At 46.6% G+C, this 72,089-nt stretch overlaps 1 protein-coding gene across 1 annotated transcript; it reads left to right on the top strand.

Annotated features, from left to right (window-relative positions):
* The first annotated feature begins 19,322 nt into the window (after positions 1-19,322).
* Positions 19,323-71,373, top strand: Ctxnd1 (cortexin domain containing 1). Its single transcript, XM_048435249.3, has 3 exons — positions 19,323-19,529; positions 64,767-64,899; positions 65,919-71,373. The coding sequence occupies exon 3, from the start codon at positions 65,978-65,980 to the stop codon at positions 66,155-66,157; it is 180 nt and encodes a 59-aa protein (XP_048291206.1). The 5' UTR covers positions 19,323-19,529; positions 64,767-64,899; positions 65,919-65,977; the 3' UTR covers positions 66,158-71,373.
* Positions 71,374-72,089: the final 716 nt, after the last annotated feature.

Below are 72,089 nucleotides of genomic sequence, written 5' to 3'. Positions count from 1 at the left end.
CTCCATCCCACGAAACCGAAACGTCATTGGGATCCTTCCTACGGGAGAGTAGCTGTGACTTGGGCCACTGCCCAGATGGTCTTGCTGGATGACAGAAGGAGCTAGGGAGGGGACCCCATTTCCCAGTCACCGGAAGCAGTTTCAGCTTAGCATGTGGCAGAGGCAGTGGAGGCCAAATCATGGAGTGGCATCGGAGCCACTCAGGTGACTGCAGGCAGATGCATTTCAAGACAAGATGATCCTCAGCTTCCCTATTAAATTCCCCCATGCCTCCCACAACTACCCCCTACCAAGGCACAACTCTGTTGTGGCCACTGTCACACACAGCAGCCCCAGGGTTTTTCCCACGGATCCCCCTCTGTGACTTGCCTGCAGCCTCACTGTCCTACCCATTGTTCCCTGCTGTGCCTAGTAGCTTTATGAAGCCACATACTGTGACATTTACCCTTGCGCTGGCCCAGCTCAGTGGTCTGCAGGAGGCTCGCAGCTGTGCAAACATCACTACCAGTTGATTCCAGTGCATTTTCATTACCCGGAAAAGACCATACTCATTAACAGTCAACCTCTATTTACCCAGTGCATAGACACAAACCGCCCTAAATAAGCCTTCATAGACGGGCCTATTCCATAGGCATACACATGTGATCTCTGTACCTCTGTAGTCAGTTCTCTTACTGTGGCATAGTGTCATGATTTCTCTACATGAATAACTTGATCTGTGTGGTTAACTAGCGTTCTCCTACGTGGTTGTACCAAACTTGGTCTGTGGATTTTGACTTCTCTATTGACAAATAATGTTAAGCTTATTTTTATGTTTGTTATTCTCTCTCTCTCTCTCTCTCTCTCCCCCTCCCTCCCTCCCTCCCTCCCTCCCTCCCTCCCTCCCTCCCTCCCTCCGTGTGTGTGTGTGTGTGTGTGTGTGTGTGTGTGTGTGTGTAGAAGTATCTATTAAAATCTGCTGTCTCTTTGTTAATTGGATTTCTGGTTTGTTAACTGTGGAATGGTAAGAGTTTTTCAAACGGTGTTGACAGGAAAAGAAAGAATAGAGGGAAATCACCTGCTGACTTGAGGGCCTTTGGGGCCACTGATAGCCAGGTTGGGATAAAACCGAACACAGCAGCGCAATAGGACTTGGGAAGTCCTGTGAGCTCCACGGGGAGTAGAGATGCAGATAGCGCACTCAAGAAAAGGGATGGATAATTTTTGAAAAAGAGAAAGAAGGTAAAGTTGGGTGGGTAGGAGGTGGGGGGGATCTGGGAGGAGTTGAGGGAGGGGAATGGGATCAAAATATATTGTATGAAAACAATTTCAATTAAAAACACATTATTTTTATAAAAAAAGAAGAAAAAGAAAGGGAGTTTGGAGGGATTTGGAGAGGATACACCAGTCTGGGGGTACACTGACCCATATGCTTTCTTCTTTTCGATCTGAACCAAATGCTTTCTTGATTCGATTTATTTAATTCTCTTTCTGCCTCTCCAGCTAGTCCCTAACACTTTAAAGCCAGGGGTGGTTCTTCTAGCAATGGTCTCGGTGGTACCTAACACATAAGCAATGACCAATAACAGATTTGGAAGTGGGGTGTACCTATCTGAATAACAAGTGTTGTTGGGGTGAGACCATCCTGCGCCATTTCAAGAGTGCATGACTTGTTTAGACAGGGTTCAGGGAAATAGAACTCAGGTCCCCCCACTGATCCCCGATAGCATCTTAAACTGCCATCCATGTAGAACTCATGGCTTTTTCACCATATGCTCTGTGCTGACAACAACCAGGGAGAGAAGATTCCAACTCCCATGAGCCCCGGGATGTGGGATAAGCTCAGTCAGTGATGGCGAGCATGGAGAAGGGCAAGACGCCTAGCATCCTAACTAGTCCAGACCTTAAAGCCTCAGAGCTGCTCAGCCACTGCTGTGGGAGAGCCATTGCTATGCGATGGGTGGCAGATCATTGTCCCTTGGCTCCACTGGCCCAGACACTCAGTAGAAATGGCCTGCAAGTTCTTCTTCCCACGATTACGGATCTTGAAAGTGGCAGAGGCCTCCTTTCATTTCACACTCATTTCTTGGGTGATCTGCTAGGGAAAGGTGGAGAGGAATGCATAGAGGAGTCAGATCCATCTAGACAACTCCAAGCTCCAAGTTCATGTAGCATCTAGGAGGCTCTGAGTGTTTGTGTCTCTCCAAAATTAGCTTCTATTGTGCTGGGTTTAAGTGGAGGGGCCATTGAGAGGTAATGGGGATTCCATATTCTTATTGGGATGAAAAGTCTTCTGTCCTTTTTGCCTCACGGGGACACAGGAGGTACTGTCCGAGAGAAACAAACCCTTAGCACACACAGCACCCATTGAGGCTTTCATATTTGACCTCCTGGATGCTTGTACTGTAACCCATAAGTCTATACTATTGGTAAACTATCCAATATTAAGCTACTATAATGCAGCAGCTCAAATTAAGATAAAAAACCCTAACCTAATCTCCTAAAGAATGGTTCTCATTGCTTATTTGGGGCACATGGAAAAATATGCAGGCCTTTGGTATGCTTATATTACCGTACTTTTTTCCCAGGTTCCATTATAGCCGAGTTGTATTAGAGGCCCGGATACAGCCCTCCGCGAAATGTGTCTAAACAGCCACAAGCTGTCACCGTATTTAAATCTTGTACAGTATGACAATCGCACTAAAACAGGAATCAAACGCAAAACTAATACGCTGTGCACACAAAGATTCTAATATGCTCTCTGCATTTTTCTGGTTAAAAAGAAAAATAAGGTCAGTAATGCAAATCTGGAGAGATGTCACTGTTCACTGAATCCGAGGGACAGGTGTGTGCTTATCTACAGCAAACAGACTTGTATCCCGAAGTGGCAGAGAGGGAAGCAAGTGCCTGCAGTGAGATGGGTGGAAGGAGGGGACGGTTGGCGGGTGGGCGCCACATACATCTTCCCGTGGAGAAGTGAGCAAACATCTTTCAGACCCAGACAGAGCACTGAGCAAAGAAAGCGAGGCAAACCGATGAGTTTATTGGGGTCACTTGTGGGAGCATGGGCGCAGGAGCACGGGCGCGGGAGCACGGGTGCGGGAGCACGGGTGCGGGAGCATGGGTGGCGCAGGAAGCTGCATCACCAAAAATCATGGGTTGCAATTTGTCGTCAGAGAGGCTTCACCTCGCAGCTGATGAAAACAGATGCAGATCCACAGCCAAACGTTAGGCAGTTTGGGGAATCCTGCAGAAGATGGGGAGAAAGGATTGTAGGAGCCTGAGGGGTCAAATACATCCCAAGAAAATCCACAAAATCAACTAACCTGGGCTCACAGGGGCTCACAGAGACTGAACAGGTAACCAGAGAACGTGCATAGGGCTGACCTAGGCCCTCTGCATATCTATTATAGCTGTATAGCTCGGTCTTCTTGTGGGACTCCTAAGAGTGGGAGTGGGGGCTGTCTCTGACTCTGTTACCTGTTTGGGGGTCCCTTTCCTCCTGCTGGGTTGCCTCACCAAGCCTTAATAGCAGAGGAGGTGCCTAGTTTCACTGCAACTCAAAATGCCGTGGCTGCCTGATAAATGCATGGGAGGCCTGCACTTTTCTGAAGAGAAAGGAGAAGGAGTGGATGGGGATGGGAAAGGAGGTTGGGGGAAGGAATTGGGAGGAGAAGCAGGAGGGAGGGAAAACTGTGATAGGGCCAGGGAAAGTTAATTAATAATTAATTACATTTAAAAACCATGGTTAACAATACAAAGGCAGCATCCCAACTTGCAGACAGTTCCACTGAAGAGTATCCTTCCCCAATCAATGATGTGCTGCTTAGAGCGCCTTAGGGAGGGGCCTCATGAGTCTTGTAAATTTGTATTTTTTTTCAATCTTGCAGGTTTCTGAGCTTCTTGAGTCTTATTAGTTCCCTCTTCTCTCCAGGAAAGACTGTTTCCAATCCGGAGAAAAGAACTACATAATGGTGTGGAAATTCCTAAATCATGCCCAAACAGCCTGAGTGCAGCAAGGTCAGGGAGTTTTGGGGCTGAGCTGGCTTTTAAAAACTGGGCTTGGTGAAGAGCTACAAGGCAATTGCTGACTGCTGAGAGAAGGGGAATCAGCATTCCCCAGGGATGAGCCCATAACTGGTCATCCGATACCAAGAAGTCAGTTCTAAAGGCACATGTATGCAAGCGACACTAAGGAGACTCAGTAGGTATCTCTCCTTCCCGTCCTTCATCACGATCTCTCTAGTCTCATCCCCAGCCCTGTCCCAGATTGCCTACTTGCTAGCGCCTCTCCTCCCACCCTACCTCCGTTCCCTGGGAACTCCACAAAACATTGCTGCGGACCCTTTCAGTGACCGCCCCCCATTCTAGCCCATTCCCACTCCTTTGTGTTACCTCCTGGTACCTAGAAACACCTTCTGCCTGGGACCCCCAGTAGCCACACCAGACCTGGATTTAGCCTTTTCTCCTGGCTCCTCTCTGCTCCTCTCTGCCACTCACTGCCCTGCAGAAGCACTTCCTACCAGGTGACCTATAGCCACCACACATTCCTAGGATCCAGAGAGGTCAGCAGAAACTGAGGAACGGAACACCCACAAAACAATAACTAGACCAGATGTCAACATCTAGAATCCCCTCAACCATCCTAACCACAGATGACTAGACACCAGTGTAAAACCACAAACATCAACAGACAAGACAGTGAGCCTTCACCAAAACCCAGTAACCCCTCCTGCCTTAGGCCCTGGGGAATGCAATATAGCTAAAACCCAAGACAAGAACTTCAAGATAGGATTCTGAATTTGTTCGAGGAACTTAAAGAGGCTATGAATAAATTCCTTGATTAAGTCTTCCTTAAGTCTATGAAAACATAAACAATGAGTGAAATGAAATAATGAAGACAGTTCAAGACATGAAAGTAGAAATAGAATCACTAAAGAAAACATCTAAACTGAGATAAAATTTGGAATAAAAATTTTTAGGAAGTCAAGCAAAAACCCCAGAGGCAGGCAAGCCTCACCAAAAGAGTACAAGACATGGAAGAGAGAACCTCAGTCAATGAAAACAAGGTAGAAGAAATGAATACCTCAGGGAAAAAAAATGTTAAATCTAAAAATATCCAGGCACAAAACATCCAGTAAGTCTGGGAACCTATTAAAAGACCAAGTCTACAAATAATATGACCCTGTTTTCAAATCCAATAAAAAAGACACGGATTAACACATTGGATTCAAAAACAGGATCCATCTTTCTGCTACATCCGACACACACACCTTAATATCAAGGATGGACATCACCTCAGGGTAAAAGATGAAAAAGATTTTTCAAGCAAATGGAGCCATTTTAATGTCTGAGAAAGTAGACTTCAAAACAAACCTGATCAAAAGAGACAGGGATGCATACTGCATACTCATCAAATGAAACATCCACCAAGAGGAAATTCTAATTCTAAACAGCTATAAACTAGACAGAAGGGCACCCGAGTTCACAAAAGAAACTCTACTACAGCTAAAATATGCAATTGGCCCTCACACAGTGATAGCGGGTGACTTTAATACTTCAGTCTCATCAATAGACAGGTCATCTCGAGGAAAACTAAATGGAGAAATGTTAGCGCTGATGGCATAAACCAGATGAACCTAACAGATACCCACAGAATATTTCACCCAAACATAAAAGAATATACCTCCTTTTCAGCAGTTTATGGAACGTTCTCCAAAACTGACCACATTCTAGGAAACTGAACAGCTCATTACTGAATGAAAATTGATCAAGATGGAAATTAAAAACTTTTTAGAATTGAATGAAAATGAAAACGTAAAATGGCCAAACTTATGGGACACAATGAGGGCAGTTCTAAGCAGCAAGTTCATAGCACTCACCGCTTAGATATTCAAATATTGGTGTGATATCAACTCAGCAACTTAATGGGGACATCTGAAAACTCTAGAACGAAAAGAAGAAATGACGCCCAGAAAGAGTAGACAGGAAGAAATAAACTAGAAATCAATAAACTAGAAACAACAACAAAACAATACAAAGAATCAATGAAATAAAGAAAATCAGTAAGGTTGCCAAACCCTTAGGCAAAATACCTAAAGCACATAAAGACCCAACAAAGAAAATTAAAGACCAATTAAAGAATATATTGTATGAATTTTCAATAAAAAGTCTGTAGGTTGTATTTATATATTCATTATAATATGTACACGTCACAGTAATAATTACAGACAAAGAGGCCATTAATTTGAGATGGGAGGAGGAGAAGAAAGGGAAGGTGTTGGAGGGAAGAAATAGAGGGGGAAATGATGTAATATTTCAATTAAAACTTTTAAAAACAGTAACTCATTCACAGAAAACACTTTTCACAACCTAACCCTCTCCTCCAATCTTTCTCAAGAATTTTCTGACCCTGGAAATAACCTAGATTTCCCTCAACTGAAGAAAGAATAAAGAAAATGTGGTACATTTGCACAACTGAGTATTACTCAGCTGTTAAAATCAATGACATCATGAAATTTGGAGGCAAATGGATGGAACAAGAAAATATCATCCCGAGTGAGGTAACCCAGACCCAGAAAGACAGACATGAAATGTGCTCACATGTAAGTGAATATTAGGTGTAAAGTAAAGGACAACCATGTTAAAATCCAACGCCCCAAAGAAACTAAGTAACAAGGAGGACCCCAAGAAGGAATGCACAGATCTCCTCGGGAAAGAGATCTTGTGGGTGGGCTGGGGGCAGGTGGAAAAGGAATCGTGAAGGGGTTGGGTTGAAGGGCAGGTGGAGGGGGAGAGTATTGAGAGAGACGACAGGAAGAGGGTGGCATTTGGGGGGTTAAGTAGAAACTTGGTGCAAGGGAAACTCCCAGGAATCTACAAGGATGATCCCAGCTAAGACTCCTAGCAAATATGAATGTGTAGCTTGAACTGGCCATCTCCTGTGACCGGGGGACTTCCAGTGGAGGGATTGAGACACAAGCCCAGCCATACAACCTGGGACCTACAGTCTGTACTGCCTTTGGGTAGTGTGAGGGTTGGACGGAGGAGGAGGGGATTGGCGTGGAGAATCAGTGGCCAGCCAATGATTGGTATAACCTGAGACCCATCCTGTGAGAATGAGCACATCTCTGACACCGCCTAGTGTGCCAGGACCCAGAGGCTGGATGGCCCAAAGACCTAGGAAAAAACCAAACAGGACTAGCGAAAAAAATGTCAACATAACGGATGCCTAATGATATTCTGCTATACTCATAGATCAGTAGCTACCCCAATTATGAGCAGAGAGCCTTCATCCAGTAACTGATGGAGACAGATGCAGACCCATAACCAAGCATTGGGCTGAGCTCCAGGAATCCTGATGAAGAGAGGGAGGAAATATTGTAGGAGACAGGGGGTCAAAGACAACACAAGGGAACCCACAGAAACAACTAAGCTGGGCTCATAGGTGCTCACAGAGTCTGGACCAACAGCCAGGGAGCCTCTATGGGACCAACCTAGGCCATCCACATGTGAGTGACAATTGTGCAGCTTGGTCTACTTGTGGGACTCCTAGCAGAGAGTACAGGGACCGTCTCTAACACTTTGACTGGCTCTTGGAAATCTACTCCTCATACTGGGTTGCCTTGCCTAGCCTTAGTACAAGGTGAGGAGCTTAGTCCCATTCGATAAGTCATGCTCTGTTGATACCCATGGGAGACCTGCCTGTTTCTGAACACAAACAGAGAAGGAGTGGACTGGGGGGCTGGAGGAGAGGTGGGGATAGGAAGACAGGAGGAAGGGGGAACTGTGGTCAGGATGTAAGATAAACGAGTACATTTAATTAATAGAAAAAAATTGTGCTTCTTGCTCAAGTCTTGCACAACCAGCAGAGGGCAGCAGGGAGCTCTGTGCCCCGAAGATCCAGGTCTGTGGAGTCTTAGATCCAGGGCCTTCCTTATCACTTGGCAGGGGAAGAAGAAGTCAAGAAGGCTCTGTGCTGGCAATTAAATGCTAGAGAGCCTGGGAGGACCACAATTAGAATCCATTAACCAAAGACATCAGTGCAATCTCCATTTTTGCTCAGGAGAGAAGAACTGACTGTGGCCCAGTACTAAGAAGATCATCACAGGTACCTCAGAGATAGACACTCCCGGAAACTCAAGACTGCCCCATTCTTCCTTTGGACTTACTGCACCAAAATATTCAATCTAGGCTGCATTGGGGTAAAGGCGATTGCCACCAAGCCTGACGACCTGATGCCAATTTTCTGGGACCAGCATGGTCTGCCACAAGTTGTTCTTTGGAGTGACCTCCGCCTCTGCAGTGTAACATGTTCACCCCACTTGCTTCCACATACACACACATGCACAAAGCATGAAATGTAACAAAAATGCAATTTATCTAAGAGACGAGCATGTTCGAGAATCCCCCTGCAATTCCGTCACTCTGAGAAGGGTTTTGGTTTTCAATCATTTTCTTCTCCACTCCATATTTCTGTAGAAATAACTTCACCGAGATCGGTGGATGTGTCTCTTTATGTGTTACACTACATCAAAGGCCAGTCCTTTTTCACACAGCTCCATGGTCTCCATCAGCATCATCCTAACAACTGTCAATCACCTCAGTTCCTCGATTGTCCTGTGTTCACTATGTGAAGGGCATAGTCTCAAGTGCTTAAAATACATCATCTGTTTCTGAGTTAGATGCATGGACCCAGCCCTGACTAAAGAAATTAGGCTGGAAGAGGTCAGTATTGTTAAGTTGGGAGCATAGCCCCCAGCCCCTGGCATCCATCCCATCCCAGGCCTTGGAGTTGCTTTGGTCTGGACTCCAAATCCCAGCATGCCAGGTCCTCTCACAGGGTATTTAAGAGGGCTCCCAGAGGAGAAATACGTGGTTTTTGGATCTGCACGGGCTCCCTGCTTTCCTGTCTCTCCACCACGCTCTCAACTACCTGAGAGCATCTTACTTAATAAAACGATGGGCATTTTGATTTGGTTCGATTTGACCTAATTGGATTTCTTGCGCTGGCAGAGCCGCCTTTTTTTTATTATTATTTTTTTTCTTAACAAGTACTGCTGGACAAAATTTGCTGAATAAAATATAAAATCTTTGTTGTAAATGTTATTGATGTTTTTTTTCCTCTGGGTAATTGAAACTGAAAGGAGTAAGGCACTTAGCTGCTTGATTGACAGCTATCAGCCCCTTGCCTTGTGCTTGGATCCCTTGAGCAAGGAAACTGTCATCCAAACTTTGATGATCGGTCAGACTGTCAACCTGACATGCTGGTCACTCTGAATACTTCTGAATACTTCACGGACACTCCAGGACGACTCTTCTTCGGCTGCAAAGACCACAGGGGCTAGGGCTGCTGTAGAAGCCATGGACTTTGCCCTGGGAGGTCTTTCTCCAGTCACAAGTGCTCCACATCGCTCGCACTGGCTTCTGGAGCCTATACCTTAGCCACAAAAAACCCCGGTGACCTCTAGATAGCCTTGCCTGCAGTAGAATTGGGTGGCCACATACGTTACATAGTTATTCCCACTCAGGCGCTGGGAAGTCCTTCTCCCAGTAACTCAGCAGCAAGCCTGTGGTTGGCAGAGAGGAAGCTGTACACACACGAGATTTGTGGCTGGTAACCAAGAAAGTTGTGCATGGGTTTACCCCATCCTTTTTTTTGGGGGGGGCATATACGCAGTCTACTTCTTGGCCTTTTGGAATCAATTCAATCAGTCCTTCTTGTTGGCCTGCTGTGCAAACTACTATGAAATGGTCTCATATATTCACAGCCGACTTTTTGTCCTTATCGTAGGAAGAACACACTAAGCTGGTTGCACAAAGAACAAGCGACTCCCTGGGGCTTCCAGTTTAGGTGACAGCAATAGATGGTAACGAGAGGGTGATTCCCAGTGTTGTAAGGCCCTGAGGGTGCCTGCAGTTGTGAGCTTTGGCTGCGGAGAGGATGAAGGACGGCGAAGGAGCTGAGCAGGCATCCGTGGGTGGAAAGGTAAGACGGGGAAACACTACAAAGATCCAAGTGGAAGAACTGCAGGCCCCAGCCAGCAGACGGATTCCAGACATCTGCCTCCGGCTAAGAGCCAAGAGCCTCGACCCCAGCAGCTAGGAACTCTTACACTAACTGCTGAGTGCGGGATCATCGGTACTCAAAGCTTAAAGCAATAAGCCTCTGCCTCAAGTACCTCGAGCTAAAATCTCAGGCTTTGAAAGCCTAGAAGCTGAGATCTCAAGGCCTAGCAGTAGAAGCCTGCGGGTTAGAAACCCAGCTCACTATAGGCTGCTTGTTGCTTGCTCATTTTCATCTGAATAGAGTAAAATGAGCTGTTTTCTTGTTGTTGTTGTTGTTGTTGTTTTGTTTTTTTAAACAGTTTAACCCTCACGACACCCCTAAAACAAAGACATCAGTCTATCCTAATTTATAGACGAGAAGCCCAAGACTCTGGGGGAGGAATATAGAGTCCATACTCTCCTTATAGGCAGGGAGCAGAGTCAGATTTAGAATTCATGACAAATACCAGATTTTCACACTCGGCATATTTCATGGCCCCAGGGCTCTGCTCCTGCCCTCTTCCCCTAATGACCTCTACTTCCTCTACCCCCTAATGACCTCTACTTCCTCTTCCCCCTAATGACCTCTACTTGCTAGCAGGTGAGACCCTCCCCAGAGCAGAATCCCGCAAAGTTTTCATAACAAGGTAGAGTATTAGGGAAGATTATCTCTGCAGGGGAGGGGGCATGTTATGACTTGCCCAAAAACTTGTGCATTTCCTAAGAACTTGCTCCCATCACGTTGCATCTTTCTCTCCTCACCTCCTTTGGCCCGAAACTCCACTGTCTCGACTCTCTTCAGAGTTCTCCCTGCTCTACTCCAGTCAGAACTCGGAACCCTTCTGAGCTGAACTCCAAGTCTTCTCCAGCGAGCTTGTTCTCTGTCTCTGTTTCACGTCCTCTTGCTGCTGCTTTCCTCTGACTGCATCTGCGCCTTTTCCCCAGGCAGAATAATTTATCCATCTGTCAATTCTTCAGCTCTCCTATTCCCACACCCTGAGATGGAAGTCCAAGATGTATGGACCGCTAAGAGCCCGTCTTCTTGAGAAGGTAACACTAGTGAACGGGCACTTTCCACACCATGTCCTCTGCCTCACACTCTGTTCCTGTTCCTCGTGGTGCAGCCAGGAGACTAGAAATGGTAGCGGCCACGGCGGCATGGTATGTATGCCCTTTCTGAGTATGAGAGAGAGAGTTCTTAAGCTCATGTTTGCCTCGACGTATCCCCTCCTGGCAGGTCTTTCTCCCTCCTCTGCACTGTTGGCTCTTAGGGACTCAAGGTGGTTACGTTCTTGAGTCTTCTCTTGCTAGCTAAATATTCCACGTCCTCAGCTTGAGAGACCCTTGGGAGGCATTAGCCCAGGGAGTGTGCTACTTAACTACACATTAATAGTCTCTGTTTCCGTGTGTGACAGAGTTCCAGGAGGGTGTGGCAGAAACTGTCAAACAAGAACTCAGAAGTCTAGAACACTAGTTCTGGGACTTGAAACTGAAGTCTTGAGACCTTGGTTAGGCCGCTTAACCGACCTCTGCCTCTGTTTCCTCATCTGAAGACGGGTGCAGGTTGCCACCCACACTTCCCTCTTGTAGGCTGATCTGAAGTGCCCAGAATGGGTGGGAGTGAGCCCTGCACACATGAGACTGGTCCAGCAGGCAGCAGCCATCTTTTTCCCTTGACTGTCTCCTTTTCAGGCTGCATCATCCATCACTTCTCCCAAAGTGCAGAGAGGAGGGATGGGCTGTCAGCAATGCCTGCTTCTCTCTGCTGTCTAGCCTCCTGAGAGTGAGCCCATGAATCAGCCAGGAAACTGTGGCCCTGAAGCCCGCGGAATGAGCAGAAGGAGGAGCTGACCCCACAGCGGCCATGCTGTGTCATCGGCAGAGGCAGGGAGCCCAGAACAGAGGCGGAGACAGCAACTTGAACTAAACAGCAGCCAACAGCTGGGGATTTGCCAAAGCTTCCCTCAAAAGCAGTCTCTTGCCCCTCCACCTCCTCTCTGTCCCCAATCCAGGAATGAAGGGAAGGAAAGTCAGCACTAACAGGAAGCTCAGAACGGCCTGGACCCCAGTACAGTGCAAGCACTGAAACCAAGACAGTAGAAGACTGGACCAAAGCCGTGCGTAGACAGAGGGTTATCCAACGTGTGGTCACAAAGCTTCATGAGCTGGGAAAGAGAGGTCTTTTCTGAGGTGGATGCCTCATCCTGCCTCTATAGGGCCATTGTTGCTGTTCGGGGCTCCAACACGGCCAAATAGGAAAGAAGTCCAAAGCTCAGCTTTCCCTGGTATAGGAGCCTCACCTATCCTTGGGAAACAGCTGTGTTCGGCATCCGGACATTTGTGGTCTCCACTCAGACCCGCTACCAATGATACAGAATCGGACTGGTATCTCTGCCCTTGCAAGCATACCTGCTGACGAGATAGACAGGACCAGAGTGAATCAGCAAACGTACCCCTTGGCACAGGAAGGGCTGTGGAGCAAGGCACCTGAGGTGGATGCAGCAGAAGAGAATGACTGGGTAGAAGAGAACCATCATGGATGTCATGTGACATCTGAAGGAACGGGCTTTGTGGCTCTCTGGAGGAAGAGCAGTCTGGGTAGGAAACCTCAGAGAGTAGAACAAACTGGAGGACAGGGGAATTGCTTACCAGCTGTCAGACAGGCTGGGGAAGCGGGAATGAGGGAGGGGCATCAGACAAGAGGGTGGAGAAGGATCTGGTGACCTTTTAGGATGCTCTGAACCATTCAGAAGGGAATGAAAACCACTGCTGATCTCTGCCAATCAGTAGTGTTCTCTGACTTGGGCACTAAAGGGTTTTGTTTTCTGCGGCTTGGAAGATGAAGCGCCTTCAAAATGTATTGATGGGCAAAGGTAGGAAGGGAGAGAAGACTGGAAAGGACTCCAGGTTGGGAGACAGGAAGGTATTGTCTTCCTGAACTGCATTACATGTGGCAGAAAGGTTTCTCCGAATATGTTCCCCTTGTGGCTACAAGACTGTGGCGGCTCGGAAGTGCAAGCACCCAGCTGTCTTTCTGCAGAGCCAGGAAGTCAGGACACTGTGACCTGGAAGAAGCCTAGAAAACAATAGCCAGACTTATGCCAGAGCTGAAATCCCCTGCACCCTCTTTCCAGCATTGCCTTTGCTTGAGAACATTAACACCTACCCTGGAGTGGCAGTCAAAAGCACTTTGTCTGTAGCCCTGACAGTTCCTATAGGGTAAACACTCCCCCATGAGTAAACTGATCGTTCAGGGAGGGTGAATGCTCGTTTTGAGTTATCAGTTGTTTAAAACAGCTAGTAAGGTTCCTGAGAGACTGGGTATTGGTCCATTGGTAGAGTGCTTGCCTGGCATTCATGAAACCCTGGCAGCACATAAACTGGGCATGGGGGCACATTCCTGTAGATATTTATTTTCCCCAACCAGCTCCTTGTGAAATACAACACAAACAGAAAAAGACCCACTGTCCAGAACAGTAGTCAGGATAAGCTAGGTTATGCTTTGATAACAAGCAAGCCCCTCAGTGGGAGTCAGGAGTCAGGAAGCTAAATGACAATGCCGAGGTTGGGACATGGTCTCTGGACACATGACCCTTGTTGCATTTGACATTTGTAAAGATGTGAGAAGCCCACAGACACAGATTTGGAGCTTTGCCTGTATTTCTAGAGTACAAACCAAAGTGGCGATGAGGTCTGTGCTAGGGTAACATTGATATTTGTGTTCCTTTCGGTCATACCCACAAAGATGGCAGGTTCCCGCAGAAGCTGGCTCCGGTGACTCGCTGTCCACTGAGCCCAAGACTGAGACCCGCGGAAGGTGACATCTGTTCTGAACTCTAAGAATGAGAGGGAATGCTACAGCTGCAGATGGAGGTCTGACAAGTACATGAGATAAAGGACATGCCGCTCAGCCAGATCCAGCCATTCTCTGGACACATATTTCAAAATATGTTGTACACCACGTTTTTGCCGAGCAAAAAATAATTACCTAATTAAAAAGCTCATCTGGAGACTGTACATCTCTTTGCAAGCAATGGCTGCTTATTTGCAGTGAACACAGAGGAAAGATAAACTTCCTTTTGGAAAGATTACAGTGAGGCCGGAGCCTACCCTGCCACACTGCTTACTGCCTTCCGTTTGATGCCAAATTTGATCTCTCCAGCAATCCTAAAGGAATCATTTTTGCTTCATGACTGAAAATATGGCAACTGGTTATCTACCCAGGGCTGTCTGACTCCAAGTCCTACATTTCATCCAGAGTCCTGTCTTCATGATCATTGGGATCGAAATTTATACAATTGTCTGCCAAGCGTCCCACTATTATTATTATTATTATTATTTCTCCTCCTCCTCATCCTCTTCTGCCTCCTTTCTCTTTCTTACTCTCACTCGATGTGTGTATGAGCATGTGTGAGCAGGTGCATATATATATATATATATATATATATATATATATATATATATATATCAGAGGTCAAGGTCAGTATCTTCCTTTATTGCTCTTCACCTTATTTTTGAGACAGTTTCAGATGCTGAATCTGAAGCTTGCCGTTTCAGCTAAACTGACTGTTAACCCTCCCATCGCTGCATCCCCAGTGCCAGGGTTACAGGAGCAAACAGCCATGCCCAGCCTTTTCCGTGACTCCTAGGGATCAGAACTCAGGAAGTCATGCTTGCACAGCAAGCAAATTATCAGCCAAGCCATCACCCTGGTCCTCCCCTTCTTTTCAGTGTAGCCACGTCAGAATGTGGGACCACTGTCTGCCCCATCAGTAGTTGTGATGGTCAATGATGTCATTGGCTGTTACCAGCCCAAGCCCTTGGTGTCCTGAGTGTGTGGAGTGTTTCAGCTGTGAAGCTGAAATTCCCTTGCTTGGCCAAGTATATGGCTCTGGTAACACCTTTACGAGTCAGGCCATAGTTGACCACAATCTTTCCTGGTTCTCCCATGAGACCAAAGCACTGAAGATATAAACTGCTTCTCCATCCCGATCTCCCAAGTGATATTACCGATATGAAGCCAATACGCAACCAACCCATCATGGATGTATATATAGCCTGAGTCACGGATGGCTAACTGCTTCCAGATGCTGAGAACTAGGGCCTGTTTGTCATACAGTACATGTTAGAGCCTTGTTGGTGCTCTACCCAGTGGGCATATGCTCCAACTTGGATTTGTAAAGCCAAAATATTTTTGATATAGAAATCTTTAAAGTGGAACCCAACAGAATACATTTCTTAAAGACGATTCTTACACAAAGCGCTGGGGGCTGCCCGTTTTTATAAATTGGAGAGGAATTTAAAAGAGAATCACTGAAAATAGACAGGAGAGACAAGGAGTGGGGAGGGAAGCCTTAGACTTGACGGCCACAGCAATACCTTAAGCTAGCACACTGCTCGACTGTTTTCTGGAAAACGGAGGTGCTAGCAATATAATTCTTTCTACTCGCCGAGGAGTTCTTTATTTTGTTTTGATGAGCAAATTCCCAGGAGGGGCTTAAAATCATCCTGTATGAGTTTAAAGTCTCAACATACACTCTCTTTTAATTTTCTTAACTCATTCTTGTATCTAGACATTCAGATTATGCCCGGTTTTTCACTATCATAAATTATTTTTTTGTAAAATAATGAACATTTGTGATATTTGCTTCATCCTGAGGCCAGTGATTTCTTCTTTTGAAGAAATCATTTATCTTAACTCATTTATATTTTATGCAAATGAGTGTTCTCCTTGCATGTGTACCCTGGACATGAAGGGCTCACAGAGGCCAGAAAGGGGCATCGCATCCCTTGGACCTGGAGCTGTTGACAGTTAGGAGCCACCATGTAGGTGCTGAGAACCATGGTCCTCTACAAGAGTGGCAAATGTTCTTAACTATGTCTCCAGGTCGCTCCAATGATTTCCTTAGAAAAATTCCTGAAAATATATTGCTTGATTTATTATTATGAACAATGAGTACACAACTTGGCATTTGCTCACAAGCAGCTTTCTAGAAGTCCTGCACTAATTTACATTCTCATAAACGTGTGCTCGTTTATTCAAACCCTTTGTCAGCCCTGGATGATGTCGATATTTTCAATTTTTCCAGCTCCACTTAAGAAAAGCTTATTTTTCTATTTATATTTCTTGCATCACCAGAGAGAATGGTGGTTTTGTCTTGTTATTTAAGTTCTTTTGTTGTTAATTGCTTTCTGCTTTCTTCTACCCCTTTTTATGGAGTGCGTATGTGTTGTGGGGGGTTGATTCTCTCTTTGTTTAATGATTGTATGACCTTTGAGAATTACATTAAAATGTTGTCCTATTAGGGCTTTCAGAGAAGATATAGGGCCACCACTTTGACTTTTGAATAACCAGAGAGAAAAATTATTTACACTAAAAAGTAATTCATGGGAGGCAGGCGGTGGTGGCACACACCTTTAATCCCAGCACTCAGGAGGCAGAGGCAGGCGGATCTCTGTGAGTTCGAGGCCAGCCTGGTCTACAAGAGCTAGTTCCAGGACAGGCACCAAAGCTACAGAGAAACCCTGTCTCGAAAAACAAAACAAAACAAACAAACAAACAAAAAATCGTAATCCTAGCAAGCTGAAGGCTGAGACAGGAGGTCATGATTTCATGAAGAGCCTAAGGTAGCCAACAAGTTCCAAGCCAGCCTGGGTCATCCACTAATATCATGGGGCAAACAAATGAAAGCGGGACAGTCGTGAGGCTTGGGCAGTCTATGGGGCCACTGGCAGTGGGACCAGGATTTATCCCTAGTGCTGGAACTGATGTCTTGGAGCACATCCTCTTTGGATGAATACTTTTGCTCAGCCTAGATATGTATGTGGTGGTGGTGGGGGACTTGCTCCTGCCTCAAAGTGAAGTGCCAGACTTTGGTGACTCCCCAACAAAGCCTTACCCTTTCTGAAGAGTGGGTGGAAGTGGAGGAGAAAGATATGACAGGAGTGGGGAGGGAGCGGGAATGGGGATCGTGATGTAGAATGAGAAACGATTGTATTAAAAACATCTTAATCAAAATAGATGAATTGTGGTCTATCTGAACATCAAAATGAACCCACGGTTTGCTTTTAAAATTAAATTTAGCAACCCCCTGCCACATGTGTAGTAAATATTTTTCCAGTTTATTCATTTTTGAATTCTGCTTACTCTGTCTGTTTATATAGAAATTATTTGGACTTTGATGCTCATATCTATCAGCATTTTTCTTAATGGTTTTATGATGCCTTAGAAAGGCTTTTAGAACCTCACATTTATGGTAAGTACCTATATAGTCATCACTTGGCTTCGTGATTTTTCATTCATCATTTTGAGTGATCTGTAACTTACTCTGCTCTAGGAACCACACAGAAAGTCCGTTCTTGCCCCGATTACATCTACCGTCATTCCAATACAAGTTACCTGAAAGCCCATGAGTTCCATGAAACTACCTGAAACCCTGCATTTTCCCTGCATTTCTCCTTGGGGCAGTGGATCTTGCTCCTAGAGTGGTCCTCCCGGGCAGTGCCATGACGTCGCAATCACTGTTGCTCTGTGGTGGTTCCGCAGAACGTGACACAGAGATAGAGATTCCACAGGCGTCGAATCCCTGGCTTCTCTTTTCTACCTGTACGACCTCGGGGACACACGTCCGCTGCTTATCTGAGAGCGGCAGCGGTGCTACTGTCTGCTTCCTAGATGTGTGGTACAGAATAAAGGGCCCTAATGCCTGTAAAGCCCTCCCGAGGAAGTAGCACACATACCACACCTCTGTAACACCCTGCAGGGCTGCGTTCCCATCCTCTTCTGCACCCCCATTGTGTTGATTGCTCCCCTTTCCCAACTGAGCCCTAAAATCACTATGCCAGTTTACAACAGCAAAAAAAAAGTTGTTTGGAATTTGACCATAATTACATTGGAAACGAAAACATGGCAGATCTGACTGGGTGACAGGGTTTCTTTTGTGTGTGTGTGTGTGTGTGTGTGTGTGTGTGTGTGTGTGTGCAAGAATAGGACTTGCATCTTAAGAGAGTCCAATTCCTCTGCTCCTTCGGTCAAAAGTAGAAGGGTTCCCAGTATGAGGTATGTTCCCTGATAATGGTACTGAGGAAAGTTGGGTCCTCTCTCAAGGTTCTTAGTACCATTTAAAAAAAAGAATTTTATGAACGCTTAGAAGAAAGCTTGCGGGACAACTTCATGGAGTTTAAGAGAAAAGCCCCAGCGCAAGTCGGCTATAAATACCGTCAGCTGCCTTAGAGAAGGAAGATGGAGACGAGGAAGAGAGAAAGTCATGTTATTTGTAAGAGGCCAAATGGCAGACAAGCACCCGCATGGTAAGGGGTTGCAGCATGCTCCGGCTTTGTCCAGTACCAAGTAGAAAGAGTTAGAGAGAGGATGTGTTGGAAATCAGGTTTTCTGAGTTCTGACTCAGAAAGGCAGACCTTAGCAGAGCCACAGGGCATAGCTATGACTGTGAGCCCCTCCAGGGGAATGCTCTCTGGGAAGGAAAAGCATACTATTTCCTTAAAGGGATGATTATTCCTCCCATTTCTTTAGCACGCCTTAAGGTGAGTTAGCCTTCCTGAGTGATGGTCTCTCTACCAGGCAACTGACTGGTACCGCCTCTGGATCAACTCTCCTGTTTTGGATAGCTTGGAATGTAAGGTCTCCACCCAAAGCCATAGGCAGAGCCCATCCTTTTACCAGAGGGAAACAGCTTTCACTTAATAGGTCTCCACAGGGCCCTGAGCAAGACTCCTGTAGCAGGGAATTCATATCTTCAGATATTTATTACTCTATTAGTGAAAAGAGGATTTATTATCCCTACTACTGACAATAACACTATGTGTTTATGTCATGACCTGCCTGCTCATTGTTGTCTTTATTTTGAATTTTCCTAAAGCAATCATGTCCCTGCAAACCTCAATTGTTTTTCTCCTGACTCCCAGCTTAAACTCATGGCACCCACCAAGACACTGTAATTTATACTTCATTGCCTTCTTTCGTCTTCTTCTTTCTCGTGCCTAATTGCGTTCAGCAGACTTCCCAAACCGGCCTCCCAATCTCATACCTAACTTTAATGGGCATGTCTGTGTAGGTACTGAGCATAAGACAGAGAGAGAGATCCTCACAGAAAAGCTTCACGGTTTGGAGTTCTGGTTTTTGCTTTTTCTCCTTAGAGAGGAGGGACTTTTGCAAAGCCGGTACGCCCTCCCCGAGTCGGCGGCGCTGCACTGGGGGCCGAAGTTTCTCTCTGCGTTTCCGCTTGAACAGCGTCCAAGCCTCGCCTTTAAAATGCCAGGGCAGCCTCAGCTGGGCTCACAGCCGCTCTCGGCGGCTGCCCGGGGCTCACCGCGCCGCCGCTGGGCGCTGACTCAGCCGCAGTCGGGCAGCTCCGCGGATCAGGACCTGGAGAGCGCGCGCCCCGGAGCCGCCGGGGAAGCACCGCAGCGCTTGAGACTCGGGTTTCCGGAGCTGGGGGGCTGACCCGTTTGGGTCCCCGTGCGCACGGGACTCGCCTGGCCAGGTAGGACTGCGGGAACATCACCCTGAGCATCCTTCCAGCGGGGAGGGCGAATAGCACGGTCCGCCCTGCGGGAGATCAGTCCCGGTCCCCAGGTAGCAGGAACTGGATCTTGCTAATGCAGTGGGGCCTGGCCAAGCACTGGCGACCAAGAGACCTGACAGGACTAGACGACAGGACCCCTTGGCAGTCCAGTGCCTATTACCTTAGCCACCGTCAACCTGGAGAGGGCCAGTTCGGAGCAGCCGATAAGTGCAGAGCTTGGGGTGAAATGGCTCAGGGCTATGCTTAGCAGCAGAAAGCTGCCTTGTGGGGCTCGGGTCTCAACACCCAGGGAGCTGGTAATGCTGGGTTCAGATTCATCTCCTCCCAGCGGGAGGTCCTCTACTCTCGGCCTATAAGAAATCCAAAGAGTGTGTGTTGAAACTGAATCAAAGTTACCAATTCCCTCTGGTCAAGTTCAGCGCCTAAAATTCTGTGTACTTGTGACTACCAGCAGCAGAGAACAGATTCTCATCAGTTGATGAAGGTCATGATTGACGGGACTTCTGGGGAAAGTTCTGTCGGTGACAGTCTTTCTAAGGAAATGTCAAGTCTCAGTAGGATTTTTGCGGTGATCTGTGTGAAAAGCCCAACCCAAGTTTTCAATATTTTCCCCCAAGTCAGTGAAGAATGGTTTATGTAGTTCTGTGAAAAGTCTATTATGGTGCTAAATTTGATAGTAGTGTCTTGATTGCCCGTGGGGAAAGTTCTGGAGTCCAAGGCTATGTGTCTTCTCACTGGATGTACCCTAGGGTCCCGGTGTCATATTGATCTGTCAAGATAGGGCTGTGTACCCAGAAAAGAAGCCTCACGCAGCCTCTCTGCCGCCTTCCTGGGAGAGGCTCCTTGTAATCGTTTCCGCATCAGCTTGGAGGTTCAGTCCCCACATCCTCTGAGATTTCTCTGGTCTCCCAAATCCCAGCCAGGGAATCTCATCTTCTGGTCTGACACTAGAAACACACGCAGTCTTGCTATTTCCCTCAAAGCATGCTGTCTAGTGAATCCTGGCTCCAGCACCACAACCCCTAAGTTTCCCTCGGCCTCAGGAAGCTGCTTTCGGAGCAGGGCTGTAATAATCTGATTCGTTGCAGTTCATGGTCTTCTGCAAAGTGGGTTTAGGTGATCAGAAAGCCAAACACCAAGGCTTTGAGTGTGATCTGTGCATTGGGCTTTGGTTACGGTTATATTTTTGGAGGTAGCTCATGGTATAATATTGCACCAACTTTGAGAACACATGGGGGGGTGTCGTGCAAGCAAACCCCCTCTTTAGGAGTGTACCCTGAAGCAAATGGCCTTACATTTACTCCAACAAGGAGCATAAATAAGCTAGTCATCTAGTCTCTGTACCATTGCATTAAGATACTCTGGTTCCCGAGAGTTAATTCCCTAATCGCTTTTCCAGTTAAGCCTTTTATTATTTCTGAGCAAAGTGTAGATAATGAACGCATGAGCTACAATATGTTGCTGAGACCACCTACATGTGGAAAGTCATAGCAACGTTCAGGCGGTGAAAGGACAAACATAAGTCTGCAATGAACGAGGTTAGGGTGCAAAGGGGCGTTATACACACTAGTGAGAAGCAGCCTTGTATGTGCCTGGGAAAAAAAAAAAGTAACCAGAAATTCGTTGGCTGCTGATAAACTGACTTGGTGAATTGTGTATCTTTCCAGTCTGTTTCCTGGCTGGGTTAATGAAAGATGCAGTCACTCTGAATCTACTGCCTCCCTAGTTAATCTTCTCTTTGACAAATATTTACACGATGCGGGCCCAATATCATAGCACAGCCTCACAATCGGCAGCCCTGTGGCGATCCACGGATGGTATGGCTCCGATTCAACACTATTTCCAAGACTTAAAAGGAAACTGAAGTGACATCAAGGAAAATGTCCTTACATTATCCCGCCTGGCCACAGTGGGAGGGACAGTGTTTATGAAGCTGACAGGGTTCCAAGTCTCCGAGGTTAATGCTTCTAATAAGTTCGGGTGTGAAAGAAAGGTATAATGGCTCTGGATTCAGGCACCGAAGGCTCTGGAACTACTCCATGCCCGGGAGGGTTTTAGGAGACTGGAGTTTGCTTTTGGAAGTGACATTTTTGAGCATTAGCTTTGGAAGGAAATACCTCCAATGTGCCGTACTTGCCTCCTCCCGTCAGAGGGCTGGCAACTGGGAGTCTGGGGCTCCTGCTGACTCAGAGTGGCTATCGTGAACATCAGTCATCCCGAGCCCCTTGGGGAGAAAGCTCATGGGTGTGTATCAGAAAGACTGGCCAGAGTATTGTTTGGGGGTCTCAAACTAATCACATGACCTCAAACAAGTGACCTTTCTGGTTCCCTTGTTTATTAAGCCCTAGGATACTCAATACCAAGTCAGGTGCTCTTACTAAGGACCTGCCGCACACTAAGTATTTTGTCTATATGTTCATGTAACTGTCACGGCCCCATTTTTATGTCTGTGTATGAGTAGCGTAGCATATGTGTGCGTGTGTCCGTGTGTGTACAGGTGTGCCCATACATCGTGGGGGGCATGCAGAGCCCAGAACTCCACGTCAGGTGTCTTCCTCAACCACTCCTCACCTGGCTTACTGGGGCAGGATTTTTCACCGAACTTGGAGTTAATTGATTCTGCAAGACCAGAAGGCCAGTGAGACCCAGAGAATACCGCCTCTGCCTTACACTCTAGGATGACAGGCATGAGCTCTCATATGGGTTCTTTCCCAAATGATCCAACTGCCCGGCCCTTGCCATCAGATTTTTAGCTCCTTTTTCTGATGAGGGTTCCAATCCAGAATTTGATTTTGAAGATGGCATCCTTCCTCCCTGAACTGGACTCATTGCATGACGTTGCTTAAAGGAAAAAATACTCTCTGATAGAGAATCAGCACTCAAAAATTATGGTGCTACCGTTAGTGGGGGTAACCAGTTCCCCTTCCTGAAGACTGAATTGCATGCGTTTTTCAGGTTTGGGTCCTCTGGACGGGCCCCTTTGTTCCTGACTGCGACTTACCCATTGTCTCCTGAAAGCTGTGCTCTGCCCCTAGGGTTCAGTTTCTATGTTTACAGACGAGGGAAATATTGTCGTCCTTACTGGGGAAATGTGGGAACTGGAACTGGTGGTTTATGTGAATAAGTCTAGCACACAGCAGGTGTTTAACACATAGTGCTTGGAACCGGTTCTTCCTGGCTGGTCCCTCCCATAGTCTGCTCCTATCACTGCATAATGGAAACGGTGCTCAGTAGACTTCCGCGGCATGTCCTTCAGCACAGACTTGTATAGCTAGACATTCCCCGGAGGGTCCCTTGATGCGCTCCCTGTTTACAGTGCATCAAGCCTTCACAGGTAAAGTGTCCTTGTCAAATTCATCCCTAGAGTCATGCAGGGAAGTAGTGTCGCTGACTAGAAGGACTAAGGTTGGGATACCTAGTCCCAGAATCCCCCTAGAGCTCCAGGTTTAGAAGAGGTCCCTATAGCTCACAGAGACTACGCAAATAAGCATCCTCCAGAGCTCATGTAACGTTGGACTGCGCCCCCTTTCATGGTACCCCATCTGGCTGCTTGCCTAGGATTGCTTTTGAACCGCACTCCCGAGTGGAGAGCAGAGGAACCCCTGAGTGGGTGTGTGATATTGACATGGGCGGGGCATCAGACCTGTGGGAAAATGTCTAAGCTTCCCAGCCACTGGGATGAGGTTTGTAGAGAAACCGCAAAGTTTTCTTCTGATCCATGTGTGAGTGCAGAAAATGGCCACCATAGCTTCCCCGCCACCACCACACCCCAACTGGATGTTTATAGCCCAAAGAAGGAGACTGCTCCTACCCAAAATAGTTAAACCTGTCTCCTTGGTCCAATTGTATACCATAAGTTCTGCCTCCTTGTTCAGTCCGGATCATAAGGATGCTGCATTTCAGTAGAGCTACAGTGTCTCTAGCAGAGAGCTGAGACCACCTCCCCCACGAAGCCCACTTTCTGTCTCTGTATCTGTTTGTCTGTCCTTTCTTCATTCCCTTGCCAACCCAGTCAGGTCAAATCCTGGAGTAATGCTAACCTAAGTAAGGCACCTCAGGTCTAGATTAAGAATAGAACAAGTGCCTCCCTGACCCTCTCCTCAGGGTCTAACCCCAACCTTGGCACTCAAGACTTTTTTTAGAACTTTTAAAGTTTATTCTTTTGTTTTGCTTTTAAGTGACTCATAATAGCTACACATATTTATAGAGAGACTTTCTAGTGTTTACCATTGACATGGCAAGGACAGGCCCAGGCAGAAGAACGAAAGGAAAGGGCACCTTAACCACTTAGACTCGAACCTCTCAGATGTCTCTGCTGAAACCTACTCGTGACAGGAGACGCGACCCTGGGTAGTCGGAAAATGGCCTCAACAGCATTTTGCTTCCATGTCGAGCCTTTGCTCTGACCTTTGGGAAATTGTGTATTCTGTCTCTAGCAGAGCTGACTCCTAGGGCTTGGCCCCATTAGAATCCCAAGGACTTCATCCCTGCCCTTGGGACAGAATGATGGGAGGTTGAAACAAGTCAGGATTATGCCCCTGCTCCTGCAGTCCCGGCTGGAACAGACAAGGTGAATGAAGTGGGCAGTCCTTCCCATGGGCGTGAATTTCCGTGCTCTGTAGGCATGATGGCGTGTGTTTGTCATCTGGAGATTGACAGCTGACAAGTGACCCCATCCTGCATGTAATCATCAGACTTCTCTCCCTCTGACAATGTGGGTTCTCCTTGGCACAAGTGGAACTTCTTGTGTTTGGAACTTCTTGCGTTCTAGAAGACCGTAAATAAATGACTTGTGTTTGCCATACCTCCATATGCCCAGAGCAAATAACGCTGGTTGATCATAGTACTGAATGACACCTTGGCATCCTCCTTAAGAGTTACCTAGAGTTGACTTTAGAAATGATCCCTGGTGGGGTTCCATGACTGATGGGAAGCTGTGAGGAGTTTGAAGCCACGGGAGCAATATGAAAGTGAAATTTCTGAAATGTTTTGCCCTTCCTGCCTGACATCCTTGCCTCTTCCAAGCCGAACGAGCATCCTACAAAATCTGCCCCTCCACAGTCTACCATGTCCCAAGTGTTCACAAACAGACCTATCTCTGCTAGGTTATTTGATGCTTTTCTGCTTGGCTTGATAGGTGACTGTGTCTGCCATGGGCTGCTTTAAATTACGTGTGACTTATACATCTAAGACATCAGAGAGGATGAGACTTAAGGCTCAGAATGTTTACCCTTGTGAGGAGGCAGACTGTACGCTGGCATAGCAAGGAGGCTTCATGTATGAGAACAGGGACTTCTGGATCTCTGAAAGGCTAGGTGGTCCTGCCAACCAGACCCTCATTAGCAGCATGGCTCTTATCTTCCAAGATGACCCCACTCCTGGTAAACTATGTTGCCCTCTCTTATTAACTGAAGTCTCAGAGGGGCCCTTGTCTTCCCCGGGTCAATTGATTTGACAAATAGATAGTCTGGGCCCAACTCCCAGGAAGGGAGTTCCTTTCCGCTGGCACCAACCCTATAGCAGAGTTGTTCAGTCGCCAGCAAAGCCTATGTCCCCTTCCCTGTGTCCCAGTTACAATATTAACATATTCATTCTCAGCTCTGCGGAAGAATGGAGGGAAGCTGCCACTTTTAGCAAGCAGAGCAGTGAAAGCCGTGCTCTCCCCAGCGGCCACATCTTCAAGTGAACAAGGACATTATGGTTAATCAATACACATGCCCAGTGAATTCCAGCACTCTGAGAATTCATTTTCTTCTTTAGCAGTTCCCCTAATTTCCGAGAGAGACAGAAGATTTTTACGGCATCGTGGAAATGGGGGATGTGAGTACTGCTACTCCCACACCGTCCCCAGGATCCCTGTACTTCACAGGTCAAAGGGTGGCTTCCAACCTGTGATGCCAAGGAGGGGGCTTTTGCCTCCTTGAGAAACCAGCAGTCAAAGCCTTAACCCTAACTTAACCCCTTGTCTCTTCCAAAAGAGATGAGGCATGCCTTCTTAGAGGTCCTTCGTGAGTTCCAGTTGCGAGGGGAGAAGGGAGGGTCTAAGAGAGCTTCCTACATGGGCACTGCTCTAAGATGGAAGGATCTATTGCCAAGACCATCTTGGCATATTGACCAATTTCAGACCCCTGTGAGTAATTACCCTGGAGATGCACGGGAACCTCTGTTGTCAAACTCTCCTGCTATGACTTCAAGTCCTAACTCTACTTTCAAGTGAGTGGCCACACACACATCCCCCTGCTGCTCTGAGTTCCCCTTCCCCCAGGATGAAATGGAGGTAGGAACACGGTCTCCTAAGCTTTAAGAGAAGCTTACAGAGAACAATGCGTGGCTAATCCAGCACCACGCCCAAGGAAATGTGTTTGGCGAACTAGCTTGATCATGAGAGTGCATCCTATCTTGCCTAAGGCAGGAGAGTGGTACCCAAAGAACCACCCAAAAGGCTCATTGTACAATACAGTGAGGAGCCCCATCCCTATTCCCTAGACCAGAACTTCCTGGCGCAGAAGCAGCAATGCACATTTTTAACAAACCGATAGAACTTAAGAGTCAAGTCCGGGAGTCACTGACCCAGCTTGGGCACCTGCATCAGGATATCAGGCTCCCGATGTCTGCAGTTCAACATCTGGGCAGAAAATCGAGTGCCCCGTTTCCCCCTCCTAATGCACGAGTTCCCACAGCGGGCTTCGAAAGGGCGTTTGTGAATTTTCCGCTTTCTTCAGAAGTCATACCACCGTCAGTTGTCAGCTGTGCCGGGACGCAGAGCTTCCCACTCCAGCTGATGCAGCCCCAATCTTCATCGCCCCTGCCTGGGAAAAAAACCACAGGACCAAGACAAGACCTGGATCTGGAGAGAAACCACGGGGCTCTTAGCTTTGATGATATTGTCTCTTTTAACAGTAGCTACTGTGCAGCAAAAGCCCAGGGTTGCTCCAATTTCAATGTCCAAGTATGGAGTCTGTCTTCATTCTAGGACTGGTGTGTGTGTGTGTGTGTGTGTGTGTGTGTGTGTGTGTGTGTGTGTGTGTTTTCATCTTTATATAAAATGAATTTTGGAGTTATAGACAGACAGCATGCTCCTTTGGGAGAACAAGTATTCGAATAGCTGAGTTCTGTAGATTCACATAGGAAGATTTTACCAGTTATATTTTGGGGCAGTCCCGGTTAGGTTATGATGCTGGGGACTGAGCCCAGCGTCTTGTGAGGCTAAATGTGTACTCTATCCCTAAGTACATAACCAGTTCCCCGCTAGAATATTTTCTGGAAAATTTTTTGGGAATATACAAGATGTGCCACGTGGTGCCTTCAAAATATTCTGGAGACTATAAAAAGAGGAAATGACTACCTGTTATCCCAGACCCATGATTAGTATCTCTCATTATTTCCTTTTTGCCTTCTCGCCTTTCTATATCTTTGTGATGTTTTCATATTAAAAAGATCGTATGATTGGGTTATGTGAAAAGGAAACAGAGCAGACTGTGTTCCTAAGTGCTGAGGCCCATGTGTCCTGCAGCAACACGGGGCATGGACAGGCAGGACCCTGGAGAAGGTTCTATGCAGTGGGTAGGATATGGGCCACAGGGCTGGGCACCGTGTTTCAGGTGGAGAGACCAGGGGTGAAAGGGATTAAGCTCAGTGTGGCTTCTTTTCCGTCACTCACCATGAGGTAGAGGAGTCTATCCCCCTGCCCCAGACACTGAGAGGATCACTGAGGCTGCCTCAATGGGCAAACAGAATGAAAAGGATGCTATGTGACTTTCAGGGCTGCGGAGGCAAAGGCCATGCCTCCGCACTGTTTGCTGGTCTCTCTGGGGACATCCACTCTGTAATCTTTGATCTGCTGTATCAGCTTCCCTGAAGCCCCCAGGTGGGACCGCATAGAGAAAGTGATACAGAAGGACCCCAGCTGTGAATGCCCCCAGGCCAGGGACTGGCACTGTGAGTAAAGACCCTAACCTCAACCACCATGCATCAAAACACACAGAACCAACCCCCAGCAGAGTCCAGTCACCTTCCAGATTCATGAGCAAAGTAATGACTGCCACTATTTTTTAAAAAAAAATAAATAACCAGGACGACGTCTTTGGACATTGCTCTTATTTTAGACTTGAGGTAAACGGATTGCCAAGGACAACATGCCTGGCGAGGCTGTCTGGGGACAGAGTAGAGTGACCTTGGTGCTGTAGCATGGCAAGGTGACAGGGGCTCTCCTGCGGAGGTAGGTTGATGACAGCAGGCAGGAATAATCCTCTCTGGTGGGTTCTGTCCACAGTGCCACCATGCCACCCCTGTCATCCTGACTTTCTTTAGGAGGTGGACATCACCACCCACGAGCATCCTGGAGTCTGAAGGCAAACATACACAAGGAGTCACTTAAGTCCTGATGCTCATACATGGTGGGGCCATTTCTTAAAACCCAAGACTCGGCTCTGTCTCCACTGCCCACTTTGATATTTGTTTCATGTTGGGTGGAGGCTTCTGGTACACTGATGGACACCACGTCAGAGTCTCGATAGTATAAGGTTTCTGGATGACTTGGCAGGTGCTGAACTTCTTCTTCCCTTTGGGAAAGATCCAACTGACAGGCTTTGGGACCCATGGCCACAGCATTGCCAGGAAACTGAGTTCTCAGAGAGCAATTTCTAGGCATTTGAATTTCCTTGGCTCCAGCCTCAGAGAGTGGCATCTGGGCTGGACCCATGCCTGCTGCCAGAACTGTCCGAATCCTGCTCCCACACTTTTGATTTGGTCAGAACAGCTGACTCAAAGGAAAAACTACCACCAGCTTGTCAGTAGGGGTGCTTTACCATTCCCGAAACCAAGGCCTCGCCAATGCCTGCACGCAGGTGCAGTCTCTTGGATTGTCTGACCAGTGACTTTCCTGGGAAATAAGTGGTTACTGACCCAGCCTTCTTCGACCAACCTGGATTCAGTGTCTCAAGAATGCCGTAAGGATCACTGCAGCTCCTGTTGATTCTGACACATCTTGCCGCTACACAACCCTCACTGCCTTTGGATGTTACATATGTTCTTGGGCTTCATCTGGCCCTGGGAGGCTCGCTTGCTGGGCTCAGAAGGAAGAAGGCATTGGTAGAGGCTGAGCACAATTACTTTATGTTCATCCACAACTAGGCAGACGTCTCCAAGGACTCCTGGCAGCGGACGGTAAACAAGTAGACGCTAGATTGAGCTCTCCATGTCTCACACCCTCAGTGACTAAGAGGTGGAAACAGAGGTGGATGAAGATCAGATAGCTGGATGCGGACATGGGGGAACCTTGGCAAAGCCACATTCCTTTACCCTCTGGATGGTTCTCGAGTGTTAGGCTCCTCTGCCAACCACTACTCTGCCCCAGACGCTGACAAACAGCTCTTTCCACTAAGACAAGACACACATTGGGCTACCTGCTCCCATCAGGTTGTCAGTGGCAGGGATGGGGGCGTCACAATATTCATGAGAAGGTTTGAGAGGACTCAATGATCAGCGATGGGTGGGCCCAGCCCCCAGCTCAGTACAGGGCAATGTCACAGCGAAAGGGGAGGGGGCTCTGTATCTAAATGTTGCAGAAAAGCCAATAAGGAAGATGAGAATAGCAAAGAACCCCACTGCGTTACCCCATTATTTGCCCTGGAGAGTAACTCTGGCCACGTGTGTAAGGCATGTGTGTGTGCATCCTGGGTGTGCCAGCCTGTGAAAGACACTGCCCGCTACAGGACTCAACCCCATCCCTCACCACTCACCTCAAATGGTCACCCATCTTCGCCTTCAAGAGATCTTCGGCTTATGTCAGAGATCATACTAAGCTGACAGTTGGCAGATGGACCCCAGGTTTCCCTGCACACATTGGAATCGCCACCATTTGATGTGCACCTTGAACCCCAGGCTCAGGGAACATTACTTCAGCTTGCCAACCTGGAGTGGTTGTTAGGACATCCCCCCTTCTGTAGGCCACATAGGAGTTCCTGGGGCTCCCTCCCCACAGCCAGGCCTTGCTGGCAGTACTGACTGGCATCTATTCTGGGTGTCAGGTTAGGGGAGAATGGTAGGCATCCTTGGCATTACCTTCCTGAGTAAAGAGGGCTCTGACAAGTGGCAGGTGGAAGCCACCGCGCCTGTGGCTGTCCAATAAATCTCATATGAATCCAAGGTTCCTGAGCTCTCAGAATAGCAAAGTTTGAAGGCTCTCATTCCAAGGTTGCTCCTTGATGTCCACACATTCCTGAGATGGCAGGATCAGATGCCTGTGGAAGCCAGCCAGGCGCCATGATGACTAAAGCGGATGAGTCTAATGGACAACTTTGGAGAAGTCTGAAGGGTGCTGGTGACTCAGCTTCAGCCTTGTGTTGCTGCTTCAAACTGTAGCCCAAGCATAGCCAGACCATTGTCCAATAACGATGTATCATGTGAAATCTCCCAGGGGTCAGCACCTTCAAATGAAAACATCATCTAACTTTGTTCAAAGCAACATGACGGCCGCCATGTTGTAGCCTTTGGTTTAAGTGCTCTGTGGAAACTGGCTAGTGAGCTGCAGTTGCTGCGGAGTTTTGAGCTTGGGGGTACCCCCGTACAGAGACAATCCAGAACTGTTCTGGTGGGTGAGGACTCAGACCGAGCTTTAGGTTGGCCTCTCACTCTCGCCTCACAGTGTCCAAGTCCTGAGGCCTCTCCATTAGTCTCTGCTCTCAGACGGAGATGGTACATGCCTGTATTCACAACACATCAGAGGTACATGCCTGTATTCACAACACTTCAGAGTAAAGGTGGGAAGAATACGTAGTTAAAGGCCAGCTTGGGATACTTGCCAAGTTCAAAGCCAGTTTAAACTATATAGCAAGACCCAGCCTACCTTCAAAACGGAGGGCTGGGGGATGTAGCTCGGTTGTGATTGTGTAGCATGCACAGGTCTAGGTTCAATTCACTGCGCCATGATGAAGAAAGAAGAGAGAAAGAAAAATCATATTGCCCTGGCGTGCTGAACCCTCTTTCCCATTGTGGACCAGGAGTTGCTGCAGACTTCAGAGATTCGAAATCGCTGCCAAGTCCTGAAAGCTCAATGAAGGACTCCTGGGTTGCAGCAACTCCTTTCAGACAACCCCTCTGAGTTGGCATCATGCAGGTACAGGGGCATCGCCTGTCTCTTTCCATGCCCAAGGTCTTCACAGTCTGCACAGCATAAAACAAAATAGATGCGGTGACCAGCCCGTCTCGTTCCTGCCCTGCACACCTTACCAGGGTGCTACTGAAATGGAAAAGTGGGACATGGACTGTCTTAGCTAAGGTTTCATTGCTGAGATGAAACACCATGACCAAAAAGCAGGTTGTGTAGAAAGAGGTTTATCTGGCTTACACTCCCACATTGCTGTTCATCACTGAAGGAAGTCAGGACAGGAATTGAAACAGAGCAGAATCCTGGAGACAGGAACTAGTGCAGAGACCATGGAGGGGAGCTGCTTACCATGGAGGGGATTTGCTCATGGGTTGCCTAGCCTGTTTTCTTATAGAACCCAAGACCAGTTGCCCAAGGATGACATCATCCACCATGGACTGGGCTCTCCCCCATTGATCTCTAATTGAGAAAATGCCTTATAGCTAGCTCTCATAGAGGCGTTTCCTCAACTGAGGCGCCTTCCTCTCTGATGGCTCTAGTTTGTGTCAAGTTAACACACAAAACCAGCCAGTACATGGACACCATAGTGTTTCCAACAGGGCAGCCTGGCAGGACAGAGGACACGCTATCATTCTGCTCCCTCTATCTTCCTTCCTTGTGGGAAGAGAAGACAGTGACTTTGGCATTTCTGCTCCTCCTTCTCCAATCTGCTGTAGACAGATTTCCTGGAGGAGGCCTGGCCTCCTTGTTCAGAATGCACTGACCATCAGAACGCACAGCCTTGGCTAACAGGGCGTTACCATTGTGGTGTGGTGGGTACAAGGAGGAAGCCAACAAGCTCTCCTTTGAGACATGTACACCCAGGACCAGCACTGCTGGACACCTGTGACTCTATAGCCAGTTTGGCTCTGCCATGGGGGAGGGTGGGAGGCAGAATGGTTACTGTCTTCATCCCGCATAGTGACAAGAGCCCATTAATACCAAAGTGGAGAGGATGAAGTGCAGGGTCCCTACCCTCACAGCTGTCAAAGCCTTTACGTGTTTGATGATGAGTAACCCAAGCGGCCGTCTTCCTTTTTGCCTTCCACTCATCAAGATTTCCTGAGGTCTTTAGGCAGAATGGTGTGTTGAACAAGACATAAAAGTGGGAAACCCCATATTGTAAAAGTTTAGACATTTAGGGGGTTAGAGAATAACACGTGAGAAGAAGAGGTGAGGGAGGGAGGAGAGGGGCAGAGATAAGGCAGATCTCCGCACCTAGAGGCACACTGCTCTTAGGAAATCTCGATATGGAAAATTGGGATGCATCTTCTTCCCCCTCCTCCTTTCCAAACCGCACTCATTCTCACAGAGTGGGGTCACTCTTTCATGGGACACCTCCTCCAGTGATGGCCTTCTGGAGTTCCTCTGTCCCTGACTCTGGGGAGGGGCCAAGGTTATCAGTTACCCAACAGGAACGTTCGGCCCTAGCTCCATCTCCTAATCCTTGGTAGCTAGCATTAGCCGTCTTCCTCTCTCTGCATGAGGACCACACAGCTCTCCTCCTAAGTCTTCTCCAGAAAGACTTGGTGAGAACAGTAATACAGGAGTTGCAGTGAACAGGTCACAGCCAGGTTTAGGGTTTCAGCAGCTTTGGGGTATCTAGTTGTCTCTGTAGGATGTGTGTCCCTAGTGGACTACTTCAGGGCCTGATAGAACAAGATGAGAAGACAAAGGGAGCCAAGCTTGTTCAGGGGAAGCTCTGGACCCCTAGAGACCCAAGAGCCTGGAATGAGAGTCACATTGCTACCCTGTTATCTCCAAGTGACAGCCACTGTTGCGTGTGCTGTTATTAACTGGGCTTATTTTCTTGAAGTGGCATTTGCTTCTGATCTTGGTGTCTTGTACAGAGTGTCTCCAATACGCAGATGCATCCTCAAGGGTGCTTATCAATGAATCAGCGAGATGAATTAGCTTCGAAGATCCTGTTCCCCTTAACAGCATGTCTGGAAAGTTCTCAGGACTTCCAGATGGGAGAGACTCGACTTTACAGGATGAATTGGAATTGATACAGCGACTAAGAGTTGGGGTTTGGGGAGGGGGCGGAGCACCAGCAGTAATGAGACGAAGCTGTAACTGAACAAGTAGAGCATTCTTGCATAGCAGGTGTGAGCCATGTCCCCAAACGGTGCATTGATTAGGACAGGCAAATGAGAGATCAAGAGAGAGGAAGGGGAGAGGGAGAGAGAGAGAGAGAGAGAGAGAGAGAGAGAGAGAGAGAGAGAATCTCTCTCAGACACAAAGAACAGAGGCAGATGCAGGGTTTATGGCTCCTGAAGGTTAAGCAATTTGGGAAGTCCTTTGTAATAACTGAACAACAACAAAAAAGCAAACATTTGGAATAAGAAAAATCACAGGAAATTGAAAATAATAAAATGATTTATTTTTATTCTTTTCTGTAAAAGGAAAAGACTATCTATGAAAATGAATAGTCACAACAGAATCTATGAAAAATGAACACCCTTTTTAATGTCTCATTATTTATGTGTGTGTGTGTGTGTCTGCACGCGCGTGTGCATGCATGCAAGTGGGTGCCCATGGAAGCCAGTAGAGGGTTTCAGATATTCTGGAACTGGAGTTATAGATGGTTGTGAGCTGCCTGACATGGGTTCTGCGAACTGAACTTGGGTGTTTTACAAAATCAGTACACACTCGTAACTACTGAGCCATCACTCCAGCACCTAAGAATCTTTTTTCAACAGTTAGCTGTTGAATCTACTTCTCATGCTCTACATACACTTCACTTCCACGGCCTTTAAAAGCATGTTTTGGCTGATCTTTGTTCTACTATTTATATTTTAATTATTTTATATAATCATTTCTGTAGAAAATATAAATATTGCCAGTCTTCCTAAAGAGTTGATCATACTTTATTGGCTTAGCTCAGAAAAAAAAATAAGTTCATAGCTCACAGTGCCAGAAAGAAACCCCATATCAATGTTCTTTCATGATCAAACTGAGCATTTTAGGCATTTCCAATTTTCTCAGGCACCGGGAATCTTGACGACTCTGTGAATTGATGCGATTCATTAGTCGGTCATCTTCAGTGTCCACGCTAGTGTGAGATTGGGTGAACTGTATCTTGACTTCCTGGGAGTCGGTATTTCATGTCAAATAAACATGAAGTTCATAAAAGTTCACAGATGACTTAGCCACTTCAGCTCAAGGGATGAGAGTGGGGAGAGGTGACATGGCCATGCGGGGCGTCCCAGCAAACATGGGGATGCGGGCGGGGGTGGGCGGGGAATACATGGGAACAGGTGAAGGGTAGGAAACCACATTAGACTCTAGCAAGCCTCTAAACACAAACTAGCCTGCTTTAATTAAGGAACCAGGGCCTGTCGTTTATCGGCTGAGCTTGCAACAGCAGCGAAAATGGTTTCCTAAAACAGTTAGCTAGCAGAAACGCCCGAGCTCAGATCCTCCTTGCCACCAAATACCCTTTGAAACCTTGCTACATACATGTGAGCTCATTATGCAAAAGCCACCTTGAACTAAATATGTGGCTTTCGATCAACGTGAAGGACAGTCTAGACTCAACTTCTCCACACCCGGATCCCTCCAATACTGTAGATTCTCAAGGATCTGCAGATTGGAGCTCAGAGTGCCGGCACGAGGACTAAGCCTCTCATCAGTTGCAGTCACTGTATCTAACTTCAGGAAATTTTGCTAAAACGGGGGATCACGTGAAGGTACTCTTCCGGTGTGCGGCTCCTCAGTCTTTATGAAAGACTCATGCGCGTAGGGAGCCTGGGTTTTAAGCTCCACTACCGCAACAGTAACGTGTGCCTCTGTAGTGGAATCCAGAGAGGAAGGTTCTGGAAGGAAAGAGGAAAGAAAGAGGCACAAGGCCTGGCATGAGGATGGATAAGCCAGGTACAGAGACTGGTAAAAAAAAGAGGGTCCAACATGCTCAGTCGGGCAGGGCAGGGCAGTGACCTGCAATGGGTTTGACACGGACAGAAGTCAGAAGGCTGAATCAGAGAGCCCCGGACCGGGCTCTGCAAAGAAAGCTGCTGGTGATGCTGCCACGTGAGATATTTTGTCTGGTAGTGCACATAGGATAGAGAAGCTGGCAGGCAGAACACAAAGAAGGAAGCCCAGGTACCGAGGACTCTAGGCTCGGGAGAGACGTGGAACACCAAAGCTGACCCAGAAGGCAGAGCACAGGACTTGGAGGCAGAGGTGATGAGGGTAAGTGAGAGATGGAGGAGGAACCTCGGCAGCTTTCTCTGGCATCGCTGTCTGTGCAGGGTGCCGACTTAGGACTTGGAAGACAAGAAAGATGTGCTCACACATTAGGAAATGCTTATTGTAACACGCTATATTGGATCTCTCAGAACCTATCAGAGGAATCAGCATAGTGCGCTATAAAGGACCAGAATGGGAATACCCTAAAACCTACTGCCTCTTTTGCAGCTGCTCAGCAGTTAAAAGAGCATCCCAGATGCGTGTGGGTGTAGATATCTGGCTGTACCCAGCCACCTATGGACATAGAAATGGAATTTTGTAATATTCATACATTTCCTGGCTTTTATTTCCTAATGGTTTCTATTTGTTTTAAAATGCAGAAGCGGTTCCTACCTCCTAGACTGTAAACCAGACTTGGCCATGGGCTGCCAGCAGTTCCCTATGATATTGCCAGGTTTTGGGGATCCCCACTGCAGAGGGCATGATCTAAGTGACTCCTTACTCAGCGAGCAGCCCTCCCAGGGCTCTCCACGCTCCACCATTGAGCATGCGTGCTGTTGTGGGGCATGTATCTAAACTTGTGGAATTCTGGACAGCTCCCAGCTAAAAGTGGGCCGCTGCCCGAGTGTGCAGGGCTGTGATCGCTCTGAGTCAGGTACACAGCTACTGGCCCGAGAAAGCATCAACCCAGCTCGCTCCATCTCATGAGCACATTACTGTGTGTTCCATTTTTCAGAAAAGCAAACTGAGGTTCTGAGGAAATAGGGGATGTGCTCCAGGCTGCCCAGTTGGCAAGGAGCAGAGCCACACGTGAGCCATTTGGAGAGAGGAAATGGGAGAAGGCAAGGGAAGGATCCTTGGCTTGGCTATACAATGAGGAGTTTGTGGAGCCAAGACAATACCAGGAACACCCCACTGAAGACCCGCAGCTGCTGAGCCTCCTCAGGAGAGAGGCCAGGCTGAAAATGGAAACTGGGACTCGATTTCCCCTGAAGCTTTCCACAGTCTGGTTAGGCCACTCCCAGCATGCCTTCTGCCCCAGTCAGTCAAACCCACAACTAGGTTATGCAAATGAGTGTGATGTAGGGTAAGTGTCTGATGTGACGCTGAACCAAGGAGGTCAGCCTCCTGACCAGTAGCTTCACCGAGGACCAGGAGCACTTTAGCCCTCGGCTCGGGGGACACCTCTCCTGGACACTTCCCACAATTTGCTTAAATGGTGCTTTGCCTACTAAGAGAAAGAAATTTGTTACCTAGGCTTGTGGGTCTTGGGAACCTCCCAGGTGCTAGCACCTTATGCGGTGAGGAGATCCACACACCAGCTCTCTATTTAGCCGAACTCAGAGAGGTACCTTGTGCCAACCTGGCCAACCAGTTCAATAGCTTCTTCCTTTTCTCCAGTTGGAATCCAAGAGCAGCGGGGCACAGAAGAGCCCTATCAGAACAGCACAGAGAGATCATGAAATCTATCCAAAGTCACACAGCCACCCAAGGGCAGAGCCATTGCTCACACCCTGAGAACTGGCCCCAGTCTAAGGTTCTCGGCATCTCGCTGTTGTTCCCTTGGTCCACGGCTAAGAAGGAAAGGACCTTAGCAGGTGTGTTCTCAGAAGTGGCCAGGGCAAAGGGGCACTGTGGGGCACCGAGGAGCAGCCCTGGCTTTATGTGATATGGGGACATTTGACATCAGGGATTTTCCAAAGCATCCCAGGGTGGAGTGGTGTTGTTTGCTTTTCAATATTGTGTGTTAAGCCCCTTCTCCCTGTGTCCCTGACTCTGCTTCTGCTCCGAGTCTCTGCACCCTTGACTCAACTGTCTCGCTGACTGAGTGTATTTCTTAGATTAAGACAGAGCATGAGTAATTTGCTCTCAAAGTCTCTTCTTAAATGCTCCCATCTCAGAGGAGCAGCCGCTCAAATGTCAGTTTTCCATAATCCATATATGCGTCCCCAAAGCCTCCCCATATGAGGTGTGCAGGCACACTCTAATGAGGTGACTGTGTTCTTTGTTTCTCGGCTTCTGCCTCACACCCTTCATACAAGGACCCTGACTCCCATTACACCGCAGCTGATACTGGGGAGGATCTGGTCCATGACTCAGGGTCACTCGGCTTGTCCCCAGCAAGACCACCCCTGTTCTGAAGATGCATATTTCCTCTGTTGATGGGGATGGAGGAGGTGGCAAGAAGCTGTGATGGAGACTTGATTCCTGGCCACTTAGAAGCCATGAACTAGCTGCGTGGGTTCTTGGGTAACCAGTGGGGGCTACGGGTGTCCAATGTGTGGGTGGACAAAAAAAAATCTCTACAGATGCAATGAATCCTGCTTTATGGATGCTCACAGCCTCTGTGGCTGCTGCCTTTAAGAGACCATTGATTGCAGGGAGATTAATCACTGCCTGAGACAGCCGAGCTGGTGGCTTGCAGCTCCCTACAGTTACTGTGAGTCATTGTGCAGGGTGTAGATTTGAGACCTTTTGCCCAGAATCTTCACCACCATCGTCTGAGCTGGCACACTCTGGGCCTTTCCACCTCCATGCAGCCCCAGTTCCAAGCTCACTTTGAGCAGTGCGAATGTGTCTTAGAGGAGGACTTGGTCCTTGTGTGATGTTGCCTCGTCAGAGAAGAGCAGCGGCCATGCTGTGAGCAAGCCTCCATAGCTTGGAGGATGGGGGACATCTGGTATACCTGCAACCTGATTGGGTACCTGGACGTCTACAGAAGGAGACAATAAAAGCAAAAACACAAACTGTAGATTTATATTGTCTCCTTCAGACACCACTTCTTCTTCCAGTTTAGTAGCTTGTGTTTATTATGATTTTTCTTGTTGAGCATAGCTGGATTTTTATGGAAGCGCTTTAGAGCTATTTTCTCATCTATTCTTCCCAGAGACCCAGCGATCCAGGGGGATATCACTGGCTCATTGTGAAGGTGAGGAAGCTGAGACTTAGCATTGCACGGCTGATCTAAGGCCATGCAGGCAGGCAGTGCTGAGACTTCATGCTATAGGACATGTGTGAGGGACTGATTTCCAGTTTCCCTTGCCAAGGCCTTTGGGGTTTGAACTGCAGTGCTAAGACGCAACTGCTGAGTGTCTCTGGCTATCTTTGGGGAGAGAGGAACTCACTGCTGCAGCATGGCTGGGATGGGGATGTTACTTCGGAGCTCTGTGCTTGAAGTGTTTGGAAATTTTTCATGAAAGGAAACTTCGGTCAAGAGCTGTTACATCACACTGCCAAGAGGATTCTCACCGCCCATCCATGCCATCCAATTCAGTTTCTTGGTTTGAAAAAAACTTGATTTTTTTTAACATTAAAAAAAAAATTTATCATGGCCAAGTATGGTCACTCACACCTGCCATCCCAGCACTCAGAAGACCGAGACAGGAGGATGGCAAGTTAGAGTCCAGACTGGGCTGCCAAGTGAGACAGTCTTATGAAGAAGAAAAATCAATTGAGAGCTCCTTGCCAGGGTTTAGCAATGCAAATGGTAAATAATCACATCTAAAGGGCAGCAAATTAAATGGCAATCAGATTAGAAATGGAAATCCAATTTCCTCAAGATGCTTTTGGCCACTGGTTTAACATATCTGGAGACTGCCAAGATCATGGGCAATTCCTCGGAGACTCAAAGGGGAGGCAGCTACAGAAGCCAGGACTGTTATTCCTGGGTTCCCATTCCTCTAATACCTCGCCTGGTTCTCAGCCCACTATCTTTCCTGACTGATAGTTTCAGGGCTCTCCACAGCCAGGGTCCGCCCTATTCTGGCAGCCATGTTCCCCCACCTTCATCCATCTTTCTTTTTAGTCACAACTGGAGCCACTGCTGATCCCCATAGCCCATCCTGACCGCAGAAGCTCCATGCCACCCAAGGTGCATGAGCTTTCCACAGGTTTTTTTTTTTTTTAAGTCTCATGGCTGAATAACCACAAGACCTCACTTGCTTGATGACATCATGAATGGAAATCCTCTTCCAATAAATGTCAATTATGGGCAAATAGCAGCAGCCGCTGTTCTCAGTGCACATATAATTTTTCTGCATGCTAAGACAGCATTGCAAAAGCTAATGTGCTCTTTATCAATACACCATGTTAAGTACAGGTCTTGCAGGGAGGTGATGAGAATGTGACGGAGGTATTCAGGGGAAAAAGCCACAGGGATAGTCAGGGACCAACAATCAAAATACCGTGATGCAGCAGAAAAGCCACCCTGGCCGGCAGGCTTTCTCCTGGGGAATCAATCTTCCAAACTCCCGCATTTCCTCCCTGGAACAATATATAGGACGTGGCTCATAAATCTCTCGCATAGTGCTCACCATCTTCACGCTCTTAACGAGATGGCTCGCATTCAGAAAGGGGACACTGAGAGGAAGTGGCACTGAAATGTAGCAGGGCAAAGCAAGATGTGCCGGGGGTGTGGGGTGAGGAGGTCAGAGGTCAGAGGACTGTCTCCCAGTCTTTCCTATTAGTCCGATGTGGCAGGGCGCCATGCAGGGGTGGGGGGATGAGAAGAGAAGTCCTTTGGCCATTGAGACTATTGGAAAGACATCTTGAAAGCCCTCCCATGTAAATGGGGAGCAAGAGGACAGGCAAAATAGAAGCAGGCGGATCGGGGGGAGGTCTGGAGAGATGGCTCAGCGGTTAAGAGCACTGACTCTTCTTCCTGAGGTCCTGAGTTCAATTCCCAGCAACCACATGGTGGCTCACAACCATCTATAATGAGATCTGGTGCCCTCTTCAGGGGTGCAGGTACACATGCAGGCAGAATATTGTATTCAGAATAAATAAATAAATAAATAAATAAATAAATAAATAAATAAATAAATCTTTTAAAAAAGAAAAGTTTTAACTGTTTTGGAATCAAGCAACACCTTTCAGCAACTTACCCATTGAAGAAAATAACTGAGAGCAGAAACCATTTGGAGCTTGTGGGTGACAGCTAAGTCATTGCTTAGAGAAATGTTTACAACTCCAAATGAGGACTTAAAAAAAGAGAGAGAGAGAGAGAGAAAAAGGTCAAAAATCAATAATGTAAGTTCCCAACTCAGCAAGGTAGAAAAAGAAAAGGAAATTAGACTCAAAGAAAATCAAAGGCAGGAGATAAAATAATGAAAAGAGCTAAGCCGATGAAACAGAAAGCAAAAAGCCAGGAGCTCCTGACACAGGGACTGGAAAAGCTATCAACCGATACGAGAGCCAGGAGGAAGAAAGGAGGCATCACTGTAGATGCGACCAACATCTTAAAACAGCAAGAGGGTTTGTGAATAACTCCATAGCACTAAACTTAATGATTTAGAAAAAATGGACATATTTCTTTTAAAACACCAGACATTGAAAGCAATGGTTAGAATGTCTGCAACCCAGGTCTACCTCCTCTAGCTAACACGTAGACCAGAAAAGGGGAGAAAGTCCATTATGGACCTGGGGTCAGCCACTGGGTGTAGAAGAGACAAGGGCTCAGGTTCTACAGCACACAAGAGCTGCTGAGAATCTACTTCAGTCAAGCTGCAGACAACAAGGCCCAAGTTGCTACAGCGGATGGCTAAAGTAATGGAAGCCTACAGGGCAAAATTCAGACAGACCGGAACTGCATCCAGAACCCCCATGGGCACAGGCCACAAGTACCAAAAGGACACCGTCCTCAAGTGTCACAGGACACCACGCTCTGGCTCTCTCTAGTCCTCACCGCCAGACCCCAAGTAGGCAGACCACCTGCAAGGCTTCCCACTTTCCCAGGAGATCATGGAAGTTGCCTTCAGCTCCCAAGCATCATACCATCGTCTGCTAGGAAGAACATGAAACCGGGCTACCCACTTGAAAAGAGTCTACCTCCTTTACTGGCAAAATAAAGCCGTTACGTTGTCTGCGCGCATGATGAAATGAGTCTGTTTTGACACAGTCGTGTTTCCAAGGACACAATAGAAGGATCAAAGCCTAATTTTTGACAACCTTAAATTACAACTCTCACACAAGTGTGGAATGAGCAAGCGACAGTGATTAATTTAGTTCATTAATGAGAGAACGAGCGAGAACGAGCTGGCGCTGTGGGCTGAAGGTGTCCTGTGAAATTTAGAGACAAACAAATAAGCTCCAAAGCAAGAGCATTAAGAACCGCTGCTGGGACTGGGTAGACCGTGAGGTGGAGCTGAGAGAAATGGGATTAGTGCTCTGCTAAAAGACTCCCTCATCACAGCTACTTGGGGTGCTGAGGCAGGAGGATTACAAATTAAAGACCTGCCTGGGATAAAAAAAAAGAACAAGGTCAGTCCAGGCAAGTTAGCAAGACTTTGTTTAAAAATGAGTAAAAACAACAAAAAAAGGTCCGTAGAGATTGCTCAGGGGGTGGAGCCCTGGCTGTTCTTCCAAAGGACCTGAGCACAATCCTATCACCCACAAAAGGTTCAAAACTGCCTGTGGCTTCAGTCCAAGGTGCCCTCTTCTGGCTCCCAAAGGCATTGCATGCATATTATAGACATACAGGCATATAAAACACAATATACACAAATGAAATTAAATTTATTCAATTATTTTTTATTAATTAAATTTATTCATTTATTTTACATCCTGACTGTAGTTTTCCCTTCTTCCTCTCCTCCCATCCCCTCCCTCCACCTCCCCTCTGCCATAACCCCATCCACTCCTCCTCCATTTCCGTTCAGAAAGGGGCAGGCCTCCCATGGATATCAACAAAACATGACATATCAAGTTTCAGTAGGATTAAGCACACACCACACCACCCCCCTTGTATTAAAGTTGGGCAAGGCATCCCAATATGAAGAATAGATTCTCCAAAGCCAGCCAAAGCATTCGGGAGATCCCCTGCTCCCACTGTTGGGAGTCCCACAAGCAGACCAAGCTACACAACTGTCCCACATATGTAGAGGGCCTAAGTCAGTCCCATGCAGGTCCCTTAGTTGTCAGTTCAGACTCTGTGAGCTCTTCGGAGTCCAGGTTAGTTGTTTCTGTGGATTTTTCTTGTGGTTGTCCTTGACCCCTCTGGCTCCTACAATCCTTCCTCTCTCTCTCTTGAGCAGGAGTTCTTGAGCTATGCCCAATGCTTGGCTGTGGATCTCTGCATCTGTTTCAGCTACTAGATGAAGTCTCTCTGACGGCTTTTGGGGTAGGCACCAATCTATGAGTATATCAGAACAACTTTAGGCATTATTACATTGACATTTCCCCCAATCTTGTTTGGTTCTACCCTAGGTCTCCGAGTCATACAGCCTCCGTGTCCTGGTGCTCCAGACAATAAGGGGCGGGCTCACTCTCATGGCATGGATCTCAGGCTAGACCGGTCATCACTCCCACAATCTGCACCACCCTTGCCCAGCACATCCTATAGTTAGGACAGAATGTAGGTTGAAGGTTATGTGGCTGGGTGGGTGCCCCAATCCCTCCCTGCACTGAAAGCCTTTCTTGACCACAGGAGATGGCTAGTTCAGGCTGTTTCCCCTATTGCTAGACTTCTTAGCTGGAGTCATTCTTGTAGATTTCTAGGAGTTTCCCTTGCACAGGATTTCTGCTTAACCCCCAAATGCAACCCCTTTCCAATCATCTCTTTCAGTACTTTCTCCCCCATCTATCCCTCAACCTGGTCCGTCAAGTTCTCATTCCCACCCGCCCCAGTCCACCCATGAGGTCTCTTCTAGTTTTCCCTTCCCATGGAAATCCATGCTTCTCCCCCACCCCCAAGTCCTTATTACCTAGTCTCTCTAGGACTGTGGATTGTAGCATGACTGTCCTTTATCTAAGACCCACTTAGATGGGAGTACCTAGTATATTTGTGTTTCTGGGTCTGGATTACCTCACACAGAATTTTTTTTCTAGTTCCTTCCAATAATGCCTTCAAATTTCATGATGTCATTGTTTTTATCAGCTTAGTCATATTCCATTGCAAAAATGTATCACATTTTCTTTACCTAGTCTTTGGTTGAGGGACATTTAGGTTGTTTCCAGGTTCTAGATATTATGAATAAAGCTGTTATGAGCACACTAAGCAAGTGTCCTTGGGGTATGATTGAACATCTTTTAGGTAGATGCCCAAAAGTGATATAGCTGGGACTTCTTTTTTTGTCCTTTTTCATTATTAATTAAGTTTATTCATTTATTTTACATCCCAACCCCAGTTTTGTCTCCCTCCTCTTCTTCAATTCCCTCCCCTCCTCTCCTCCCTGTCCCCTCATCCACTCCTCCTCTGTTTCTGTTCAGAAACCAGCAGACCTCCCACGAGTGTCAACAAAGCATGGCATATCAAGTTAAGATGGGACTAAGCTACTCCCCTTGTATTAAGGCTGGGAAAGGCAAGTCTGTATGAAGAATAATAGGTTCCTGGAAGCCAGTCATAGCATTAGGAGCAGCCACTGCTCCCTCCACTAGGTGTCCCACAAGAAGACCAAGCTATACAACTGTCACACATAGGTACAGGGCATTGGCCAGCCCCTACCTGTCTGTCCAGAGTCTGAGTTCCTATAAGCACAGGTTGGTTGTTTCTGTGGTTTCCTTTATGATGTCCCTGACACCCCCTTGGCTCCTACAATCCTTCCTCTCTTCGACAGGATTCCCGGAGCTCAACCCAGGGCTTGCCTGTGGATCTCCGCATCTGTCTCCATCAGTCACTGGACAAAGGCTCTCTGATGACAATTAGCGTAGTCACCAATCTGATTACGGGAGATGGCCAGTCCAGGCCACTTATCCACTATTGCTGGGAGTCTTAACTGGAGTCATCCTTGTAAATTAGCCTCTCTGGAGCTGTAGACTGTAACATGGTTACCCTTCACTTTACAGCTAATATTCACTTAGAAGTGAAAACCTACTATGTTTATCTTTCTCCATCTGGGTTACCTAACCCAGGATGATTTTTTTCTAGTTCCACCCACTTGCCTGCAAATTTCATATCATTATTTTTAACAGCTAAGTAATACTCCTTTATGTAAGTGTACCACATTTTCTTTATCCATTCTACAGTTGAGGGGCATCTAGGTTGTTTCCAGGTTCTGTCTGTTATGAATAATGCTGCTAGGAGCATAGACACCATTCTTGGGCATATACCCTAAGGATGCTCAGTCATTTCACAAGGACACTTGCTCAACGATGCTCATAACTGAGTTCCGGGTAGATCAATTCCTAATTTTCTGAGAAACTGCCATATTGATTTTCAAAGTGGTTGAACAATTTGCACTCCCACCAGCAGTGGAGGAGTGTTCCTCTTGCTCCACACCATTTCCAACATAAGCTGCCCTTAGAGGATTTTATCTTAGCCATTCTGACAGGTATACAATGGGATCTCAGAGTCATTTTTATTTGCATTTCCTGATGGCTAAGGATGCTGAACATTGTTTTAAGTGTCTTGGCCCTTTGAGAGTCTTCTGTTAAATTCTGTTACGATCTGTACCCCATTTTTAATTGGATTATTTGTTTTGTTTTGCTTTGGAGTTTTTGATGTCTAGTTTCTTGAGATCCTTATATGTTTTGGAAATCAGTCCTTTGTTGGGTGTGGGGTTGATGAAGATATTTTCCCCTTCTGTAGGCTGCCGCTATATCCTATTGATAGTGTCTTTTGCCTTACAGAAGCTTTTCAATTTCACGAGGTTCCATTTATTAATTGTTGATCTCAGTGTCTGTTCTACTGGTATTCTTGTCAGGAAGTTGTCTTCTGTGCCAATATGTTCAAGGCTGTTCCCCATCTCCTCCTCTGTCAGTTTCAGTGTAACTGGATTTATGTTGCGGTCTTTGATCCACTTGGACTAGAGTTTTGTGCAGGGTGATAGACGTGGGTCTATTTGCATTCTTCTACATGCTGATATCCAGTTAGGCCAGTATCATTTGTTAAAGATGTTTTCTTTTTGCCATTGTATAATTTTGCTTCTTTGTCAACAATCAGGGGTCTGTAGGTGTGTTGATTTATACCTGGGTTTTTTATTCCATCCCATCGGTCTACATGTCTGTTTTTATGCCAGTACCATGTTGTTTTATTACTACAGCTCTGTGGTAGCACTGGAAATTAGGGATGGTGATACCTCCAGAAGTACACCTTTTATTGTAGAGGATTGTTTTACCTATTCTGTGTTTTTGTTTTTTTGCTTGTTTATCCATGTTAAGTTGACTATTGTTCTTTCAAGGTCTGTAAATAATTGTATTGGGACTTTAATGAGGATTGTGTTAAATGTGTAGATAGCTTTTGGTAAGATGGCCATTTTTTTTTGTATCTTAATCCTACTGACCCACATTCTGATACAGTCCAGTGAAGAGCTCTTACCTGTGTTGCATAGGTTCAGTCCCCAGGAAAAAAAAGAAAGAAAGAAAGAAAGAAAGAAAGAAAGAAAGAAAGAAAGAAAGAAAAGAAAGAAAGAAAGAAAGAGAAAAAGAGAGAGAGAAAAGAATCCCAGAAAGCTTTGTTTCTCTTTCCTTTACACAAGGGTCGCAGCAAAAGTTCCTGCCAATGAACAACAGGTCCTCGTCAGACAACAAACCTGTTTTTTTTTTCTGACCTTGGATTTCCTAGCATCCAGAACAGGAAGCTATACATGGTGGTTGCTTACACACCACTCCTTAGTTTTTTGTTCTAGCAACTCAGATTGACCAAGACAGTGGCCAACAAAAGGTGCAGAAAGTGAGTCTGTACAGATGCTGAAAGAAAGGCCAATCAGATCTGTAATTTACACTGAGACTGCATTTCTGCCCTAAGGATAATAATAGCCAGACAAAATTCTTTGGATTGCTCTCAAGTGATAATCACGTGATACCTATCAGCATTCTCCAAGTTACCTCTTCCCCTTGGAGTTATGTAATATTCTAATCAATAATGAATAGCAAGTTAAACAAAGAAACAGGACAGAAAATCAAATGACCTCAAAGCCACCAGTCACAGTAGCACCCAGCTAGACACAGGAAGACCTGTAGGGACCCTCTGGCTCCATTAAAAATTTGGACATTTTTTCTCAGCAGAAGGGTGTGAGCATGTGTTCACGTCTGTGACATTTAAGAGGTTATGAATATTTACGGAATAGGACCTGAAAGTCCTCCTGCTTGCTAATGGAGGCGACACCCACATCAGAGAGGCTTTTAGAGACACTCATCAGGCCCGCCAGCCCAGCAGGATACAATCTGCAATTACTTCCCCGCAGATCTGGAAACAGAATTGATTTTACCTTACGTAATCCTACTGACCCTAGACCTCTAGAAAGCCGTTGTGGAAATGAGTCAACAGATTCGGGGCCTATTCAGGAAACAGCTCCCAAGCCCAAAAGTTCAAGTCCTTAAAATAATTCTAAATATGATCATGCATTTCTAGCGTGCTTTGGCTGGATTGAGAAGGTTGACCTCACAAAAATGCGAAAGATACACGACACAGAGTTTCTAAAAAATATCCACGTCAAATAAAAGTTCTATATCTCTTTCTATGTCAACGGTATTTTCTTACTACATGAAGGGTTGCAGTCAAGAAAAGATATTGCCTTTAAAATCCCAAGTAAGAGGAACCAATGATGCTTTTACATCCATGAGTTGCGGCTGTAACATCTAGAACACAGTTTCTTTGTTCTGTGGAGGAGCAGGTGTCTCCACACTCTCTCCCCACTGTGGCTGCCCTGGCTTGTGGCTCTAGAGTAGGACATCATTCATACTGATATACATCTCAAGTTTGCCAGTGAATGAGTGCTCGTTGTTTGCTCTAATTTCCCACTGGTTAAGGTTTTGTTCATGGCTTATTTGTGTTACCAAGGCTCAACAGGCACTATGTGCAGCCCACACAATACGAATCTATGCCCTGTTCAAAGAGAGAGTGTCCCAGCCATGCAGTTACATGCCACTACAATGGTGGACTGCTTTAAAGCACTCTCCTGTGTTTACCTCAATGTGAGCCTGTCACAAGAGGTCCAGGAAAGATCAGGCAGAACATCTAGAAGCCCTAAAACCCTGTCCACATCAATCTGAGAGTCTTGGAGACAGAAGGAGGAGACAACGTGAGAAGGCATTAGGCAACACAGTCTCCTTTCCCAGTTCCACTCTAGTCCGCACTAAGCACTTTCAAAACACCCAGGCTCATATGTAGAGTTCAAGGGCATAAGACCAGGGCTCATTCACTGAGCATGACCCAGAGGAAGCAGCAGGACTCTGGACATGCCCAAACCATAGTTAGCATGTACGTACGAGAAGAATGGAATCGAGGTAATGAATCAAACACACATGCACTCATGTTCTTAGTCTCATCTGTCTGTTCATAGTAGGCAGGGCACCCTGATATCTCAAACAGTCATCCTCCAACAAGCAATAGCAGGACAGCAAAGCTTCAATGTTAGAACAAAGGGAGAGCATTAGTGAGGGCTTAGCTACAGGGGCAATTGTTCCATTTCTCCCAAAAGGCCAGATGGACCTGGAACATCCAACAGTCACCCTACCAGGGAGCAGAAGCCAGCACGGGTCCAGAACACTCTGTATGGATCTCAAAATCCTCAGCACCCCACCACAGGGGCATAATGACCCTCTATACACCCACATGTCAGCTGGAGGAAAAGTAAAGAGAGGAGGTGGGGCTCAGAACGCCTGAAAAATGGAACACTGAACTCTTCCTGGGTAAAAAGCAAAATAATAATAATAACAACAACAACCTGAAAGGGCATTTGATCTGCTGCAGGAAGTGCAGGCACATGAACATACTTCTTACACACCAGTTTCTTTTATAACAGTTTCTTCTATAAAGCTTTTTTGCTTTATAACATTAAAGAAGAAACAAGAATTTAGGAGTCAAAAGAAACACCGAGAAAATGATGGATTTCTCCAAACTGAAGTAAAATTTTAAAAGCATCTGCTGTGAGCATGCAATGAAACTCAGTACGCCACCAGCTCCATGAATAAGATATGAAGAACAGGCTAGTTAGCAGGCAGAGGAGCCAAAAGAGGGGGGCATCCTGCTCATCACAAAAGGGTGATTGATTACTCGTTCCTCTCTCTTTCTTTACATCCCGGGCAAATTAAGAAAATAAAAGATGCAAACGCTGAAGCAATATTGGCAAACAAGTTAGGATGCTCTCTGAGAGGCTGCAGAGTCGGGGGAGCAGACAGGGGCACCCCATGACAAAGGGAGACCACCCCCATCAGGAGAGGAGCAGAGTTCTGTCCCCAATAGAAGAGTCACCGAGCCTTGGGTCAGAGTGAAAGATATTTCAGTAAAGAGAACCCGGAGCACTCTGCCCTGGCGATAGGAGAAACTGAGGCAGTCCAGAGTTGGAACTGGTTCCTCTCATACACAAAAGTCTTACTTTCCACTGTAGGCTCATGCGTCGTGCTGCTTCCCATCTGAACTAAGGAGCATGCTCTAGGAGTCTCTTAACACGGCCAGGAGAAGTGCAGGATAGGAAGGACGGTGGTTTGAGTGACCACAGGAAACATGGGGTGGGGGATCATTTTGCAGAAAGAAAATGTCCACAACTTATCTTATTTCCTACTAAAATATATGTCCTCGTTAATATTAGATCCCTCTCCGGATCTCAATATCTGGGTCTAGGGAAGAGCAAGGCACAGAAGTGGTGCACAGCAGACAACGCCTAAGAAAGTTGATGAAGCTCTGCCCTGAGCCAACCAGGCTGCTGACATGTCAAGGAATCATTCTCACCTCCTTTCTAAAGTAATTTTTATTGCACATGTGCTCGCGTGCACATGCATGCATGGGACATGAGTGCACCCATACCAAGGCGCGTGTCTGGAGGTCAGAGAAAAACTTGGGAGAGCTGATTTTCTATCATATGATTTTCCATCATATGAACTCTAGGGGTTGAACTTGGGTTGCCAAGCTTGATGACAAGCTCCCTTCCCCAGTGAGCCATCTTGCCAGCCCCATCTTTATACATATATAAATATATATTGTTCTACATACCAAAAACAGTCTGTAAGATATAAAGAAGAAAAAGATATTGCTGATTATATCAATGCTAAAAACACAAAATATCTCAAAATAAACAGAAAATAGCTTTCTTATTAATAAAATTATAGAACACAACTAATTGTCATGATTGAGAGTCTAAATAACTTCCCATGGATACAAAGGCTTGATATCATGTACATAATAATTCAGCACAAATTCAATTATAGTTTCAATGCAAATCCAGTCAATATCTCTTTAGAGTTCTTCATTGACTTAACAAGATCCTCCTAGCCTGTATGCAGCGAGGAGTTAGGATATTCTTGAATGAAAATTATAAGGGGAACCAGCAGGAGCATCCTGCAAGATGCATGATAATGCTATTTTAATGCAACTCCAGACAGTGTGGAATTGGCTCAGATATGGACAGTAAACAAATTCAAAGTGATAAAGCATCCAGAAATGGACGCCTGTGGAGATGTGAGTAGGGAATGGCATTATAAATCCTGAAGGAAAGGACGGAGTAGTCAATAACCAGAAAAGGCAATTGCTGATGTATATATGAAGATGCATAGCTAAAGTTCTGCATGGAAATCAATTCCAGATGCACCATAAACCTGAGCGTGAAAGGTCATTCTAGAATATGCAAGTAGAACACGCAAACTATCAGGGCAAGAAAGAAGTTTAAGAGTCACACAAAGCATAAACAATTTATAAAGGAATAGGTTAATTAAGCTTGTTGCATAAAAGCCGTGACTAGAAACAACCTTAACTTTACCAAAATTATTTACAGAAACAGACACACAACATCATGAATTTAACAAGGATTCTCCATGGGCTTTGTCTCTGCCTGATCTTGGGAGACTTGCTTCAATTTCGTAGACTTTTCTTTCACAGTGGAAGCTTGATTTGTTGCTATTCTACCCACAATGATTCTACCCGCAATCAGATTTTGACTGATGTGCAAGGAGAGGGGAGGGGGAGAAGGAGGAGGAGGAGGAGGAGAAGGAGCAGGAGCAGGAGGAGGAAGGAGGAGGAGGAGGAAGAAGGAGAAGGAGGAAGAGGAGGAGGAACAGGAGCAGGAGGAAGAAGGAGGAGGAGGAGGGAGCAAGGGAGGGAGGACAAGTCTTGTCTGTTGTGTCCTAGTGGTACAAACTACCTTCAGTGCAGCTGGAACCAAGTCAAGGAAACCAAACATTGACTGAGTTGTCAATGTTGTGGAGAGCTGCTGCATCAGCAACCAGAGTCCCAGGGTTGTGTTTCCTGTCGGGGACATATGGGGATCCTTTATCAAGTCTCTCGCCCTGCCTGAGCCCGGTTCTCTTAAACTCTGAGACGGCCTCTCTAGGTTCAATGATCTCACTGCTTCCAGCTCTAAGGCAAAAGATGGATGATCCGCTGTCAAGGCCCACATCCTTCTGCGATGACAATGCAGGATTGCTCACCTGGTTTTCCCCGCTGCCATTTAGCAGCTGTGAAGTTTCTAAGGAGGAATGTGAAGAACTCAATGCATGGAAGCACGAGAGAGATGATCTTGGAGCAAGAAACAGCTCTTCCCTAATCTGCAGAACGTTGGGCTTTTGTCCACGTACAGGAATTCAGAATCTCAATTTAACTCTGCAGTGGGGAATCTGCATCAGTTTAAGGAAAGTACTACTGGAAGACAGGGTGCTTTTGCCCTGTGTCTATTAGGAGCAAAGCCAGAAAATACATGCTCTGTGTAGTGTGGCGGAGCCCTCAAGAATGGGAACACTGTACTAAGAATTTTTTTCAATGAAAGCTGAGATAAAGACAGACTTTTAAAAAAGTATCACCTTGGTTCTACGTTGCTGAATATACAAAGAGATAAAATTTATCATTTCTTTCTGAGACATAAACTTTAGTGATCAGATCTTGGAAGATGCCAGAAAGATCCAGGCACATACACCAAAGGTGCCAAGGGCCCTTGAAAGTGAAGATTTAACTAATGGTCCTCTCCTTTCTCTGAAGGACTGAAGACATAGAAGTTTGCTTCTATATCTTTGATAGCCCACAGTTCCCTAAACAAACAAAAAAAATCCAAAGGGAGGAAAGAATCATGAAACCCCAGAAATGAAGTCACCACAGGGAGAAGAGGCGCTCATTGCCTTAGGTTACAGAGAACTTGTTCTGAGTTCCTAAAGTCGTGGGTTCTGGGGCAGAATTCGGCCATCCTGAAAGCCAGCTACTGCTCCAGCCATGTAGCCCAACTGGGACGGCAGATTGATGGTACCATGACATTAGGACTTGTGAACGAGGGCTGAAGAAAACTAAGAGCTCAAATCGCACACTGAAGGTCCACTGTGCAGAAGAACTACAGGGATGAGACTGGAGACAACTTCCTAGCTGTTTTGTGGGTTTTTTCAAGCCAGCCTTTGACCGTAGGCTTCCTCCATTTGGAAGTATCCTGTCTTTTGCTTATAAATAAGCATTTTTGTGGTGCTTTAATCATAAGCCAAATGTGCAAAATGGGGAGCCCGAGCAGAGCGACTCTGGGACTACTAACAGGAAATATGTTGCTGGTGCTTTAGAATCCACAACGGTGAGGAGGAGTATGTGGATATGCAATCCCAGTGTTATCAGAACAAGAAGGAGTGACCTTGATCCAGGTTGCTCCAAGGGCAGCCTGTGATCCTTGCAGGATGATGGTCAGCTTTCTGGACTTGGACTTGACTCACTTGCTGGGACCCGACTCATTTCAAGAAAACACTCAAGACAGACATCCCATGTAGCTGTTTAATTTGGGATTTTCATTCAATTTTGACCACTGAGGTTTATTGTTTTTTGGTTTTCCTGAAAAAGGATTATCATTTAAATTTCCTTAAATCTTGGTGGAGTTTTACAGATAATCAGCTCATGAAGGTTTCTGTCACCCTAGTATCTACGGTCCTAGCTCATTTCCTTCCTAAGGGTATGCGTTTGTTTTTTTTCTCTTCTAGAGTTAATGTAGCACAAGTTTGTGTAGGGCAAACTTTAACCAAGAGCCTGCTCTAGGGCTTGTTTTTAATTCTGCTGGTTTGCTTTGCCAATTATTAACTACCACTCTTAGCTCGGCTAACCTCATCTTCCAGCTGTCCTTCATGCTGACTGCACAACTTCTTTGGCTGGACCTTTGTTTCACTGTATTCGCCTCCTCTTGCTCTGTGACAAGCAACGTATTTTGCCTCTGGGTATAGTCAACAGTTGCCACCTATCCCAACCCATAGGTTTTACTATATCCTATTCTCATAGAATGTTTTCCTGAACATTCAATAATTGCACTTTACCATTAACCCAATCGGTATTTTAATGCTATTTAAATCACAAAGCTGTTGGTTTGTTCTGTTGTTTAATCCTTTGTGCTTAGAATGGCTGCCATAAAATTTCAACTTTTTAGAATTTATGGGTAGCTTTATGTATATTCTCATATTAAATCATTGCTCTTTGGGCATCTGAGCAGAATGAGTAATATCTACCGGCAATGAGAATGTCCTTTAGGGAGAAAATATGGCCCAGTAGACAACCAGCACATTTCTCCATCTCTAAGAGACTCTTAAAAAAGGCACAGATATGGACAGAGGGAGGTGGTGTGGAAAGATGCTGGGGAGCAACTGGTAGACAAAGATCGGGTGAAACCCAGAGTAGGTGTTCAAGTTTTCAAAGAAACAATCAACTCTAACACAGAGCGTTTGGCAACACTTAGGGAAAGGATGAGATCCCTTCACTAGGACTTTAAGCAAAAGAGTGCTCCAAGGTGTTCAGTCTGGCACTCTGCAAAAATAGAGTTTAATACAAGAGACCCAATAGCTGTACAGCAGGCAGATGCAAACGGAATAATTGCCCTTAGCTTCTGGTTTGTTCAGTGGTGCTGGAGCAAAGAGCCATCCTAAGAGGGTCTTATCATCAAACCGAGTCTGCTTAAATGAGAAATGACCCCCATATCTCAGATATTTAAATGCATGGTTCTCTGCATGGTTGGTGGCACAGTTTGGGTAGGTTATAGGGATTTTAGTCAATGGAGCCTCGTTGGAGGAATAGGTCACTGAGGATGGGCTTTGGGAGTATACATCCTCACCCACTTCCAGTTCGCTCTCTCTGCCTCATGTTTCTTGCTGAAGGTGTGATCTCTCTGCTGCCCGCTCCAGCATTCATTCAACCATTATGGCCTCTCCCCCTGGAAACCGAAGCGGAAATAACCTCTTGCTGCTCAAGTTGCCAAAGTCATGGTATTTGATCACAAAACCAAGGAGTAACTAACACAGCATAATAGAGGTGACACCTAACAAACTGGCCAGTAACATTAAATGGAGGAGGAGTGAACTGAGGGGTAGGGACAGAGGGAGGGAGGGGGAGAGGGACTGGGAGGAGAGGCAGGAGGGGAAACTGTGGCCAGAATGTAAAATTAATTAATTAATTATTTAAAGCCATTGTACTCAATAGGGAGAAAACAGAAAACACTTCTTCTAAAATTGGAAATAATATAAGAATGTTCACTGCCACCTCTCCTAGAAGTGCTTGACATCTTGGCCAGAACAGTGTAGAAAGAGAAACAACTAAATGGAATACATTAAGGAAGAGGATCCTTGAGTATCCCTTTGTGCGGGTTATATGATTCTCTACCCTATAGAGCCCACCTGAAAATGCCAGCATTAGAATACAATGTTTCAGCAGAGTGTCAGAATAAAAGTGGCCATCCCCGCAGCAGTGGCTTTCCAACACACCACAGCTGCCGTACTGAAACAGGAAGAGGGGAAGCAACTGTAGCCACCGCAGTCACAGCAAGTGAGAGGCCTAGGACTTGCTATCAACAGCAGGGTTAAAGACTGCCACAACAATGGAAACTTTCTAGCCCTGACTGGAGGAAGAAGCTGCTGAAGACTCTAGAACAATGGTTCTCAACCGCCCCAATAATGTTTCTGCCCTTTCATAGTTCCTCATGTGGTGGTGACTCCCCCCAGCCATAAAATTATTTCTGTCTCCACTTTATAACTGTAATTTCATTACTGTTAAGAATAGTAATGTAACTATTTTTGGAGAGAGAGAGAGAGAGAGGTTTGCCAAAGGGGTCACGACCTACAGGTTGAGAACCACGGCTCTAGAAGCTCAAAATAGACCTCAGTGGAATTAACATCATTAAAACGGCCACATCACTGAAAGAGATTTAGGGCTTCATTACAACCTTTTAAAATCCTAATGACATGCAGGGCTGGGGAGATGGCTCAGAATATAAGATTATGAACTGCTCTTTGAAGAGGACCTGAGTTAGGCTCCCAACACCCTCGGCAGGTGGCCCACAACTACCTGCACCTCCGGTGACAGGGGAGCTGACAATTTTTTTTGCCTCCCTGACACCTGAATGCACAGACTCTCATGCAGGCACTCACATACACACATTAATAAAAAATAAGCAAATGAATCTTTTTTAAGTTCCAATGGAGTTCTTCAAGGAAATACGAAAAAAGTCTTAAAATTTATATGTAAATACAAAAGACCCCAAATATTTAAAAAAAAAACTCAGCAAAAAGAACAGTGCTGGAGGTATAACTGACTTCAAGAACGCTACAGTTCTACAGTAGCTAAAGCAGTATGGTAGGAGTATAAAATAGACATGTTGGCCATGGAAAGCAATAGATTGGAGGATCCAGAAGCAAGTTTACACAGTTACAGTCACATAATTCTTGTCAAAGGTGCTGAAAATTTACATTGGAGAAGAGACAGCCTCTTCAGTTAGTAAACTGGAAATCCACATGCCAGAGGAAGAAACCAGAGCCCCATCTCTGTCCATGTCTGAAAACAACTCAAAAGGGACCTTAAAGTAACACCTGAAACTCTGCACTTACTGGCAAAAAATTGCAGAGGGAATTCTTCAAGGTATTGGTGTGGGGATTTCCTGAAAAGAACGCCCGGAGCTCAGGAAATCATTGCAAGAGCTGAGAAATAGGGTTCTATTGATCGGGGAAAAAAGCCTCTACCCAGCAAAGGAAATCATAGAGCAAAAGACAACCAACATAATGGGAGGAAATCTTTACCCGCTGTTCATCTGACAGGCAATTCACATCCACAATGCAGAAAGAACTCAAAGAGAGTGGAGCACCAAGAGTGTCAGCGATTATCAGTTAAAAAAAAAAAAAAAGTGGGCAGATGAAATGGCAAGAACTCTTCAAATGAAGTAGAAAATAATTAATCAATACGTGATTTAAAAAAAAAAAGTCATTATCCCAACCATCAGGTGAATGCAACGCAGAGCTGCACTGAAATCTGGGAATGGTGGGGTGCATTTATCTTAGCACTTAGATTCTGAGGCCAGAAGATCACGTTGAGTTTAAGGCCAGTCTAGAGTAATTAGTAAGTTCCAGGCCATTTTGGGCTACCAAATAACTCTGCTTTGTTTTGTTTTGTTTTGTTTTTAAGCAAACAGAATAAATAAATAAATCTTACATTAATATTCTATCCCATTCCAGTCAGGATGTCCATCATTGAGAAAACCGAAACAAGAACTGTTTGCAAGAATGCATGGGAAAAGGGAATCCTCATCCACTATTTGGGATTGTAATTGGGTGGCAATGCAAGTTGTCCGACGGCCATGCAAATCAGTGTAGGGCTCCTTAGAGTAAATGAAAACCTGAGCTACCACGTGATCTAATTGCAACACTCCTGTTTACAGACCGGAAAGGGCCAAAGTCAGCATGCACGAGAAACACTGGGGTATTGAAACACAACGCTGCACTGTTTGCAGTGGGCAAGACGTGAGTCAGCCTGCGCGCTCACGTGTTGTCTGTTGTAGGAATTAAAGGATCAAGCAGATGTAGAGTTTACAGATACTAGAATTTCATTCAGCCCTAAAGGATGAAGTTACTAACGTGTCAGAAAATGGATGGAGATCATCTACTAAACAAAATAAGCCAAACTCAGAAAAACCCAAAGTATCCTAAGTTTTCTTTTGTATGTGGAACTTAAGGGCAGAAAGGTCATAACAGTAAAAGGGGTCCATTAGGGATGGGAAAAGCGGTGAAGCAGGAGGAAGCCAGGAGGTCAAGAGAGAGTAATGGAGGAGGGATAAGATCAAAGTAGATTGCATGCAAATAGAAAAACATCATTGTGAAACCCTTTACTTTGTACAGATAGTACTAGTACATACAAACAGTAATAATAATGTCTGTTAGTTTGTTGATCATATTATTCAGATCATTCCTATCATTTTACCAATGTTATCATGAAATTCCTAAATTCTTTCAGAATCTACACGCTTATAATCATATTTTTAAATTAATATTCACTAGCATTATCTAAACATTATAAAAATATACCTAATGTCCTGTCAGCGCTCACCCACAAATTCTTGCCATGATCATATTAAACTGAAGATGCAAATTATTGTGAAGCATGTTCAAGATTTACTTTTAGCATTTATGCTTGCATGGGTTATTGCTTTATTGACTTTTTTTTATTCTCTCCACTTCTTTGCCTCTTTTGGACTCTTCAGCTTGCTCTTGGTAGCGGAAGTACGACTTCACAGACTGTTTTGCTGCTGTTGCTGTGTTAGCGTGCTAGTCTGGCTAGCGTGCGTGAGCAGTTAAGCTCCTCTGCTGCTGAAGAAACGGGTTCTGCGGCTCTCACAGCTGCACGTCAGTCCCATCCGGCGCTGCGGCTCTCACAGCTGCACGTCAGTCCCATCCAGTGCTGCGGCTCTCACAGCTGCACGTCAGTCCCATCCAGCGCTGCGGCTCTCACAGCTGCACGTCAGTCCCATCCAGCGCTGCGGCTCTCACAGCTGCACGTCAGTCCCATCCAGCGCTGCAGCTCTCACAGCTGCACAGTCAGTCCCATCCAGCGCTGCAGCTCCTCCATCAGTGCCCGGCAGCCGCTCTCCTTGTCCTGAGATGTGTAAACCGTAGAGGATCTACACTAGCCTAGGAGTGAGGTCCCCCCCATAGATAACCCATTTCCTCCTTTCTCTTTATATCCTTTTTATAGATGACAGGACTGTATTTGGAAATTAACTATCACTAAGAAGAATGGACTTTCCTTCCCTCTGAAGTATCTTGTATTTTGCTTGATCTTTCTAAGCTTTCTTCAACTCAGGGAAGTATTCATTTATTTTTTGAATGTTCCTTCTGTTTTTCTTTCTCCTTTTACCAGCATAATTGAGTTGTTGGGCAGCATTTGCATTGGGTTTTCTCAACTTCAGGGGCAGCAAAGCTCTCCTTGATACTAAGGGTTGACGATATCAGACAGGAGCCAATCATGGACAGGAGTCAGCCTCCTCTGTATCATCAAAGGCTAGGTGTGGAGTGTGGTTTTGTGGTGTCCTCTCCTTTCAGTGGGTAACACTGGTGGGAGTCACTGGACCAGATACCAGAAGGATGTTCTTAGTAAGGCAACATGTAGGCCAAGCTGGAGCCAAGACTGAGTATTGAACAAGACAAAACAGCATAGGGTATGTGGCCAGAGCCAACAAGAGAATCCAGATCCGTGGTTGTACACCAACTATATGAACCAAGTAGAGCAAGGGGGCCCCACAACAAGGTAAATCTAAGAAACATAGAGTCATACTTGGTGTCAGACCAGCTCAAAAGGAAAGCAAGCAGACTCAGAGGAGGCCAGCATGGTGTCAAGCCCAAACTCACCAGAACTTGCCAGCGGGCATCCTGTTCCTATGCTAGTGGGAGACTGAGAAAATGTAGGCTCCGGAAAGAGCCTTGCCTCCTGTCCACGTGAAAACCCCTTAAGATAGACCTGCCTTATTTGACAGACAGGGAGAGATTCTCTCTCAAGGCCCTCCAGCGATGCACACAAGATTCGCACTCACACAGAGGTGTCTCCACAGTGTGTGTTTATCTCAGGTGACACTCTGGTACAATTGTGTGTAATACTCATTTCATTGGTTTATGCCCTTCATAAACAGTGCAAGGCGGTGTCCATCGGCAGGTCGTGCCCCATAAATTACAAATGAATATGTTATATGTGAGAGTGATTCTATAAGGGACAAGAACTCTCCAAGGCTGCCTGGAGGAGAGGGTCTTTTAGTGCAAGGCCAAGCAAGATCATTGCCTCGCTTTTCTCCCATAGCCTTTCAGAGCGGTTCCTGGTGTTCTTACTTTAGCGTGCCCATGTAAGGTAGAAGTAGACCCCCACAGCCTGAGGGGGCAGCAGGTCAGAAGGCGGGCCAGGTAAAGCTGCACTAGCAAACATCCCAACCTTCACCTTGGTGCTACAGCCTCTGGATACCATAGTGAAGGCTTCCCTTGGCTTTGTGTAATTTCCTTCTCCCCCTTTCTCCAGTTGTACAACTGACATTGTCTCGCGCAGTCCATGCCCAAAGTTGGTGTGCCCTTCCCTCCCTCATTTTGGTCCTTGGTTCAATTTTAAGATGCGGTGTTTCTGACAACATGCCAGTGTGCCGTGCTTCATCTGGTTGGTAAACACCATGCTCTTGTGTGCCCTTGGCTGGCTTGTTCCCATTCCTCTGAGCTTGGGGGAATAGCGCAACGAAGCTTGTGTCTTTCATAGACTGGACATAAAGAGTTAAAGGATTAGCCAGGCTTAGCTGCATGGTGAAACCCCGTCCCAAAACAAAGCAGAACCAAAGCAGACAGTGCTGCTTATTGTAACCACACAAAAGCAGTGGCAAATGGGCAGGGATGTCCTTAAAACTGCTGACAAATGACTGCCACTGCGATATGGAAAATCATCTCAAAGACAAATTATTGAGGATTATGAATAAAAGTGCACTAGTCTGAAAAATTTAAAGATTCCCTTATGAGTTTCCCATTGACCCTATGATAAGTTAGCATGAGTCTGGTGACTTAAAATACTACGAAAGTATTTATTTATGCTTATGGGAATGAGGCATCTAGAATGTACTTTAAGGGTCAAAAATCAAAGTATTAAATTAGTTCTAGAGGCTCCAGGAAAAAAAAAATCCATTCCTTTTCTCTTCCACTTCTAGAAGCTGCCAGAATTTATTGGCTCCTGGCCACATCAGTCCTGGCTTGTGATCACCTTGCCTTCTCCTCTACTATAGCTATAGATATCAGGACACTTGTGATACTTAGAACCCAGGTAACTCAGAATAATACATCCTCGATACGATCAAATCTTCAAAAATCCCATCATCCATCCCAAAACATCCACGACTTCCAAGGATTATGGTGTGCATTTGTGGTAAGTAATTTTCAACCTACCATAGTCCACTCTCTAGCCCCAAAGACTCACGCTGTTCCTACTTACATCCATTTCCATTCCAACATCCCCCAAACTTTCAGCTCATTACAGAATCAAACGAAGGTCCCAGATCTCATCATCTAGGCAAGACAAGGGTGAGGCATGATCATGAGTCACCCCAGGGAAAATTCCTCTATATCTACGGACCTGGAAAACAAATTATCTTCTCCAAAAATACAGCGGTGCGACAGGCACCAAACAGCTATTCGATGCTTTCTCATTTCAAAAGAGGAAAAACAAAGGGGAGGAGGAAAGGAGTCATTAGTCCCGAGCAATTTCGAAACCAAATCAGAAACACTTGGCCTGTCTCCAAAGTCCGAGAGTCTGCTCCTGTCTAGCTAGGGTGCTCCCCTTTGCACCCAGCCTCTCTACTGTGCTCCTGGGTCCATCCTTTTTCTCTTGGCAGCAGCACATCTCTCATCGGCATGAGTATTCCAGAAACCAAACAGCCTCTTCTCATTCTATTCTGTCCAGTTAGGTCTAAGCTGGCTGTCCATCTGTTGCTATGGTGACTCTGCCATGACTGTCATGGGGATTCACTCCACTAGACCAAAAGGGTCTTCCAAGCCTCTACTCTAGACACTCTCCTCTCTAACCCTGACTCCTGATGAGACAACTCAGGGGACCCATGAGTGGCATGGAGACCTATGAGTGGCAGGTCTATCAAAAGGTTGTCTAATCCCATCCTTGGCCTTTTCTCTGGAGCGTGATTTCCTGGTGTCAATGTCATAATTCTTGCATTTTTTGCCACTTGGTGTGATAGGCTGAAATATCTCAGGACAAGGATGAGGTCTGATTCAAACCTGATATCACAAAGACATCATGTTCCTCCTCTGACTTTCTGTGGGCATTTGACATCTCAGTACAGGACAAATACGAGGGATGGATGCCTGTCTGTTTGGGTTGGCTGAGTGCCAAGCAGGCTCTGAGATGATAACTGTTGTACGGGGATTAATCTGAGTGTGCTCCAGGAGAACCCATCATGGGCTCGGGGGAAGGTGAGCTTGCCCAGTAAACACGCAGTTTCGGGAGAAAGGCGTTCTCGCCTCCTGGTGCCAAGATGCTCTGATGTCTAGATTATGTAACAAAATTTGTCTCCACCCAAGACTAGCAATCTGGATTCCCCAGATTTATAGCATCCATCTTTAGCCATGGGCCACCCCAGGGTGATAACTCCCAGGTACTCTCAGCTCTATACATGGAGTATGTTAGAGACATATGTTTAGAAACCCAATGGTAAGAGTCTAGGAAGTTGTGGTGGTGAGCTGTTAGGAGAGAATGGCGCAGGGGCTGGAGGTGGTGTATATGAAATGACAAGGGGGAATCTGGAAGACCAACAGCACAAACACCATTTATAAAATCACACAGTGAAGGGCTGGAGAGATGGCTCAGTGGTTAAGAGCATTGCCTCGTCTTCCAAAAGTCCTGAGTTCAATTCCCAGCAACCACATGGTGGCTCACAACCATCTGTAATGAGGTCTGGTGCCCTCTTCTGGCCTGCAGGCATATACACAGACAGAATATTGTATACATAATAAATAAATAAATAAATAAATAAATAAATAAATAAATAAATATTTTTTAAAAAAAATCACACAGTGAACTGGTGTGGTGGTGCGTGCCTTTAATCCCAGCACTTTGGAGACAGAGGCAGGTGGATCTCCGAGTTTGAGGCCAGCCTGGACTACACAGCAAGTTCCAAGACAGCTGGGATGCTGTTACCAAAAACCAAAACAAACAAACAAAAAGTTGTGTAGAAGTAAAAACGTGGTACAATGACTGACTATATTTGCTCCTTGCAGAAATACTGTTTTCTCTTACCTGAAGCCGTGCTGTGACATGTAGCATTCTTGACTGGGAAGCTTCTAAACCAGAAATGTTCAGATATCGGAAGTTAAGCCCTGACCGCTGTACTGAGGTCCCCTAGCTCCTCTGCCAATGCTCTGCCGGGTCCTAATGGTCGTCATGGTTTCCATCATCAGTTACTATGCACTCATCACCTTCCTCTGAGAGCCAAACTATGTGCTCTGATAGAAGAGTGAAGGGACCGGGTACCCTCCCACTAGGCGTGTGATTGGCTCCCTATGACCTGAGTACCCTCCCACTAGGCGTGTGATTGGCTCCCTATGGCCTGAGTACCCTCCCACTAGGCCTGCGATCGACTCCCTATGGCCTGAGAAAGTGTCATCCGCTTAACCATTTTTTCAGCTGGGGAGGTGATTCAGACAGGTCACCTTCTATAATGGTTCTGCTTCTATTTATAGAACAAACTGATGAATGCTTATGGTCATGATTCGTGTTGCCCTGCATGAATTCACAATGTGGCTTCAGCCTGCTGCTCGTGCCTTCGGTGACATGTGCTCCCAACACCTTCATTTTCTGCCCTTGGTGTCTGGAGGGAAGATGTCAGACATAAGTTCTCACCTGGAGGCCAGGAGGGGTGGACCCAGGCCTGGTCTAAGGTGGCAGGGCCCTCCACCAGTTCACTGGAACTCTATTGGGCAGTGTTTTGAAGGTAGGGTTTTCAGGGAGTAATTAAGATGAAAGGGGCTGGCTGGGCAGTGGTGACACATGCCTTTAATCCCAGCACTCAGGGGGCAGAGGCAGGCAGATCTCTGTGAGTTCGAGGCCAGCCTGGTCTACAAGAGCTAGTTCCAGGACAACTAGGGCTGTTACACAGAGAAACCCTGTCTCGAAAAAACCAACCAAACAAACAAACAAATAAAGAATAAGGAGGCTGACAAGTGAGGTTCAGAAACAGAAACACAGATGGCACATGATTAAAACAAAAAAGAGATGCTGAGGGAGGAGCTACAAGGAGGAACCATGGGTATCAGGGGTGGGGAAGATGGGGGAGGAGGAGAATCACTGAAACACACTTGGTCTGAAAAATGTCATAATGGCAGCTAACACTTTATATGCTAAACTTTTGTTGTTGGTTTTTTTTTTTTTTTTTGAGACAGGGTTTCCCTGTGTTACAGTCCTAACTGTCCTGGAACTTGCTCTTGTAGACCAGGCTAGCCTCGAACTCACAGAGATCTGCCTGCCTCTGCCTCCCAAGTGCTGGGATTAAAGGTGTGCACCACCACCGCCCAGTTTGTGTGTTAATTTTAAAAATAAAAAATATACAAAAATATTAAGTATGCCACAGTAGTGAAATCTCAATCTAACAATAGCATTAGTGGCCTCGTGAGAAGGTACACATACCAGTTGTACCTGGTGATTCATGTGTGTAATCCCAATTAAGGAGCGGAACAAACTCCATTTCGAGAAAGAACTCCATTTTAGACAGGGCCTAACTAGGGGAGTGAATCCAGCTCAGAAAAGTCATAAACAGTTCTAAGGGACTGTGCCTGCCTTGGTCAAAGTGACCCACCAGGGTGTCCAAACAACACCGACTCTTCTCCCTGCAGCTAGAGGGTGGAGGACAAGCACTGGCTTAGAACACTCCATGAGAGAAAAGGATGCAGTTATGTCAGCGCCAACTGAGCAAATGACTGTGACGGCCTCCAGATCAGTTCCCAGGATACAGCAGCTGAGTGCCAAGTTGAGTTCCCTCCCAGATGCCATGTCCTCACTTTGAAACAGAGCTGGCTGGGACATGTGTCCTCCTGGTAATTAAGGTTAATGAGTATTTCCCCTCTGGGGAGTAGCGTGGGGGAGTCTGCTATTTGGGGCCACATTCCTGATTGACACTTGTCCCTGGGCCAGGAGACACTGATCATATTGCCTTGGGGTGAATCTCCAAGACCTAGAGCCAGACAAGATAGGAGAGGGTCACAAGGGGAGTCTGCTGAGGTCTGACCCACACTGTGTATAAACTATCTGATACTAACCTGAGGCCACTTGCCTAGAACTTCAGTCGGCTCTCGAAAAACCAGAAGGCTTAGCTCTGCCCTGCTACCCGGGAGCAGAAAGCTTAGCGTTTCTTCCTCTCAGAAAGCCACTCAGTGACCACGTGGAGACCATGCTGACTGCAGGGCCTGAAGCCTAGGGAGGGGTGACAGAATCCTGGGCTTGACCCAAGTGCCACTGTGGCATTATTTTTCATTCTGAAACCACAAACAAGCCCCATCCTTTCCCCGCCTCCCAAGTCTCTTCATCTCTGAAATTCTCAATTTATAAAAACAGCATATTTTTTTTAAAGGAAACTCTAAAGAGGCCCAGTGAAATGACTGCCCAGTGATGACCTGAAATAAGGCACACACTCACATGGCAGAGGGAACAGGCTCCCACAGGTTGTCCTCAGACCTCCATCATACATGAGCCATGAGGACACACACTCATACCGAAAGTGTGATTTAAAAAAAGAGACAAGGAACAGAGAGTGAGTTCCAGTTACCGGTGTGAATGCTGCAGTCTCTGGGGGAGATGCACCTTTGTCTGCATCTTACCTAATGCACACTCGACAGAGAGAGAGCAGACAGGCAGCTCACTAGCTCTGAGTGTTACAACTCATTCAGCTTTTCTGCATGTTTGAGAATACTGATAAATATACCTCTAGAAGATGTCATCTCCCAAATTGACAAAAAAAAAATTAAAAGTTTAAAAAGTCCTGGGCATGGAAGGAAGGATTCTAAGTCAATACTATGCCAGAGAGACTTGTGCATCCATATTTATTATTATACCATTCGCAATACCCAAGAAATGGGACCAATTTAGATGTCCATCAACAAATGAAGGAACAACAAAAAAGGGACACATATGTAGTGATATCTTATTTGTATATTAATAAATAAAGCTTGCCTGAAGTTCAGAGAGTAAAACAGCAGCACTGATCAGCCTTACAGACCGGGCAGTGGTGGCACACACCTCTAATCTCAGTAGCCACACTAGTTTGCCACAGAACCAGGCAGTAGTGGCGCACGCCTTTAATCCAGCCCTAGAGAGGAATATAAGAGGGGAGGACACAGCTCTCACATGCAGTCTCATTCTGAGATTCCTGGAGGCAGGATCTCCATTTCAGACTGAGGTAGAGATAAGAGTCAATGGTTGGCTGCTTTACTTTTCTGACTTTCAGGTTGAACCCCAATTTCTGTCTCTCGGTTTTTAGTAAATCGTGCTACACACATACACAAAGGATTTTATGTGGCCATAAAGAAAAATGAAATCATCATCTTTGCAGGAAAATGGATATGACTGGAAACCATTATGTTAAGTGAAGTAGCTCAGATGTCTCTCCTCTGAAAACTTTAATTTCATAACTGTGTATAGACATAGGGAGCTCTGGGTATAGGGTTTGAAACTGAGAGGGGGCAATGGGAAGGGGAGGAGAGAGATCATAAAGAAGGGCTGGGGAGGGGAAGGAGATAGAATAAATGTGACATGAAATCACAAAAGAAGCATCTCACCAGGGATCAGCGAGAGCAGGGGGGGAGGGGAAAGATCCATGAAACAAAATAAAGCGTGTATGAAAATTCCACAACGAAAGCCATTTCTTTGTGTGCATTTTTTTTTTTAATTTCTGTGTTTTTCGACACAGGGTTTCTCTGTGTAACAGCCCTGGCTGTCCTGGAACTTGCTTTGTAGCTCAGGCTGGCCTCTAAGTCACTGAGATCCACCTGCCTCTGCCTCCTGAGTGCTGAGATTAAAGGTGTGCACCTCCACCACCCGGTTTTGTATGCAATGTTTAAAAACTAAAACTAATTGGAACAAAAAAATGGATAATCCATCATGAGCTGGAGAGTGTGTGGAGGGGCTGCGGGACACCCTTGCTTCCTGTCTAGTCATGGTCTCACATGGGGTAGAAGTCTCCAGAAGCAACCACTCCTCTGTTCTGTTCCAGTCACCTATGGCTCTGCTCTCTGAGAAGTCACGCTGACTCATTGGCTCTAGCTGTGATGTTCTGCTGTCCATCTTGGCTGCCGGAACAGCTCTACCCAGGGTCTTCCTGAAGTGGCAACCACTCCAGCTGGCAGGTCAGTGGTCCAGGAGTGGTTGAGGACAGAGGGGATCTAAGGAGAAATGAGGATGCTTTGAGGTTGGGGTGAGGGACGTTGGCTGTCAATTACCTGCTATGTAGCTAAGCTTCCATATTTACCAAACGATCCTCTGTGAAGAGCTGGGCAGGCCTCTCATTCTCATGTCCTTTGCCCTGCAATTGGCCTCTCTGGGAACCGAGCTAAACCTCCTCTCCTGTCCCGCCCCCAGTCCTATGTCAGCCCACCTATTTGTCAACTGGCCAATCCCAGGGCCAGAGGCTGCGCTGGACTCTTGAACACAGGATCAATTTTATTTAACGCATAGTTCCCCATAAGACAGGTAGGGTTGGTTGTCTGCACTCAGCAGGGACAGCATTGGGCCTGAAAGTCTGGAAGGCACCCCCAGGTGTTTGAGGGATGCGGCCCAGACCCGTTACAACAGCAAAACAGCACAACAGGGCTGGGGTCTGCCTGACGGCTCCAACCTTGCACCTTCTGTCTCCAACACATCTTTCAAGACAGGCTGAGCCCCTGATCGTCCTGGGGAGCCCGGGAAGAATGTGCCTCCCACGCCTCTAAGGCAGCAGCTCTTATCTGCCTCTTCCTACTGGTTGGTCAGCCCTCCACTTCTTTAGAAGTGTTCTATTGAACACTTAAACAATATTCTCCACCCATTTTTTAAAGTATTTTGATTATGGTCTGCCACTGCTTTTGCTGAGTGGAGAGTGTTGCCCTCATGACTTCCTGAAGGGCTTTAGGATTGGAGGTAACCACAGGGCACTGCCCTCAAGGTGGTCCCTCAGCCCATTCCACCATGCCCTGCTGAGAGTCACTGTCATCCCACCACCACCACCCTGGGGTGTGTATTGCTGGAAATAAAGATTGCCTACAAGGTAGAGGGCTGCGACAATTAGCGCCCCTAAGTGGGGGTATCTGTAGCAGTAAGCTCTTGACCTTGGGAGTGAATTACACAGACAAGTGACCCCGACGTCCTCACTGCCTGGCTCTCTCTACAGGGGTAGAAAATGGTACCAGTCAGGCCGGAGCCCTGGGAGCCCACAGTCACAGCTGCAGGATGGAGGAACCCACTCCCGAGCCAGTCTATGTGGATGTGGACAAGGGGCTGACCTTGGCTTGCTTCGTTTTCCTCTGCCTCTTCCTGGTCGTCATGATCATCCGCTGTGCCAAGGTCATTATGGATCCTTACAGTGCCATTCCCACGTCTACCTGGGAGGAGCAGCACTTGGATGACTGAGGCGCAGGACGCTTCACGGTATCCTAGGATGCACCTCTTCATACCCTGGCCGAGGCCCAACAAGCCCTTGGAGGCTGGGAGTGGCTATGACCACTCAAGGATGGAGAAGGCTCGCCTTCATCTTATTGGTTCTCCCATGACCGCCGGAGGGAAATGCCAGCATGCTGGAGGCAAGGCAGTTTGGGGAAGCCTGGGAAGGATGCTAAGCCATGACTCGGGCAAGTGGGGTCTATTCTGGGACTCCACTGGGAGACTGCAGGGTGATGGTACCCTGTCTAGGCTCCTGCACATCTTTGGAAAATGAACAAAGAATAGACACAGCAAACAGTGGTCAGGGGGAGACTGCCCTTCAAATACACAGTACAGAGAGGTTGCTGAGCACCCAGGACTCTTGCCCACAGCCTAGCAGCAGAGGGGCAGGAAGATTGGAAAATTCAGGGGGCTTCTCCTGCAAACTCTCACAAGGCACACAGCTACTTCCAAACAGTGTTTCTTTTTTTAAACTAAAATATAGAGGGGTATATTTTTCCTGTTAAGAATGAGATGTACATTTTAGACACTTGGGAAAATATAGAAGAAATATAAATATAATAAAAGAAAACTACAAATAGAAGGGAGGGATGTGAAAAGCACTTATAACCCAACTTCCCAGAAGCCATCATTTTGATATACTTCTCCAAGTCTTTTTTACAAGAAACTTTTTTAGTAATTCACACCGTATGCATGATGCTGCATTGATTCATACGATAGCTCAAATACCTTCTGCCTCTCAAGATACCATGGCTGGTTTCAGTGACTGAGAGAGTACTGTCTAGGTCATGACTGAATATAGTTCTTTTCTTTCTCTTTAACATTTCCACACTGTTCTCACCCAAACTGCTTCACCCAGCAACCTTCAGAAGCTCTGCCTCCCAGGAGCTCCAGGCAAGATCTGGGTTCTAGTCCTGCTTCAGCTGCTCAAAGGTTATATGATCTTGAGGAAGTCACCTCCCCTCCAGGCACCTCAGTTTCACCACGGTAAAATGAGAAGGGGGAGTCTGCCTGTCTGTCAGGGAACACAGCCATGCTACCGCGGGAGCTGAGACTAGGCTGCTGCTGATCGCTCTTCTCTGGTCTTTCCTCCGTCTTCTTCCTTCACCCTCTTCTCCCACACACTGTCAGACATCTGTGACCTTGCTGCAAGGGTTCTAGGTCAGAGCCCACATCCCCCTCCCAGCCTCCACTCCCGTGTTCTTGTTCTATGACCCCTCAATAGATCAGCACCTGTGAGTGCCAACTTCCTCACCTATAAAATAGGGGATCACATCTACCTCACACGGCTGTTGTGGAGAGAAGACGGAGGAGGTGAGCAAACAGGGGTATCCCTTCCGGAATCTCTCACTCTAGGGAAAGAACCCTGCCTTCCAAGAGCCAGAGCTCCCAGCCAGTGCCACTAGCCTACGGGACATTCATAGCCACCTCTTTGACACAGGACACCCCAGGGGTCTCCCCGTTCGCATGGTCGTCACTACCGTCAGTGTTATTGCATATGTGAGGTGCGTCTATTATGTCCTTCCAGGGTAGGACCTGCTGCCCTATCAAAAGAGACCTGTGCTGTGGCCCTTCGACCTCCCCTATCACCTACATTGGAGCCATGGGTCCCCATGCACCTCAGGCTGCTAGGTGATCTCTAAAGGTGGACAGAAGGTGTTGAGGTGGCTTTCCAGGGCATGTCCAGTCTCTCTCTCTGTCTCTCTCTGTCTCTCTCTGTCTCTCTCTCTCTCTCTCTCTCTCTCTCTCTCACACACACACACACACACACACACACAGAGTGGGATGCACAAAGGGACAGCTGGCACAGGCTCCAAATGTGGCTATGAGGCATCACCTTCAGCCAAGCCCTTCCTCAGAAACCTACCTCACAGACGGGCAGGCATTTCTGCAGGAACCTGTTAGGATGGGTTTGCAAAGTCCGCCAGGGCCTGTTCCCAGCTCTTAATGACAGAGCAACAGAAATTGAGGAGAGCTCTGAAGACTTGCTTCTGGACCTCTTCCTTCTGGAGGGAAAAACGGGATGCCCCAGGCTGTGTTCCTCAGACTGCCTGCTGAGGGAAAACTACACTTTCTCAGGAGGAGCCTGCTAGAGGCTTCCCTTTCCTCCTCATGCCTACAGACTAGGTAAACTAGAATCAGACTAGGCAGCCTGGGCCAGACCCCTGGATGACAGCGCATCCCTGTTGAGAGGCACTGCTGGGGCCCCTGGTCTCAGACAACGTCCCTAATCTAAACGCCCTAGTACTTTTCACCTTATCTCTTTGTGCTATTGTCACGGCGGCACAGGGAAAGAATGTTTGAGAAGAGAGGGGTGATTTTAAAATCCACTCTGCCCCTCCAGAAGCTTCCGACAAGCCAACAAAGCACCCTCCCTCCTCATATTCATCCTCTCGCCAGCTGCCCTTAAGGACCTTTGGTTGTGTAGCTTCGGATGCTCACTCAACCAGAATCACTTCACAAGCAGCTTCTCACATTGTTGCTTCTTCTCGTTTGTGTGACTGTGTGTGTGTGTGTGTGTGTGTGTGTGTGTGTGTGTGTGTGTGACACAGAGAGAGAGAGGTGGGTGCATGGCGTGTGGGTGCATGGCGTGCATATGTTCTGGTGTGTGAATGTGTGTGTGCACTGGCCACAGTGCGCGCGTGAAGGTCAGAGAACAATCTTGGCTGTAGGTCCTCCCCTCCCTTGTTTGAGACAGTCTCTTCTTTGTTCACCATTTTAGACCCCAGGTTGGGTGGCCCACAAGCTTTCAGGGATTCTCCCTTCTCCACCTGCCACCCCCCACGGGAGTACTGAAATCACAGCTGTGCACTGCTGGCCCCACCCGCCTTTGCACACACGTTCTGGGGATTCAAACTCAGGTCCGCACACTCGGACAGAAAGCAGTTGGCCTCCTGAGCCAATCTCCCAGCTTCCCCCACCTTACCATGTTTAAGGTCTGTTTTTAAACGGATCCCCTTGTGCATGTACATAACACTGCAGACCACGACAGCAAATACGTTGCTTTCTTTTTTCCCACTGTACATGTGCTGAGAAGGATAGATAGAAGTGGCTGGGCTGAGCCTGGGGTTGGCTCAGGAGGAATGAGAGCCAGCTTCTGGCCAGAATGGAAGGGAGGTCCCCATCTCTGTTGCTGGGTCACGCGAAGGCAAGAGAGAGGTAGAGAATTTCAAGGTTTTCTTCTCTCGTCCTTTCTGTTCCAAAGGATGGAGGAAGTGGTCCTTTAGTGACCAGAGCACCTTCATCCGTTTCTGCTAGCTGAAAAAAAAAAAAAGCCTGTACTTGTGGGTAGAGAAGGAAACACTGCAGCAAAATATCAGGCTGCAGGCTGGAAGAGAGGAAATGAGGAGAGGCTGGGGAAAAGGAGAGCTGTGGAGTCAGCTACAAGCCAGAGAAGCAGGCGAACTCTCAATGGCAGGGAATGGATGACAGAATCTCCAGACGAAGGCATCTAGTGGCTGGGTTCTGGTTGCTGCCTGTGATGTGCTGTGTGGAAGTCCCTAGGTGTCACCTCAAGCTCTTGGCAAAGGCAGGTACACAGTCCCTTCACGCCTGTGTAAGCTCAACAGTGGGTCCATCTCCGTAGATGGCCACAGAGAGGGCCCAGGTGGCCCAGAGACAAATGGGGTAATAAAAATATTCAGAAGCAGAAAATCCAGATGATCACCACCGGAAGGAAGTTGGTCCCTAGGCATGCTTCGAGGATGGATGTGACGGATGTGGGCGGCGGGACCCAGCTGCCTGAGTATGGCATATAAATTGCCATCACACCATTTTACTTTTCCAATTGATTTTCTTTTTCCCCTTTTTTGTTTATTTATTTTTTTAAAAAACTAGCCCCCCCATGTCCTTGCTGGAATGAAAAACAAGTGGCTCTTAACCCCCATAACTGCCCCCGCAAGATCCCAGAGGTTTTCGAAAGAGGCCACTCCTGCTTTCAAGCACCAAGTGGAAATAATTGCAAAGTCTTTTGTCCACAAAAACGGGTCCCAGTCCCGTGGTCTTGCTGTTGGGGATTGGTTCTCCTATGTAGGATGGATAATAGCCGTAGTAGTCCCTGTAGCTGATGGCCCAGGCTGCTGGGAAGTGATCACACTGAACCTCTACATCAGTCCTGGCACAGATATAGACAGGCAGCAGTTATATACCTGCTCCTGTCCTTCTGCACTGACTCCGTGAGTGCTTGACAGTCATCTCCAGAGACCACAGAACCCTAGACCTACAGATGTATCAGTGATACTTGGGCTCTAGAGTGAGCTCCTTTGCCCCTGTGGGATATCAGTAATCCCATAGCTTCGAGTCTATGGGAAAATGTTGCCGGGACAGTGTGGCAATCCCCTTTTCAGTATACTGGTTCACCTAATAAGCCCCAAATGGCACCAAAGCCATCTTCCAAGTTACCAGACTCCCACCATGTTCACTGGTGGGAGCATTCATTCTGAGTCACCACGGATTCCCAATCCAGAGCATCTACAGTCATTATAAGGGTGGGAACATTAATTTCACAAATCACAACCCCTCTAGCTGGAAGATACATTAACACGGCCATGACAGAAACAGCATGGGGGTTCCTTATGATCTTAAAACTAGACATGCCATATGATCCCTCACTGGGGCTTATTGGTGTGTCTAAAGGAAATGAAACCAGTGTTTCTAAGGACTCCAATCCCACATTGATGGCAGCACCAATTACAATAGCCAAGAGCTGGGAAGCTTATCAATATTCATCAATGGATGAGCGGATGAAGAAAATGTGGTACCTAAGCACAGTGGAGTCTGATTCATCCATAGGAAGGATGAAGTCTTGTCATTGGGACATGGATGGAACTGGAGCCAAGTAGAGAAAAGCAAGGCCTCGTGATGTTGCAGATGGAGCCAAAACTGTTGCTTCCCCAGAGCCCAAGAGGAGAATGGTGGTTATCAGAGACTCGGGGAGGAGTGGGGATCCTGGTCACTGGGTCCTAAGGAAATAAGTTCTACTGTATTTCTATGCTGCAGACTCAACGGAGCTGGGAGAAAGGCTTTTGAATGTTTCTACCACAACGATGTAATGTTTGAGGTGATATATAGGGTTACCTGAACTTGACTCTGCACAATATACACACATATCAACACATCCTATGATATGCTGTAAATATGTACAATTTGTGTATCAGTTTTAAAAAATAAATAAAATATAAAAGGCATATTGTTTTTCTGTATGTCAAGTCACTAAAATGAAACCTTTCAAAAAAATCCATTCTATACTACAGTTTTGCCAGTCATTTCTGGGGGTGGGAGGCAAGCTAGATAAACAGAGGAAGAACCTGCAGCTTCTGCACTCCCTACAAGTTGCTGTCCAGAGCGGTCCCCGGGACACTGTAACCCATAAAATCTATTGCCTCTGTGTAGGTTGCATGCTGGAAATAGACGTTCAGTCTGTATTTCTAAAAGCACACATGCTTTGGCTAACAGATCTGTAGAAATGAAGATGAGACTGGCCTGGAGGCTCCCTCTCTGAGTGGGTTCTGTAGAACCCAGAGGTGCTATACAGGCCTCAGAGGAAACTTTTTCACCGATAGTCCTCCTTGATTATCGACCTAGTGTCTAGTGTATCATGCTGTCAACATGCCAGGCAAGATGCGCCTACTGGCACAGTAGTGGAACGGCTGTTAGCAACGCACTCAACCACATTCTGAATAGAGTTAAGGTCTATTCTATGTTTGGAATGAAAGGGATCCTATGTCTGAAACTGTAAGCCAGGGCATAACCCAGCAGTTGGGGACGTGACTTGTTAAATAGAAATATATGTCTCTCTTATGATCTTCTAAACATTTGCACACATACCCTGCTATTACTGCAACTATCAGGGGAACTTCTTTTTATTTTTTATTTTTGGTACTGGGCAGGAGTTACTGTGGAG

The sequence above is a fragment of the Myodes glareolus genome, chromosome 24, assembly GCF_982192425.1.
Source record: "Myodes glareolus chromosome 24, mMyoGla1.1, whole genome shotgun sequence".
In the NCBI taxonomy this organism is placed as follows: Eukaryota; Metazoa; Chordata; class Mammalia; order Rodentia; family Cricetidae; genus Myodes; species Myodes glareolus.
Note: the sequence above shows the minus strand (reverse complement) of the source record. Positions and strands in the feature narration are given on the sequence as shown.

Excerpts from the sequence above, each read along its gene's own strand:
- Ctxnd1 (XM_048435249.3), top strand. The coding sequence starts at position 65,978 with ATGGAGGAACCCACTCCCGAGCCAGTCTATGTGGATGTGGACAAGGGG.